Source organism: Oncorhynchus clarkii, chromosome 20 (assembly GCF_045791955.1).
Source record: "Oncorhynchus clarkii lewisi isolate Uvic-CL-2024 chromosome 20, UVic_Ocla_1.0, whole genome shotgun sequence".
Classification (NCBI taxonomy): Eukaryota; Metazoa; Chordata; class Actinopteri; order Salmoniformes; family Salmonidae; genus Oncorhynchus; species Oncorhynchus clarkii.
In genome coordinates this window covers 57,447,937-57,511,019 of record NC_092166.1, presented here as the reverse complement: position 1 = coordinate 57,511,019, position 63,083 = coordinate 57,447,937, and the positions used below count along the sequence as shown (strand labels likewise).

The following is a 63,083-nucleotide window of genomic DNA, read 5'->3' as shown; positions in this document are numbered from 1 at the left end:
TTTAGTCTCATGATTTCTTAATTTGCAGTACGTTTGCCAATCAGTTGGGCTGCCAGACTTACTTGCCATACCTTTTGTCTCATTCCTCTCAACCATACCGTTTTTCAATTCCTCATCAATCCACAGGGATTTCACAGTTTTTACAGGTAATTTCATTAATGGGTGCATGCATATTAATAACTGGAATAAGCCATTTCATAAATGTGCCAAGTGCATTGTATGGTTGCTCCTCATTACACACCAGCAAATATTCTTTACATCAACATATGAATCACTACAAAAAGTATTGTATGACCTCTTATACACTATATTAGGTCAAAATAACCTCACACTCAACGTCAACAAAACTAAGGAGATGATTGTGGACTTCAGGAAACAGTAGAGGGAGCACCCCCCTATCCACAACGATGGGACAGTAGTGGAGAGGGTAGTAAGTTTTAAGTTCCTCGGCGTACACATCACAGACAAACTGAATTGGTCCACCCACACAGACAGCATCGTGAAGAAGGCGCAGCAGCGCCTCTTCAACCTCAGGAGGCTGAAGAAATGTGGCTTGTCACCAAAAGCACTCACAAACTTCTACAGATGCACAATCGAGAGCATCCTGTCGGGCTGTATCAACGCCTGGTACGGCAACTGCTCCGCCCACAACCGTAAGGCTCTCCAGAGGGTAGTGAGATTTGCACAACGCATCACCGGGGGCCCCCGGTGCCCCCCAGGAAACCTACACCATCTGATTTCACAGGAAGGCCAAAAAGATCATCAAGGATAACAACCACCCGAGCCACTGCCTGTTCACCCCGCTATCATCCAGAAGGCGAGGTCAGTACAGGTGCATCAAAGCAGGGATCGAGAGACTGAAAAACAGCTTCTATCTCAAGGCCATCAGACTGTTAAACAGCCACCACTAACATTGAGCGGCTGCTGCCAACACACTGACTCAACTCCAGCCACTTTAATAATGGGAATTGATGGAAATTGATGTAAAATATATCACTAGACACTTTAAACAAGGCTACTTAATATAATGTTTACATACCCTACATTATTAATCTCATATGTATATACTGTACTCGATACCATCTACTGCATCTTGCCTATGGCGTTCTGTACCATCACTCATTCATATCTTTATGTACATATTCTTTATCCCTTTACACTTGTGTGTATAAGGTAGTAGTTTTGGAATTGTTAGGTTAGATTACTCGTTGGTTATTACTGCACTGTCGGAAGTAGAAGCACAAGCGTTTCGCTACACTGGCATTAATATCTGCTAACCATGTGTATGTGACAAATAAATTTGATTCGATTTTTTTTATTTGAGTCTTTGGAACTTTGGTTTTCCTAGATATGGCTATTATATTGTGATCACTACATCCTATAGATTTGGATACTGCTTTAAAGAACATTTCTGCAGCGTTAGTAAAGATGTAATCAATACATGTTGATGATTTAATTCCTGTGCTGTTTGTAACTACCCTGGTAGGTTGACTGACAACCTGAACCAGGTTGCAGGCACTGGTTACAGTTTGAAGCTTTTTATTGAGTGAGCAGCTTGATGAGGGCCAGTTAATATTTAAATCACCCAGAAAATATACCTCTATTGATATCACATACATTATCAAGCACTTCACACATATTATCCAGATACTGACACATGGTGGTCTATAGCAGCTTCCCACAAGAATGGTCTTTAGGTGAGGCAGATAAACCTGGAGCCATATTACTTCAGTATTTAACATTGATCGTCTCTAAGCTTTTCAGGAATGTGGTTCTGAATATAGACCGCAACACCGCCCCTGTTGGAATTTCTGCATTTTCGGAACATGTTATAACCATCTATTGCTACCAAAGGTATTATCTAAGTGAGTTTCAGAGATAGTCAGAATATGAATGTCATCTGTTACAAGCAAGTTATTGACTTCATGGACCTTGTTTCTCAGGCTGCATATGTTAATATGAGCTATTTTTAGCACTTTTATGGGTTGCTTGATTGTTTTTAATGCTTTACTGGGAGGCTTATCAGAAGTAGACTTGCTCATGTGAGTGAGCTGCACAAAGTGGTCTTCCTACTAGGTCACACCGCCTCAGTGCTAACAGTGTAACTCTGGTTCATAGGCTCATGATTACTGCATGCACTAGCTGTAGGATAAATAGAGGTATCCAGTGCAATTAGGGGTACATACATTAAGTTACTTACATTGTGTTTGCCAATGCCCCTAGGATCATGTACATTTGATGCAGTATTATGACAACTCATTGTCACAATGGTAGGGATTAACTGAGCTGTTCTTGAATCATTGAAAAGTAATTGTTTCAACGTAGCCTTGAAATGCGTGGACAGAGTCCAGGAGCCAAGATGATTTGGCTGGACTCCATCATTCCTGTAGAGTATTTTCGGTTTCCAGAAGGTGTCAAAGTTATCAACAAAAGTGACTCCAGCAGAGCTAAAGTAATCTTTTAGCCAGATGTGTAATTCCAGCAGTCTTCTGAATCTTTCACATCCACGGCCCAACGATGGTACTGGACCTGAAACGATTGGCCATTTTTTTTGTTGTCTTTTAATGGTAAAATTAGTTCTTTAAAATCAATTTCCAAATGTTCTGAGCTAGCCGTCGTGATGTCATTTGACCCCACATTACTACAATAGAGTCAGCTCCCGGCATCTGTCGTAGAACAGTCGGAAGCAGCCTTGTGATGTCATGTACTCGTGCTCCTGGGTAGCACAGGGTTTTTGCCTTGAGAATCGAGATGTTTCTCACCATAGAGCTGCCTATGATGACAGCTGGTGATGTTGAATGGGCCGGTCTCTCAGGCAGCCTTACGGTCTGATGAGGGTGGGAGCTCCAAGAATTTGAACCCGAGGTAGAAGCCACCAGATTGGACGAAGACGCAGGTACCTCCGGATCCGATCTTGAATGGGAAGCCCTCAAGGAAGAGTGCGCCAGAACCTCTGGATCTAGGGCGGCAAAGCTGTTTCTGGTCTGTGTCAAATCCGGGCTCAACATCTCCTCAACATCTCCATGGAGACCCCTGTTGCCAGAGGACGCTTTCTTCGACTTTAATTCGGCAAGTGACGTACCGCCATGGCTGGTTAGTTGGGTCGAGAACAACTCTGTTCTCCAGGGAAGGGCGAGACCCCTTCAGGGATGGAACCCTGCTGAGCACAGTAGCTTGTGTAGGTTTGCTACTTGCTTGCTAAGAGTAGCCACTTCGCTCCTGTAGCAAGCCATTACTACATTGAAAGTCAGCGCGGTCCACATTGTCCTGGAACAAAGCAAAGTCAACACAGCTCCTGCAACACTGGAAACTTTCAATAGCGACCTCCATTTGAGACCGCCGAGCCAGCTAGGCTAGCTGGGCTTTAGTGTCTCTCCCTCTATGCGGAATCTGGCAGGATCCCAGGACAGGCAGCAGTGCTCACAGCAACTAAGCCAAACAGATCAGCCGGATCTGTTATAAGTATATAAAACCCTGTCAACTTTTAAACAGAGGTTTCTAGTTCAGGTTTCAGCGCTCAACAGCATCCAACAACAAACATACGTCAAACATTGATTCTCAATTGCGATCCAGTTCTAGAAAGAAAGCCATTTACTTTAATTTCAGATCAAAATAATTTCACAAATGAAAAATGTACATTTACTGTATACACTGTTATAACTGGCTTTATTGCCAGTTTGTTGCAGATGAAAGCATTTGACAGTTACGACGTGTTTCTGGCGGCCTTCTTCCATTACATATTGGTGTTTGGAGCATGCTAGATAGCTAATTAGCACAGGTGGTTGCCTCGGTTTTCCATCTAACTTTCGTAAACACGCGCTGTAACATGGAAATATGGCCGTGTGGGAACACTAACCACAACACTATAAAAGGCATTGTAATGTACCCCCCCCCCCCCCCCCCGCTGATATGAAAGATACCTTACTTATGTTTCCAAAGCCGTACCACAAGCTATGAGTGTTCACGTTCAGACCAACCATCGGAGCTCTTAAAGTTCCCCGGGAAGAAGAGTAGCCAAGAGCATGAATCAACAAAATGAGTCTAATTTAGAACGTCATTATAAAGCAGAATATAAATTGTGGGCCTATTGTGACCATGACGTGGCCTATTCAAAATTGTACGTGCCACAACGTAGAAGTGCTCTCAAATCAGTGTGAATGACAGAGCCACAGAGAGGAACCGTGGGAAAGAAACCTGAATGCCAAGAATCCGACTTAGCGATGTCCACCACCATTGAAATTAGTAATAACATATAGGCCTACAACAGGGAAAGTAGTTATCTTTCTAAACATTAGGGGTGTCCCAAGTGTCCTGTCATCCATTGACAGATTTTAAGTCTTCAACCCTGTAGGTCTCATAGGCCAGTGCATTGGACCGTACAACAAATGAGGATATCAAAGAACGAAGTCACACCCCTTGTTGAATAGTTATGTGAGGCAAGAGTGATTGATTTGGGATATCTAGGAGGCTAATTCTTGCAATTTAGTGATTACAGTATCAGTCTGAGCCACAGTCTATGTTGAACATCTAAAAGATTTAACACAGTCAAGCAGTTTCACAACATCGTTCAAGATAACAGTCTAAAATCACATGATGAGCACTGATTGCGTCATATGATGAATCAGTTGTTACAGGAAGCCTAAGCCTAATGGTACAGACACACTGAGGAATCTGACTGCCGATAGGTACTTAGCACAGTAAGAGGCCGTTCCTTCTCTTGCTAGAACAAAATACGTCCCTGCTGTGAACCGACTTGGTACCGACAAACCTGTAGTTTCTATTGTAGAATCGCAATGCTCATCAGTGGCCGAGAACTTGACTTTGAGACAATCAGAGTTAGGTTCAGTTTGCTTGCTAGCTATCGTTAACAAAACGGTTAGCGTCGCCATTTAGGACAACATAGCTACCCACTGGGCACAGATGTCAATTCAACATCAATTGCACATTGGTTCAACGTCATTTCATTCAAAACAACATTGATTCAACCAGTGTGTGCCCAGTGGGTAGCTAGCTAATCCACAACTCTTGATAGGTAACATGCAGCTGCTTCATTCAAAAACAAATCCATTGTGATGTAGTTATGTTGCTAGCTATGCTAGTTATCTAGTTGTGGCCATCTGGTTATTATCTAGCTAGCTAGCAACAACATTAGCACAGCTTCCTAGTTAGCTTACATTAGCTACAGTAGGCACAAGCCAAAAAAAATCTACTGCCACCTTGTGGCATAGAGTATTTAAATGAATCAGATTCTTTGTGAACAACAAAACGTTAACTGCCGACACTGTGCAGAGGTGCAAAGTAGTCTACCTATCGGCAGTCAGATTTCTCAGTGCATCTGACCCATAAAACTAAAAACTAGCCTCAGAACAAAGTTAAAGTACTACCCCCTACAAATGTCAGTTTATTTCCTACTCAGGTCTCTTCAAACCATAATAGAAACACTGAACGTGTATTACATACAGAGTATTCTCAGTAACCTCACATGGCCAGACAACTATTGATGACAGAGTGTAAAATCAGTGAGGAATCCATCCTTCGTATTAAAACAGGTGTGTGTGTGTAATAAAAACACTACTTGTGATATCCAGGGTTTGCTCTGCCTGCCATGGTCTCTCCCCCCCCCCCCCCACACACCATCTCTACCAGAGGCGCTGAAAAAAAAGCTCTGAGAAAAAGCTCTGTCCTTACCAGCCAGAAAATGTTAATCACTCACTCCCCTGAATTTCCCCTGGCTGTGATGGCCTACAAGACTAAGCAGAGCACTTCAGCGAGTCCTGCCCATCCACTGCGGACTAGGGTGTTTTTGCTGAACAGTCACCATCCTAAGTGTTGTAGTTTTTTTTCTCAAGTTACCTATGTCCAAACAAAAAAAAAAGTTCAAGGTAAACTTTAAACAACTAAAACCAGATATAAAAGTATGTAGATAAGATAATGGACACAACCAAAAAAAGTGTTAAACAACTCAAACTAATTTTATATTTGAGATTTTTCAAAGTAGCCACCCTTTGCCTTGTTAATAGCTTTGTACACTCTTGGCATTCTTTCAACCAGCTTCACCTAGAATACTTTTCCAACAGTGTTGAAGGAGTTCCTACATATGCTGAGCACTTGTTGGCTGCTTTTCCTTCACTCTGCGGTCCAAATCATTCCAAACCATCTCAATTGGTTTGAGGTCGGGTGATTGTGGAGGCCAGGTCATCTCCTTCTTGGTCAAATAGCCCTTACACAGCCTGGAAGGTGGCCTAAAAGTGAATTGCTTTGCCACATTTTTTGCAGTATTACTTTAGTGCCTCGTTGCAAACAGGATGCATGTTTTGGAATATTTTTATTTTGTACAGGCTTCCTTCTTTTCACTTTGTCAATTAGGTTAGTATTGTGAAGTAACTACAATGTTGTTGATCCATCATCAGTTGTCCTATTACAGCCATTAAACTCTGTTCCTGTTTTAAAGTCACCATGGCCTGGTGTAATCCCTGAGCGGTGTCCTTCCTCTCTGGTAACCGAGTTAGGAAAGAAGCCTGTATCTTTGTAGTGAATGGGTGTATTTATACACCATCCAAAGTGTAATTAATAACTTCCCATGCTCAAAAGGATATTCAATGTCTTTTTTCTCTCTTCTTTTTTACCCATCTACCAATAGGTTCTCTTCTTTGCGAGGCATTGGAAAACCTACCTGGTCTTTTCTGAAAACATAATTCCAATTTGACATTAAAAATGGGTATTGTGTAGAGAGAGGCCAGTGACAAACCATTTTTAATTCAGGCTATAACACAACAAAATGTGGAAAAAGTCAGTGGATGTGAATACTTTCTGAATGTGTAATAAGCAACTGCTTTGTAAGAATGAAGTAGGAATACAATCAGAAGACCAAGAAACAACATGGCCAATTAATTAGGGCCAATTTCAAGTTTTCATAACAATCGGAAATCAGTATTTTTGGGCACCGATTTTTTTTTGATATATTTTTTTACACCTTTATTTAATCTTAATTTAACTAGGCAAGTAAGTAAGAACACATTCTTATTTTCAATGACGGCCTAGGAGCGAGGCAGAACGACAGAGTTTTACCTTGTCAGCTCGGGGACCCAATCCTGCAACCTTACAGTTCACTAGTCCAACGCTCTAACCACCTGCCTCACGAGGAGCTGTTACGCAAATGCAGTAAACCAAGGTAAATTGCTAGCTAGCATTAAACTTATCTTATAAAAAACAATTAATCAACGACTGTCGTTGCTCCAATGTGTACTTAACCATAAACATCAATGCATTTCTTAAAATCAATACACAAGTATATATTTTTAAACCTGCATATTTAGCTAAAGGAAATCCAGGTTAGCAGGCAATATTAACCAGGTGAAATTGTGTCACTTCTCTTGCGTTAATTGCACGCAGAGTCAGGGTATATGCCTGGCTCTTTGCAAACTAATTTGCCAGAATTTTACGTAATTATGACATAACATTGAAGGTTGTGCAATGTAACAGGAATATTTAGACTCATGGATGCCACCCGTTAGATAAAATACGGAACGCAATAAACGTTTGTTTTCGAAGTGATAGTTTCCGGATTTGATCTAAGGCTCGTATTTCTGTGTGTTTATTATAGTTAAGTCTATGATTTGATATTTGATAGAGCAGTCTGACTGAGGGGTGGTAGGCAGCAGAAGGCTCGTAATAGTCAAAGGTATATGGTTTAGAGAGAAATTGTAGACGCGTTTAATTCCTGTAATAACTTGCGGCTGAACTTGAAATGGGTTCCTTCGTTATTTTACCGTTCATGTCTTCCAAAGAGAATGTATTGATCTACTTCAAATAAGGTCTGTGTTTCGTGCAGGTTAGGGTGCAGGCTTAAACCGCCTCGGCGTTTTGATACCCGTGTAAATCTCACTAGGATAAGGTAACGTTTGTCAAAATATTTTCATAAATCCACTCTACAAAAAAAATGCTCTTCGCTTATATTTAGCCAATATTGATCAGAGTTACCTTGTCCTATGGATATCTACACAGTTATAAAATTGGCAAGGTGGTGTAAGCCTACACGAAACACAGACCTTATTTTAAGTGAATCTAAAAATATCCTATGGAATAAATTAATGAAGGAACCGCTTTTCAGATTTTGCTAGGTGTCATGGGAATTATTACTCACACTTTGGTAGTCAATTCTTACCATGTCCATTATTAAAATAGGATTTCCTGCATATAGAAATTACGGTTTTTGTTTTCAACATTCATCACAGGTAACTTAAACTCTATTTTTATTCAAACAGTTGAGAGTATTTGTCTCCTAAGTGTAACAGTATAACTTTAGACCGTTCCCTCGCCCACACCCAGGCGCGAACCAGGGACCCTCTGCACACATCAACAACAATCACCCACGAAGCATCGCTACAAAATCCACGGCCCTTGCAGAGCAAGGGGAACTACTACTTCAAGGTCTCAGCGCAAGTGACGTCACCGATTGAAACACTATTTAGTGCGCACCACCGCTAACTAAGCTAGCGTTTCACATCCGTTACATAAGCAGACTCTTCAGTATCATTGTCACTTCAGAGCAGTGTGTGTGTGTGTTTTACAGATGGCAGAGAAAAGCAGAGCACCAGTGTGGGACTATTACATGGAATTGGCACCGGGGAAAGCAAGGTGTCTTATTTGTGATAAAGATGTAAGCATGGGGTCAGCAACGGCTAAATCAAAAAATACCACCAACCTGTGGAATCATCTTAAGAACACCCATCCAAAAGCCCATATGTATTATATTCAGTTAAAATAAAAGTGTTAATTCAGTATTGTTACAATTGTCATGATTACAAAAATTTGTATATATATATATATATATATATATACACACATTTTATACACATTTAGGATAATTTGTAACTAAATTCATTAAAAATCCTACAACGTGATTTTCTGGATTTTTTTTCTCATTGTCTGTCATAGTTGAAGTGTACCTATAATGACAATTACAGGCCTCTCTCATATTTTTAAGTGGGAGAACTTGCACAATTGGTGGCTGACTAAATACTTTTTTGCCCCACTGTATCATAGTTAACGTAATAAATGCAAATCATTGAATATTTGCATACATGCAATTTTGTAATTTTTCCCCAGAAGCATTTACATGTTTTATTTATTTAACCTTTATTTAACTAGGCAAGTCAGTTAAGAACAAATTCTTATTTTCAATGACAGCCTAGGAACAGTGGGTTAACTGTCTGTTCAGGGGCAGAATGACAGATTTGTACCTTGTCAGCGCGGGGATTTAAACTTTCAACCTTTCGGTTACTAGTCCAACGCTCTAACCACTAGGCTACTGTGCCGCCCCATTTAACTGAAGGTCACTCACACATCATATGGAGGAATGTGCCTACCTGATTTAGGGGACAAAGTGAACAGTTGTGAGTTAGGGCCAGTCTCATCGTAAAATGTTTCCTTGGTATAAAATATAGTCTGAACAAACTTCAAATGTATAAATTGATGGATTGGATTTCAGGATGCCAAGGTCCTATTTTTCCATACTCTGTTCCAGTTAAAGGGTTTGTTCAGATTCAATTAGATCTGTGGACCACACCTTTTTAATGGCTAGCTTTCCAAAAGTTGTTTATATATTATAGAGATTTGTTCAAACTTGTCTCGACTTCGGTCAACACTCGTCTCAGTTTTGACCCCTGGTTTCAGGCCACAAATGAGTCGTGACATTATTGCAATACAAATTGGTGAATTAAAACTTTTCTTACATTTCTTCAACAAACCGTGGTGGTTTAGGCACTACTGTTGCACAGATGGAAATTAAAACAATGACTCAACTGGACCAAGATTAACTTATTTTCATCCACTTTACAAATATATTTGTTTCGTGTGTCAAACAGGACAGATCCTGCTAGCGTGATTCATAGGGATAACTACCAACAGACACGAACTGCGTGTTTCAGGAATTCTCTCAGTCCATTCCCCCTATTTGCACTAACCAGTCCTTCATCAGCAACAAAAGCAGTTAAATATCAGCTAGATGAGCCAGGACAAAACTTAACAATTGGAGACATTGTAAGAGCCTGAAAAGTGCGAAATCTAAAGCCCAAAAGTGCGACCTCTATCTTAAAACAGCCAAGCTAATTTATCAGTGCTCATTTGGTCATGAAAAAACCATCTTGATGCCTACAACACAGCAGTGTGTGCTTTGGCCTTTGACTGACTGTGAAAAACCACACCCAAACCACATCCATCTGAAAGGCAAGTTGAGGAAATTAAACATTATATCAAGCTTGTTTGGTTAAGTTTACCATAGGCTAAATTGTGTAAAAGATCGGACCATTTTCAGCCAATGGAAGGAATTAAGACCATATTACTGATGCCAGGGAAAGCCACACACAGCTACAATCAAATCCAACCCTCATCACTGTGTATACATTTCAAAGCATATTAGCCTACCTACCAAACAAAGGCATTGCCTTTCAGCCAGTCTCTTAGTAGGCATTATCATTGAGAAAAACTAATTGCAGAACAGCCACAGGTAATGAGAAACTCCTTCGCCCATGAGTGCAGTCTACTCAACCCAACACAGGGATAAGTTACCACAATTTATAACCTCTCTCTCGCTCTCAAAAGTGGCACTGAGGTTTTCCTAACGAGGCCCATGAATAATTCAGGAACACAACGGGAACTTCTGCCAGACACAGACACCACCTCTATTTACAGATAGTCTGTACCCAACCAGGGACATCGAGTTCAACCTTCACTGTCATGCAGGTCTTGTGTTTATCCATCAGTCAAGCCTAAGAGACCCAATGGTACGTGTTATTGGCACAATAGAAATACAATAGGTTGTTTACATATGCAGGTATCATTTACCCATCCAAACTGGGATTAACCACCAAGAGAAAGAAAAATATATATATGGTTAGGCCTGAACCTACCAAGTACAGGACAACAGCCTACCTGGCCTACCGAAGCTGTGTCCTTTTGAACAACGTCCAAGGTCAAATTTTCCATCCAAGGTGTCAGACTCTGGTGGCTTGTCATTGTTGATAGACAACAAAAAATGTTTCACCTCTTCCACACTAACTTTAAGATGTAAAATTACATAAAAAAGGACTTAAATTATGGACATGAATTGTTCACCAATTCCCATACGCCATAGATTAGGCCATAAATATTTCCCCCCTAGGCAGTTAAAAGCGTTTTCTTAAAAACAAGTTTTGAATTGTAAAGAATTTGAAAGGCAATGCAAGTAATGTATATCTAGGGCTACACTATACACCTTTACTATTAAATCATATATATATCATGTGATATGCATATCATTGCATGATTCATTCTTTATAAAAACAAGAACAATAAAGAAGTGCAAGCTTCCATTAGAATTTCACTGCACCTGTGCAATTTATCTCTGGAGATGGACACAGCTCCACCGGGGATTTTTATTTGCCTAAAAAATGAAGGTAAGGAGTTGTTGATGAAAGGTGTCCTCTCTATTAAGTACACCTGGGAGATTTCTAATGAGCTATGGATAGCCACAGGCTCATGCATAATGATAGCGTATTCAAATAAACAGTAAATGTACTTGAACATTACACCATCTATTAACGAAGCCGTCTGCACGCAACACAGATTTGGAATTTAGCTTGCAACTGAGCGGTCAAACAGACCAAGAAATCGCGTGTGTTCGCGTCCGATAGTGAAGTCTTTGCCTCCGAAAGATGGAATGTGCACGGCACCTGAAATTCTTTCAGCAATTTCACTAATACAAAGCCCATTTCTCATTTTCTTACTGCTCTGCTGATGAATAGCTACGGAACTATACAATCCTGGCATTTCGCAAATCTCGGGAAATAAGAGAAAATATGTCTCGTGCTCAGGCACATAAAAAGCACTGTGATAAATATTTGATTGTATAGCAGTCGCCCTCTGGTGGGGAGAAGTGGTATTTTTCTGATAGAAACCAAATGATGTTGAATCCACTGGCTGCGTTTGGGATATTTGATTGATTTTGATATCCCACAGCCCTGAACACTGTTTGTGTTATTATCTTGATTTATGTCCAATTTCTACACAGATTATAACTAAGTCATGCAGTTTAGTGTAGGTCCCTTGCCACACGAAAACGCAGGGATTTAATACGGTTGGCCGGCTTGTGGAGCTCCATTTTTTTTGTTGTTGCCAAGTTCAAAGTTCGCAGCGAAACAACAACAAACAAAGCAGACAGCAATGTACTAGCTAACTTAGTTTAGTCGTTTGTAAGTATCAATTGCTTCTACCTCAACTAATTTGACGAAATGACACCAGCGTTATCTAAACAAACGTTGTTGTTCACGACATTTAGTCTAGCTTTGACCCGGGTTTCATACTGCTCAGTTGCAAATGCTAACGTTAATTCAAGCATACCTGCGATTGCAAATTATTTCGGAACGAAAGGCAGATATGAGGAAGTAAACCCCTATCTCATTAATGACATCCTCTCGGTAAACAAATCCCTTTTAAAACCGGGATGTACCGATTGCACTGCTGTTCATGTGACCGCCATAATTCGGCATGGAACACGATATCCAACGACCAAAAATATCAAAAGGATGCAACGGCTTTACGACCTTGTTCTAAACGACGCAAAGAACACCGATAAATGGCTGACTGACATAAAAACCAAGTGGGAAATGTGGTACACTGAAGACATGGATGGCAAGCTTGTGGAAAAGGGGCGAGATGACCATAGGCATCTGGCTGTCAGGTTGGCAACATTCTTTCCATCTTTGATGTCAGAGGAAAACCTCAGGAGCCATCGTATCCGTTTCATCACTAGCTCCAAACACAGATGCGTGGACAGCATTGTCGCTTTCCAAGAAGGCCTACTCAACCTTTGGAACGTAACAGGTGAGTTTGTAGAGTAAACCTAGTTTAGTCTTTTTCCTATTATCTGAATTATAAATAGGCCTTTGGGTATCACACTCAGTCACAAACACGGATCACCAGTGCTTTTTTGACGTTAATGTAAAAGCGCGGTGAGTCTTCAGCGTATACATCCTATCCTGCCACACTGATTCTAAATCTAATTTTATTGGTCACGTACACATATTTAGCAGACGTAATTTCGCATGCTTGTGATAAATAATCCACAGAAAAAAACAGATACTTATGAGCTAGAAGCAGAGCTGCCATGTCTGTCGGCGCCATAAACCTGAGCTGTGTTCGAAAACTACCATTTGTGATGTACATTTAGTATGTAGTATGCTTATTGGTCATTTAAGTAATAATGCCCGAGAAGCTGGTGTTTGGTGGATATATTGGCAAAGGTGTTGTTAGGCCCCTGTAAATGTTAGTCTAAAAGAAATGTGAGAATGTCTAGATGTTTTTTATAGTTACGTTTATAAATTGCCTGGCTGGGCTGATGAGGCAGACGGAACAGAGTAAATAGGCATTTTTGTCATAGCAGGTGGTAACTTGTGGAATAGACACGGTCTGGAATGCAGTTTTAACCAATCAGCATTCAGGATTATACCCAGCCATTGTATAAAGTTAGTATGCCAAAAGCTCCTGGATGTCTTACTACAGTCGCCAAAATTCGAAGTATACAACAGTGGACACTTTCTGTGCTTTTAGGGCCCATAATGCAATTATTATAATAATATATAATTAGCATGGCTTCACAACATTTTCAGATTTTAAGAAAATTGTGGAAAATATGCAGCCGAAGTCTGACGAGAGCAGATACAAATGTAAGTACAAAAAGTTCACAAGTTAAATTAGTTAACTATAGTTATGATAAATGTTGAGCAATGTAATACATTTTTTAAATTACTTTTCAAATAAGTTACGTTACACGTAACTGACAATTTGTGTTGCTACGCTAGCCTTTCGAACCTTTCGAACCGCATATAGCAGTTGCTTGTATGTACCGGTATGTTAGCTAGCTACCTAATGTTACTTGGCTACTAATAAATTGACAGCATATAATTAATAAACTGTCAATAAACTATCTAACTAACTACCCAACGTTTATTGAATTGATTATTCACGTCATGCTTAGCTAAGTGGTATTGTCGTTGTTCGTTCGTTCTCAATGGACATTGTTAATGAAGTCGTAAGATGTCTAGCTAGTAATTTGTTATGCTAACATGGTGGCAAGAAGTTGCATAGCAACAGCATCAACTTCCGGTAGACAGGCAGAGCGTAAGTACACTTAACTGAAAGGATGCCGTTAGTTTACAGTATACTAAAATTAACTTATACTAAATACTTAATGAGTATATACTACAAACTATGTTAGTATGGGTATTCGAACACAGCTCTGCTCTCTTATTTGTACATAGGTTATGGGGAGGGCCGGTAGGGTAAGTAACTGATCTTGACACAGATCTTGGTAGTGGTGGTCAGCTAGTGAAGAGTTCCCTACGTAATTACATCACATAGCCAAGGCTAGTCATCTCCCTACTGAATTTGAAACGTGGGAAAGGCAAAAATTATTTTTTAAATGGATAAGTAAAGGCAAATCGAGTTTGAGGACATTTTTCAAGTCCAGAAATCTAGAGAAAGATGGTGAATCGAACCCAGAACCAGCCAGAGGACTATCAGTGTCGGAGGAGAGGAGTGAGGGGCAAACTGTTCCTGATGGCGATGCCTTAGCACTGCTAATCCTGCAGTGCATCCACTGACAAAGTGCTCGGAGCAGGTGCAATTTGGAGTTCAAGAACACGCAAACGTATAACCTGCTGTAGCCTACATTGATTTATTTTATTTGAAGTTATATTTCCGATATTATGATATTTGATCTACTGCTACATTGATGTCTTGAAAATTATATGAAATTCGGGTCTTGCAAGCCCCACAGCTGAGTATGTGTGCTCATGCATATGGCGGGTGTTCTACAGTGACGTCAAAAATGTTGCTGTACATTGTCTACAAAATTAGGCTATAAGAAATTCGGACTTGTAGAAGCCCCGCAGCTTTACTCAAGTATGTGGCCATAAAATGCGTTGAATTAATCAGCACCTTGGAGAGTGCTGTCCATTTCACCACCATGTAACAGTAGCCTGCTATATGTTTTCTCTGTCTGCTGCGCTGCTACATTGTGTTTGAAACTTTTTCTCTCAATGTAATCCGGTACCTCAGAGCCCCCCACATAACTCCCCCTCTCTCACACTCACACTGTGTTCATTTACAAATGAAGCACTGCTGATCACCATTAGTACAGTCTGGTGGGGCCGAGATCAGCAACAATAATACACAATGTTTGGACTTATTGTATTCTCTTTTTGTCTTGTTACAGAAGTTGGACCCAGCCAAGAAATCAATGATGAGTTGATGAGATTCTTTGACCAGTGCAAAAAATTTGTTGACGATGTGGAGAACAACAAAACTGCCCTCGAAGAGGTCCACCTCTTCAAGGCCTCAGCAGAGATGAAAATAGTGCAGATGAAGATGGCTGCCCAACTGCAAGTTCCATACAATCACATCACACCAGGTTTTTATTTTTTATTTCACCTTTATTTCACCAGGTAGGCCAGTTGAGAACAAGTTCTCATTTACAACTGCGAACTGGCCAAGATAAAGCAAAGCAGTGTGACACAAACAACAACAGAGTTACACAAGGAATAAACAAACATACAGTCAATAACACAATAGAAAAAGTCTATACAGTGTGTGCAAATGGCATAAGGAGGTAAGGCAGTAAATAGGCCAATAGTAGTGAAGTAATTACAATTGAGCAAATGAACACTGGAGTGATAGATGTGCAACTGGACTTGTTGCTTGGTTCCAAATCGTAGCCACTTTGTGTAGTTTAGGGAGTTCATAATGTTACAGTTGAAACTTGCCAATTGAATTAATTCATTCAATAATTCTCCCCTCTTTCTCACCAGATCTGGTGGAAGCTGCATTCTTCCTGTGCTCATACGAGTTTGCCATCAAATCTTTGAACTCCCCCTGGTGCAACCTGTTTGATGAGACTGACGCCCAAGTATGTACACAGAGCTATTGCCTCTGCCTCATAAACAAGGAAGAACCCAGTTCAGTCATACCGTTCAAACCGGTCTTTCACATTTTCATTAACACAATCACCTGGGCCTTTTCAGGTGCTGGAGTACAAAAATGACCTGAAACAGTACTGGAAGAGGGGCTATGGTCATGACATCAACCGCAAGTCCAGTTGCGCTCTTTTTCATGACCTGTTCAATCGCCTTGATAAGGCTGCTCATGAGATCAGGTGAGTTGGTTTTAAAGTTAGTCCACAGTCATTTTGACTACTATGAGCGTATAATGTAAACACAAGTGCTTAAATAGGCCAATCCTTGTTATCAAGCCACTCTCCTTGTTATTGAAAACCTTGTTTTATTTTTTTATTTCACCTTTATTTAACCAGGTAGGCTAGTTGAGAACAAGTTCTCATTTACAACTGCGACCTGGCCAAGATAAAGCATAGCAGTGTGAACAGAGTTACACATGGAGTAAACGATTAACAAGTCAATAACACAGTAGGGGAAAAAAAGAAAAAAATGCAAAAGGCATGAGGAGGTAGGCGAATAATTACAATTTTGCAGATTAACACTGGAGTGATAAATGATCAGATGGTCATGTACAGGTAGAGATACTGGTGTGCAAAAGAGCAGAAAAGTAAATAAATATAAACAGTATGGGGATGAGGTAGGTAAATTGGGTGGGCTATTTACCGATAGACTATGTACAGCTGCAGCGATCGGTTAGCTGCTCAGATAGCAGATGTTTGAAGTTGGTGAGGGAGATAAAAGTCTCCAACTTCAGCGATTTTTGAAATTCGTTCCAGTCACAGGCACCAGAGAACTGGAACGAACGGCGGCCAAATGAGGTATTGGCTTTAGGGATGATCAGTGAGATGCACCTGCTGGAGCGCGTGCTACGAGTGGGTGTTGCCATCGTGACCAGTGAACTGAGACAAGGCAGAGCTTTACCTAGCATGGACTTGTAGATGACCTGGAGCCAGTGGGTCTGGCGACGAATATGTAGCGAGGGCCAGCCGACTAGAGCCTACAGGTCGCAGTGGTGGGTGGTATAAGGTGCTTTAGTAACAACGGATGGCACTGTGATAAACTGCATCCAGTTTGCAGAGTAGAGTATTGGAAGCTATTTTGTAGATGACATCGCCGAAGTCGAGCATCGGTAGGATAGTCAGTTTTACTAGGGTAAGTTTGGTGGCGTGAGTGAAGGAGGCTTTGTTGCGGAATAGAAAGCCGACTCTAGATTTGATTTTAGATTGGAGATGTTTGATATGAGTCTGGAAGGAGAGTTTACAGTCTAGCCAGACACCTAGGTACTTATAGATGTCCACATATTCTAGGTCGGAACCATCCAGGGTGGTGATGCTAGTCGGGCATGCAGATGCAGGCAGCGAACGGTTGAAAAGCATGCATTTGGTTTTACTAGCGTTTAAGAGCAGTTGGAGGCCACGGAAGGAGTGTTGTATGGCATTGAAGCTCGTTTGGAAGTTAGATAGCACAGTGTCCAAGGAAGGGCCGGAAGTGTACAGAATGGTGTCGTCTGCGTAGAGGTGGATCAGGGAATCGCCCGCAGCAAGAGCAACATCATTGATATATACAGAGAAAAGAGTCGGCCCGAGAATTGAACCCTGTGGCACCCCCATAGAGACTGCCAGAGGACTGGAAAACATCCCCCCCCCCCCCCCCCCCCCCCGATTTGACACACTGAACTCTGTCTGCAAAGTAGTTGGTGAACCAGGCAAGGTAGCCATTAGAAAAACCGAAGCTACTGAGTCTGCCGCTAAGAATATGGTGATTGACAGAGTCGAAAGCCTTGGCCAGGTCGATGAAGACGGCTGCACAGTACTGTCTTTTATCGATGGCGGTTATGATATCGTTTAGTACCTTGAGTGTGGCTGAGGTGCACCCATGACCGGCTCGGAAACCAGATTGCACAGCGGAGAAGGTACAGTGGGATTCGAGATGGTCAGTGACCTGCTTGTTGACTTGGCTTTCGAAGACCTTAGATAGGCAGGGCAGGATGGATATAGGTTTGGGTCCAGGGTGTCTCCCCCTTCGAAGAGGGGGATGACTGCAGCAGCTTTCCAATCCTTGGGGATCTCAGACGATATGAGAGGTTGAACAGGCTGGTAATAAGGGTTGTGACAATGGCGGCGGATAGTTTCAGAAATAGAGGGTCCAGATTGTCAAGCCCAGCTGATTTGTATGGGTCCAGGTTTTTCAGCTCTTTCAGAACATCTGCTATCTGGATTTGGGTAAACGAGAACCTGGAGAGTCTTGGGTGAGTAGCTGCGGGGGGGGGCTGTTGACCGAGGTTGGAGTAGCCAGGAGGAAGGCATGGCCAGCCGTTGAGAAATGCTTGTTGAAGTTTTCGATAATCATGGATTTATCGGTGGTGACAGTGTTACCTAGCCTCAGTGCAGTGGGCAGCTGGGAGGAGGTGCTCTTGTTCTCCATAGACTTTACAGTGTCCCAGAACTGTTTGGAGTTAGAGCTACAGGATGCAAATTTCTGCCTGAAGAAGCTGGCCTTGGCTTTCCTGACTGACTGCGTGTGTTGGTTCCTGACTTCCCTGAACAGTTGCATATCGCGGGGACTATTCGATGCTATTGCAGTCCGCCATAGGATGTTTTTGTGCTGGTCGAGGGCAGTCAGGTCTGGAGTGAACCAAGGGCTATATCTGTTCTTAGTTCTGCATTTTTTGAACGGAGCATGCTTATCTAAAACGGTGAGGAAGTTACTTTTAAAGAATGACCAGGCATCCTAAACTGACGGGATGAGGTCAATATCCTTCCAGGATACCCGGGCCAGGTCGATTAGAAAGGCCTGCTCGCAGAAGTGTTTTAGGGAGCGTTTGACAGTGATGAGGGGTGGTCGTTTGACTGCGGATCCATAGCGGATACAGGCAATGAGGCAGTGATCGCTGAGATCCTGGTTGAAGACAGCTGAGGTGTATTTGGAGGACCAGTTGGTCAGGATGACGTCTATGAGGGTGCCCTTGTTTACAGATTTAGGCTTGTACCTGGTAGGTTCCTTGATGATTTGTGTGAGATTGAGGGCATCTAGCTTAGATTGTAGGACTGCTGGGGTGTTAAGCATATCCCAGTTTAGGTCACCTAACAGAACAAACTCTGAAGCTAGATGGGGGGCGATCAATTCACAAATGGTGTCCGGGGCACAGCTGGGAGCTGAGGGGGGTCGGTATAGCAGGCGGCAACAGTGAGAGACTTATTTCTGGAGAGAGTAATTTTTAAAATTAGTAGTTCGAACTGTTTGGGTATGGACCTGGAAAGTATGACATTACTTTGCAGGCTATCTCTGCAGTAGACTGCAACTCCTCCCCCTTTGGCAGTTCTATCTTGACGGAAAATGTTATAGTTGGGTATGGAAATCTCAGAATTTTTGGTGGCCTTCCTAAGCCAGGATTCAGACACGGCAAGGACATCAGGGTTAGCAGAGTGTGCTAAAGCAGTGAGTAAAACAAACTTAGGGAGGAGGCTTCTGATGTTGACATGCATGAAACCAAGGCTTTTTCGATCACAGAAGTCAACGAATGAGGGTGCCTGGGGACATGCAGGGCCTGGGTTTACCTCCACATCACCAGGGGAACAGAGGAGGAGTAGTATGAGGGTGCGGCTAAAGGCTATCAAAACTGGTCGCCTAGAGCGTTGGGGACAAAGAATAAAAGGAGCAGATTTCTGTGCATGGTAGAATATATTCAGGGCATAATGCGCAGACAGGGGTATGGTGGGGTACGGGTACAGTGGAGGTAAGCCCAGGCACTGGGTGATGATAAGCTGGTTGCTGGTTGCTGGCATTGCTGGCATGCTGGTTGTAATGGGTGAGGTCACTGCATGTGTGGCAGGTGGGACAAAGAAGGTATCAGAGGTATGAAGAGTGGAACTAGGGGCTCCATTGTAAACTAAAACAATGATAATTAACCTGAACAACAGTATACAAGGCATATTGACATAAAGCGAGGCATACAGTAATCGCAGGTGTTGATTGGGAGAGCTAGCTAAAACAGCAGGTGAGACAACGGCTAATCAGCTAGCACAACTACAGCAGGTAAAATGGCGTTGACTAGGCAGAGAGGGTCGGATTAACTACACATAGAGCCTGAGTGCGGCTGGGGCCGACAGATAAAACATAAACAAACAGAATGGAGTACTGTGATTAATGGACAGTCCAGCAGGCATCAGCTATGTAGCCAAGTTTACAGCAAGGGTCCGGTGGAGTATTGGGCTCTAGCCGTGTATGAGTGTGGTTCGGGTGAACAGCTGAGTAGGCCGGGAAGTGGCCCTCAGGGATAGCTTCGGTACTGCGTGCAAGCTAGTGAAGATCAGAAGTAGTGGTCCAGGGATTACGGCAGGAATCCGGCGTTGTTGTGGAGAGACAGTTATCCAGGCTAAAAAAAACTGGCTGGCTGTGCAAAAGGTAAAAGCCGCTCGCAGTGGCTAACAATGACTAAATAGCTTGTAGCTAGTTAGCTGGTTAGCTTCTGGAGGTTCTTGAATGTGTTATAAAAATTATTGGGTCCCTGAGGGTATATCCATCACTTCCTCTCCCATTAATTGTTACACCTGTTTTAAAAATGGGCTCTCTACAATGGGGAAAGTCATTGAAGTAAACTGCTACATGGCAATTGATCATTTCTCCTTTGTTTTGCCCTCTGATGCATTTCACCTCACTTCATTGTAATAACATAGTAAGTGTGGCTGGTTATCATCATGATTTTTGAATTGTGGATTAAGTCCCCTTTTTTTCTGTTCAGGTTTGGGCATGTATCTGAGGCTGTGACCATTCAGGTGGGCCATGCCGAGACCCTCCTGCCCCTGTTGGCCCTTATGGGCTTTTTCAGAGACGAGACGCCCCTGACCGCCGACAACTTTGACCTGCAACATGGCCGCACCTTCCGCACCAGCCGCATCGTGCCTTACGCAGCCAACTTGGTCTTTGTGCTGTATGACTGCAGTGAAGGCCTCCGGCTGCAGTTCCTACTCAACGAGACACCTCTGAAATTCCCCAATATAAACCACCAGGCTCCTCTGTACAATACGGTCAGAGAGACCTACAGAGAGTTGCTGCACGGCTGCAATTTCGAGAAGGAGTGCGAGCCGTCCAGACCCAACAGAAACTGTGAGCTGTGAGCTTGGGGCATGTGAAGGTGGAGGGCTCTTTCTATACATGGGTTTGAAGACTCCAACTTCTGTGTCATACAAGAGAGGGTGTTTTAAAGGTTTTGTCTGAACCAGTTCCTTTTTTTCTGATATCTTTTTAGAAGTAACAGGTTTCACAGATAGCTTTTACTGGGCCCCTTTTTTTTCCAGGTGTCACTTTAGCACAAGTTATCATGATGCTTGCTTTCTTTTCTAGGGTCATCCAGGGTCTTAATTGAATTCACTCTTTTTAGAGGAGGGAGAGCTTTATATTTATGTTATTTCACGGTTTCATATTGATTTATATTATATTGCAGATTTCAGGTTCCTTTTTGTGTTTTCATACAGTATGCATTTTCCAAACGCAGAAAGAAACAATGAGTAGAATATAACGTCTGCCACTGGATAGATGCAGTGGGTTGGGTTTACTTGCTGAGAAACTCTTTGAAATTGTTTGTTTGTTAAATTTTTTTGCTCTGTAATGAGTCATTTTGTTTGGGCTGATTTTATATTTGCACTCATTTTCAGAAACATTTACTCCAAAGTTTGCCTTTTTTAAATATGGACTCAAACATCATTGGACTGCATTGTGAACAAAATATACATTTTGAACAATAAGCTTTTAATTTGGGGTTACCTTAGCTTTATTTAATTATTTTCTACATTGTCATTTGATTTGTTTGTGAAATATTTCAGATTAAAGTAAATGCCTTGAGATTTTGACATATTTGCTTTTGTATCAAATGCAAATTGAGCAACCCATTTCAAAATCAGTAAATGATGTCATATGGTTCAAATGTTCCATGACAGTGGTTATTTGTAAATTGCATCAAATGCCATTCATGGGTTCTCTTGATTACATGGGGTTTCTTTCGATTTTGCAACGGATCAGCAAATTACCTATGGGAACTCCTTCCCCTTCACGTGATGCGATTGAGATGAATATTAAATATGTTTACTGTTACGCCACACCCTTACTGAACCCACGTGATACGTCAATGCAAAAGGCAGTGTGACGTGACCTACAGCCTTTTCTTCACTTGCACGTTTGTGTTTTACATTACGAGACTGCTATTAATAGTCTTTAGATTACCTTTCTACAGAATTACGGATTTTTCAACGACTCGGAGGTGCTGAAGTAGTTTATTTGTTATCTAATCTACAATCTCCCCACGTCTCGTTATTGTGCCTGCCCATACTAGCTAACTATTTTTGCTTTTTGTCAAGCATTTTCCATCCTTGTGCGTTGGCTAGCTAGTTAGCTTTGAGTCTATCCTATTACCCCAGAAGTTAGCCATCCATAGCAACCATAGCTAGTTTGCTTGTTGTACCTGTTGTTGGCGCTTGTTGACCCGCGGTGTCGTGCCTTTCCCCGCTTGACTGCCACACCAGCCCATTGATCCAGCATTACCACTCCCTCGCTTGAAGTATTGCTGTGATCAAGGAGCTCAGCAGTGATGTAGGCTACCGGTCCTTGCTTGACAGAGACAGTCCAAGCTTGACTGTGCCAGTCAGGTGACTTTATATAAGTGGGAGTTTCGAACCCGGACCTTGATACATATTTAGGCGGGAGTCTCGATCCCAAAGCACGACTGGTCGGAGCCAACGGTAAACCTAACTTTCTCTCAAAGGATCTGAAGCCGGTACCGAGAGCAATCGAAGCATACACCAGAAAAAAAAAAAAATTTTTTATGTGAATCTATTTGTTGCACACTGATTCAGTGCTGTACACAGGCTGATGTTTCACAAATGTCAACAGCGTGAAAAACAACTCCCAGCATCAGATGAGCACACACTTTGCATTCTTGGCTTGGGAAATGAACATGCTCAAATGGCTGCACAGGGTAGCAGCTCTTGGACTCACTGTCAGAAATTCTAACCAAGAGCATTGAATTCTTGATTTGTGAGCTTTAGGGGTGGTGCCTCTGGATTCTCATCAGATGAGTCTGCCACACAGGTCAATGATCATTCCAAACGCTCCAAGTCTAACGCTCCAAGCCACTGCCCAATAAATGCCATCGCTCATCCTCAACTGAGATACAAGGAGATTGTCACTGTTGTATGGCAACCAATGAGTCTGGCCTCGCACATCTTGGCCAGGCTTCCCCCGCTGGTACCAAACCCAACCCCTACCTCTGAACGGAGTGTGGTTGTTGAATCAGATGACACTGACGTACTGTCCACGAGCCTCCCACTCATGGCACAGACTATGAGCACTCTGATGATGATGCTCTGTACCACAGCTCTAGCATCGTCCATTCCCTTCCTGGCAGTGACGGTCAACTAGAAAATATCATTCTCTGAAAGTGTATTTACTTATTTTTACCCCTTTTTTGTGATATCCAATTGGTAGTTACAGTCTTGTCCCATCTCTGCAACTCCCGTACGGACTATGGAGAGGTGAAGGTCGTCAAGCCATGCGTCCTCAAACAACCCTACCAAGCCGCACTGTTTCTTGACACACTGCTCGCTTAACCCGGAAGCCAGCTGCACCAATGTGTCTGAGAAAACACTGTACAACTGGCGACCGTGTGTGCGTGCATGCGCCCAGGACCACCACAGGAGTCGCTAGAGCGTGATGGGACAAGGATATCCCGGACGTCCAAACCCTCCCCTAACCCGGGCGACGCTGGGCCAATTGTGCGCCGCCTCATGGGTCTCCTGGTTGTGGCCGGCTGCGACACAGCCCTGGTCTGTAGTGACGCTGCAGTGCCTTAGACCGCTGCGCCACTCGGGAGGCCCTTCTCTGAAATCTTTGCGATGGCATGCAGGAACCTCAACGGGGAACATGCACCTACTGCCATGGTGTCCACATCCAAGTTTGATTAAGTTCTTCAAAGACTGAGACATCTATCCCGTTGTTCAAAGACTTTCGTGCGTTGTAGTATAGTATACCATAACAATGAGCACGTCCTCCTATAGCTCCTCCCACCAGCTTCCTCTGATTCCAAGGCAGGAAAAATGACAGCACTGATTCAGCCGCCAGGATTAGGTTAGAAATTCAGCAGCGATACTATCAGAAAGAGCTGCAGGAATGGCTCTCCGCAAACTACAATGCTGAGACCATAAAATAACTGTCTTTAGTTACAGATGTGCTCATCCAATGCCTTCAAGGCAATACTCAGATGGTTGGGAAATCTTTAGCAACACTGTGTTGCATGGCGCCACCTATGGTTAGCGCAGTCCAAGCTCCCTAACAAAGGGAAGGTTCCACTCCTAGGTGTACCCATATCACCTGGCCAGACATTTGGCCCAACAGTGGCCCACCTCCTCCAAGAGTCTAAGGAAGACCGAGAAGCACAGATGGAGCTTCAGCTTCTCATTCCAAAGCCTAGAATGCATCAGCCAACAAACTATTACTCCCATCCCAGAGCCCCAACTGGGAAGCCAAGAAACCAGGCTCAGACTCACGCTGTACTAGGGCCTTCCGAGTGGAGCAGTTAAGGCACTGAGCTGTGCCACTAGAGATTCTGGGTCGAGTCCAGGCTCTGTCGCAGCCGGCCGCGACCAGGAGACCCATGGGGCGACGCACAATTGGCCCAAGCGTCGTCCGGGTTAGGGGAGGGTTTGGCCGGCAGGGATGTCCTTGTCCCATCGCGCACTAGTGACTCCTGTGGCGGGCTGGGCTCAGTGCACGCTGACACGGTCGCCAGGTGTACGGAGTTTCTTCTGACACGTTGGTGCAGCTGGCTTCCGGGTTAAGTGGGCATTGTGTCAAGAAGCAGTGCGGCTTGGTTGTGTTGTGTTTCGGAGGACGCATGGCTCTCGACCTTCTCCTCTCCTGAGTCCATACGGGAGTTGCAGAAATGAGACAAAACTGTAACTTACAAATTTGGATACCACGAAATTGGGGAGAAAAAGGGGTAAAGACTCACACTGTACCTGCTCAGGAATGGTGGAACAGACACTAATGGCCTTACCAAAGAGGTGGAGAACAGACTCCCCAAAGAGGCAGAGGTGCACCATATGCAGACCGTGTCCCCTATGCACCACCTCGCGCAGAGGGCCTCTGTCCTGATGGGACTAACTCGCTAGCACAAGACTGTTTCCTCGAGCACCACCTTTCCAGCTAGGAAAAGGTCAACGGCCAACAAATGGGTGTTATGCACTCTAACACAGGGCTACGCACTACAATTTTGTCAGCGACCCCCAACGCTTCAGGGATGTCTTGAAAGCAACGGCTCGCAACCCTACTCAAAAGCAAAAGCTCTGCTCAGAAGTCTCCTTGCTCCTGGAAAGGCATGCAATCAAAGAGATGGAACCAGTGCAACAAAACTGCGCATTCAACTCAATCTATTTTCTGGTGCCGCAAAACGGCGGAGGCCTCCATCCGATCCTAGACCTAAGGTGCCTGAATCATCTTTTAGAATCAAAACCATCCTACCAGGGGATTGGTTCAGTAGAGTGGACCTGAAAGACGCATACTTCCACATCCCCATTCTGCCAGCACTCTGAAAATACCTGAGATTTGCCTCCGAACAACGTGTTATTCAGTTTGAGCCAGTGCCTTCGTGAAGTATTCAGACCCCTAGACCTTCTCCACATTTTGTTAAGTTACAGCCTTATTCTAAGTATTAAATCGTTTTTTCCTCCTCAAATCTACACACAATACCCCATAATGACAAAGCAAAAACAGGTTTGTACACATTTTTGTGAATGTATAAAAAAAATAATAAAAAAATATATTTGCATAAGTATTCAGAACCATTACTCAGTACTTTGTTGAAGCACCTTTGGCAGCGACGACAACCTCAAGTCTTCTTGGGTATGACCCTACAACACATGTATTTCCATTTACTTCCTTATTGGACCCACCGCTATGCCAGTTCTATTGGTGTGTCATTCTGTCTTACTTTTTAAGATGCAGACTAATTATTTCATTTGGATCTCTGTGGCGGTTGGGGCAGACAGACAGAAAACATTCTCCTGCTACTCTGTATCTCAAAATGTAGGCTTTGTTTGTCAATCACAGAAAGAGATACTTTGGACTCGATTCTGGCGTTGCTTCTTGTCACAGCTGTTTGACATTTTTTATAATAGAAGAATTCTTACCTGCGTTTCCTACACAAGAAAGTGACCCAGTTTCTGCCACAAATCAGCGTTGGACGGTTCAGTAGACCTGTGGATTGACTCCACTTGCCTGTCTGGAAATCACTGCCATGCAAACTGATTCTTGGCAAAGAAATTCATTTTGAATAACGACAAGAATATTAAACATCCACATTAAATAATATGCCACCTGTGTTATACACTGGGTGTACAAAACATTAAGAAGACCTGTGCTTTCCATGACATGAAAACTATGATCCCATATTGTTGTCACTTCTTAAATCCACTTCAAACAGTGGATTGAAGGGGAGGAGACAGGTTTAAGAAGGATTTTTAAGCCTTGAGACAATTGAGACATGGATTGTGTATGTGTGCCATTCAGAGGGTGAAAAGGCAAGACAAAAGAGTTAAGTGCCTTTGAACGGGGTATGGTAGTACGTGCCAGGAGCACCAGTTTGTGTCAAGAACTGCAACGCTGCTGTGTTTTTCACATCCAACAGTTTCCCCGTGTGTATCAAGAACGGTCCACCACCCAAAAGACATTCAGTCAACTTGACACAACTGTGGGAAGCATTGGAGTCAACATGGGCCAGCATCACTGTGGAACGCTTTCGGCACCTTGCAGAGTCCACGCACTGGCGAATTGAGACTGCTCTGTATATTATCAACATAATGAAGGTTATTGTATTGAATGTATTATGGTTTACTATATGATATGATAGTGTATGATGTGTTTAACTGTTTCAAATAGCTGAGATGTGTGCTATTACAGGTTGTGGCATATTTAGTGACAGGTATCCAGGCTACACACCTGGATCTGGGTTATGGCTGCTAAACACTGCGCAAAGTTGTGCCAGTTTGACCAATTCTGATTAAGCTTATCCATGTCCCTAACAAGGGCTCATTGAGAAGTTGTGTCTAACGGTATCAGTAAGCCGCTATGTACTACGGGAGTCACTGAGCCCATGGGCCAAATGAATGAAGCTCATTCTGGGCAGACCTGGGAGAGGCACAGCCAGGCCTGTGTGTGAGGGGTTGCAGCCAGCGAGCAGTGGGCCTGACTGCCACACTGCAGGAATGTATGAATGAATAGGCCTTTTTGTTTTCCCCTTGTCCCTCTGCAGCCCCCACCAACATGGTCCGCCTGCACACAGCGTGCCAAGCCACAGAGATGCACCTAGTGAGGCTGGACAGTACAACTAGAAAAGGCTGGAGCGACATTAGTGTACCTTGTTATTTCCAGATCTGAAAGACTTCCATTCTATCCAATTAAAGCTTCCCTGGGTTTGGGTCATCTATGTCATTCTAGTCTCTGCCTGGTGGTCAGTAGTCAGATCCCTTTTTTTTTTAAACTTCTAACAAGGACCCAATGAGCTGTAAACTCTTTACTTTCCTTCCCCATTGCATTCAGAGTAATAGTAGCCAGCTGTACAGGGGAGTCCAGAGTAGTGCAGCTCACTGTGCATGGCTCCTTTCAGCTACTTCACGTACGTAAAGCTTATAGATGGATCATAAGACATTTATCAGGTGTCACTCGCCACTTGCATTCTCCCACCACTTTCTCATTTATGCACAGGGCCCTTTCCAAAGGAACAATCAATTGCTGTTCTCTAGTTTCTCTTATCAAAGCTAGACAAAGACGGACATATTGCTCTGCTTGGAAATTAAACATATGTGAAGGTATACTTGTCTTGGGAATGACTTGATGCACAGGTAAGCAAAGAAAACCCTCTCTCCAATACTACACTACAGAGTTTCACATAAGCCTTGTTGGATAATGGATGTGTTGTCAATATTGACTATGTCACTGTGTACTAAGGGTTTGTCAGGTGCTGGAAAGAAAACGGTTGGCGTTGCCCTGGATGAGTACTTGGCATTCCCTGCTACTCCTTGGAGGGGGATAACATCCGACAGGGACTGGATAGCAACGTAGGCTTCACCTCTGTAGACAGGGAGAACATCGGGCGCATTGCTGAGGTGGCCAAGCTGTTTGCAGACGCAGGATTGATCCTGCGTCACCAGCTTCATTGCTCCATTCACTAAGGTGAGTGAGTGAAACATAAACAGACAGACTGTTAAATTCGCACTTGATATGAGATACTTAGTTGGGAACTTATCAAAGGGCCATCTCTAAATCATCCACTGAGATGGATCTGAGCTCTGGCTTGTATAGCTGCTATACTGTGTCTCTGCATTCACTTCTGTTACTATCTGGGTTTGAAAACCTGTTTTTGTTATAGAAGTCAAATCAAGATACCAATCCTGTTGATTTTTGCTACCCAGTCTCTTCCTCCTGTGCGTAGGACCGAGATGAAGCCAGGAAGATCCATTGTTGCTCTGGGCTGTCGTTCTTCGAGGTGTTCATTGCTAGAAAGATGTCGGCATCGAGTAATTGTCTCTGGCCCCCTCCCGGTTAGGGGAAGTGATGAGCTCTACAGCAGTCTCACAACAATCACTGGTAGAAAAATGTTTTCTGCCCCTCCCAAAATATAGAATTTGTAGATAATTGGCCCTCTTTCTGGGACTCGTCCACAAACAGGACCAAGCATGGCCTGCTGAGGAGTGACGGACTCCATCCTAGCTAGAGGGGTGCTCTCATCTTAACTATGAACATAGACAGGGCTCTAACTCCTCTAGCTCCACAATGAGATAGGGTGGAGGCCAGGCTACAGGCTGTTAGCCAGCCTGCCAGCTTGTTGGAGTCTGCCACTAGCACAGTCAGTGTAGTCAGCTCAGCTATCCCCGTTGAGACCGTGTCTGTGCCTCGATCTAGGTTGTGCAAAACTAAACATGGCAGTGTTCGCTTTAGCAATCTCACTGGAATAAAGACCTCCTCCATCCCTGTCATTATTGAAATAGATTGTGATATCGCCCATCTCCAAATAAGGCTACTTAATGTTAGATCCCTCACTTCCAAGGCAGTATAGACAATGAACTAATCACTGATCATCATCTTGATGTGATTGGCCTGACTGAAACATCGCCGTAAATGAGGAATGGCGTCATTTACTGTGTTATGAGGCCTCACCTTACACTAGTGACCATATCCCCCCGCGCATCCCGCAAAGGCGGAGGTGTTGCTAACATTTACAATAGCAAATTTCAATCAAATGTAAAAAATTACTGCGTTTTTGTTTTTTGAGCTTCTAGGCATGAAATATATGCAGCCTACTCAATCACTTTTTATAGCTCCTGTTTACAGGCCTCTTGGGTCATATAAAGCATTCCTCATTGAGTTCCCTGAACTCCTATAGGACCTTGTAGTCATGGCAGATAATATTCACACTTTTGGTGACTTTAACATTCACGTGGAAAAGTCCAGAGACCCACTCCAAAAGGCTTTCGGAGCCATTATTGACTCAATGGGTTTTTACAACATGTCCCTGGACCTACTCACTGCCACAGTCATACTCTGGACCTAATTTTGACCCGTGGAATAAATATTGTGGATCTTAATGTTTTTCCTCATAATCCTGGACTATCGGACCAGAAATGTTTGCAATTGCAACAAATAATCTCCTTAGACCCCAACCAAGGATCCTCAAAAGCCGTACTATAAATTCCCGGACAACCCAAAGATTCCTAGACTCCCTCCACCTACCCAAGGATGCCGGAGTACAAAAATCAGTTAACCACTTAACCGAGGAACTAAATTTAACCTTGCGTAACACCCTAGATGCAGTCGCACCCCAAAAAACTAAAAACATTTGTCAAAACATTTTGAAACTAGCTCCCTGGTATACAGAAAATACACAAGCCCTGAAGCAATCTTCCAAAAAATTGGAATGGAAATGGCGCTACACCAACAACTAGAAGTCTTCTGACTAGCTTGGAAAGACAGTATCATGCAATATCAAAGAGCCCTCACTACTGCTCGATCATCCTATTTTTCCAACATAATTGAGAAGAATTAGAATAATCTAAATTTTATTTTTGATACTGTCACAACGCTAACTAAAATGCCTTCCCCAAGAGAGGATGGCTTTCACTTCAGCAGTGATAAATTCATTAACTTCTTTGATATAAAGATCATGATCATTAGAAAGCAAATTGCGGACTCCTCTTTAAATCTGCGTTTTCCTTCAAAGCTCGGTTGTCCTGAGTCTGCACAACACTGCCAGGACCTAGGATCAAGGGAGACACTCAAGGTTTTTAATACTATCTCTCTTGACACATTCATGAAAACAGTATTGGCCTCTAAACCTTCAAGCTGCATACTGGACCCTATTCCAACTAAACTACTGGAAGAGCTGCTTCCTGTGCTTGGCCCTCCTATGTTGAACATAATAAATAAACTACAGTTAGTTCTAAACATGGTTGCTAGACTCTTGACTAGAACCAACAAAAATGTGATCATATTACTCCAGTGCTAGCCTCCCTACACTAGCTTCCTGTTAAGGCTATGGCTGATTTCAAGGTTTTCCTGCTAACCTACAAAACATTACATGGACTGGCTCCTACCTATCTCTCCGATTTGGTCCTGCCGTAAATACCTACACGCAGGCCTCCTTATTGTCCCTAGAATTTCTAAGCAAACAGCTGGAGGCAGGGCTTTCTCCTATAGAGCTCAATTTTTATGGAATGGTCTGCCTATCCATGTGAGAGACGCAGACTCGGTCTCGACCTTTAAGTCTTTATTGAAGACACCTTTATTGAAGACACATCTCTTCAGTAGGTCCTATGATTGGGTGTAGTCTGGCCCAGGGGTGTGAAGGTGAACGGAAAGACGCTGGCGCAACGAACCGCCCTTGCTGTCTCTGCCTTGCCGGTTCCCCTCTCTCAACCGGGATTTACTGGTGCTCTTCCATCCCATCTCTAGGAGGGGTACGTCACTTGAGTGGGTTGAGTCACTGGCGTGATCTTCCTGTCTGGATATGGCGCCCCCCTCGGGTTCGTGCCGTGGGGGAGATATTCGTGGGCTATACTCAGCCTTGTCTCAGGGTAGTAAGTTGGTGGTTGAAGATATCCCTCTAGTGGTGTGGGGGCCATGCTTTGGCAAAGTGGGTGGGGTTATCCTGCCTGGTTGGCACTGTCCAGGGGTATTGTCGGACAGGGCCACAGTGTCTCCCGACCCCTCTTGTCTCAGCCTCCAGTATTTATGCTGCAATAGTTTGTGTCGGGGGCTAGGGTCAGTCTGTTATGTCTAGAGGACTTCTCCTGTCTTATCCGGTGTCCTGTGTGAATTTAAGAATGCTCCCTCTAATTCTCTCTCTCTCTCCCTTTCCCTCCCCTCCCAGAGGACCTGAGCCCTTGGGCCATACCTCAGGACTACCTGGCCTCATGACTCCTTGCTGTCCCCAGTCCACCTGGTCAAGCTGCTGCTCCAGTTTCAACTGTTCTGCCTGCTGCTATGGAACTTGACTTGTTCACTGGATTGCTACCTGCTGTTTTCCACTCTCTCTCTCTACCGCACCTGCTGTCTCTAACTTTGAATGCTCGGCTATGAAAAGCCAACTGACATTTACTCCTGAGTTGCTGACCTGTTGCACCCTCTACAACCACTGTGATTATTATTATTATTATTTGACCCTGCTGGTCATCTATGAACGTTTGAACATCTTGGCCATGTACTGTTATAATCTCAAACCGGCACAGCCAGAAAAGGACTGGCCACCCCTCAGAGCCTGGTTCCTCTCCAGGTTTCTTCCTAGATTCCTGACTTTCTAGGGAGTTTTTCCTAGCCACAGTGTTTCTACATCTGCATTGCTTGCTGTTTGGGGTCTTAGGCTGGGTTTCTGTGTAGCACTTTGTGACATCGGCTGATGTATATAAATAAATGTGATTGATTGATTGATTGACTGACTCTGCCCTCTAGTGTTCCAGTTCTCTTTTACATTACATTACAGGGCTACATTTAACTGTAAAGATCATATGGCTTTAAAGTCATATGTCTACCATCCAACAGGTGGTTGTGCTGCTAAAGTAACAGGACTGTCTATCTTTGGTCCCTGAGACCTTGTTGGGCCTCATCTGTCTGTGGTGTAGCTAATTCAGTATTTTCCAATTACTGGTACTGCCCTATCTCCTACCATGACGAAAATGCCCTAGTCATTGGACGAAATGATTCAAATGAGTATTTTCAGGCTCCTTTGAACAGTGTGAGTTTGTTAATGTACTAACACATTGATCCCTTTGTTTTGTATTGTGCCAACTAGTGTGACAGAGGAAGTTAATGAGCTCTTTGTGCCAGAGAACAAGCTTGACTTGGCACTGAGCGATGCCAAGATGCCGCCCACCGTCATCATTACCAAGGTAACGAATCCTTCTCGTATGCATGTTTTTGGGGTTTGATACGTACAATCTTGAGGAGACTTAACTGCTGACCCTTCATGTTGAGTAGTTAACACCTGATTTGACCTCACCCTCATGGCAGTTTTTTCTTCTTCTGTATGTTCTGTAGCTGCACCTCCAGTGGGTGAAGGTGCTGCTGGCCCTCAAGGGCTTCTGGAGGGAGCTGGAGTTCCTGCAGGTTCTGCACATCAACACTCTTCTGGATGGTAACACTCTTCCCCCATGATGACGCCAGACCCACTGAGGTAGAGTAATGGTTTCCACCTGCACTACATCTTAAATATATTTGGACTTAACTTGTACTTACTGGACACTAATCTCTGAAGTATTTCTAAGTATTGTTCTATTCAGTAGAATCAGGTCACATCAGTTGAGCCACACTGCAGGGCACGGATGATTGCTGGTGCCAACTTCTACATCGTGGGTCGGGCCCCTGCGCTCATGCCTCACCCAGAAACCAAACAGGACCTGTATGAGCTCCCATGGCCCCTGGCCTCACCTCTGCCTACAACAAGACTCAAAGAACTGTGGACTTCTATGATAAGGAGAGGTTCATAGACATAGCAATTTTCTTGGGCCATATGTTTTTCCGGACTACTGTATGTGGCCTGACCAGGAAAATCTCTGGGATCTAGTTGTAAGCAATAACTAGGGCTCAAGAAAAACATTTCTATCCCTGCGAGAGTCAAGCTGCTTCACTTTTTTTTCTCTTACCTTCCTTTCCCGACACCAGGAATTTGAGTTAATCTCAGTGACCAAGATGAGGATTGGGGAAGCACAGTGGGGAAAACCCTCTGGGTGACCAATAAGGCCTGGAAGGTCCTCACAGAGTACTACAGCTCCCTGCAGAAGGCCAAATGAACACCTACACATCCTGGTTTGAACAGATGGATCACTCCTTCCTATTTTATTTTCTCATTTTCAAACAAGTACTGTAGAAATCTAGGCATAAATGGAATACATGCCTGATAGCTTTAAAATCATTTATTTTTATAACTGTATATCGTTTAGTTTTATGAGTGGGTTAAAGGGAATCTGTAAGCACCTAAGTCAATATGAATATTTTATTAACAGATCACTTTTGTTACCCATCTATGCATCTTAACTGCATCTGAACAGCCAAGGTAGTAACTTAAAACATTTCTGATAGATGTTTTTTAAGCTGTGAGAAGACAAATGATGTAACTCCATTGATGAGTGACCAAGAAGTTTGTGGTATGTGAGTGGAAGGGGTTTTAACTACCCTTGTATAATGGAATGAAACTATATCAAGTGATGCCATATTAACTCATGTTCTTCGACTGTATTTACCTTCTTATATTTCAGAATACTTTTCACAGTATAGGAAATGTCAAGCAAATAAATTACATGACATCAAAAGATGTATTTGTGTAGTATATTTTAGCAGACACCATAATGCAGGGTAATACAAAACGAAGCACATTGGCCGATTTGTTAACTGAAAAAACATTATTCAATTAACATATTAGTCACAATCTGGAGCTTATCAACAATACCATTATTTAAAAGAAAAAAGCAAGCATATTTTACCAAACAAAAGTTTAAAAAATAAACAAAACTATTTCCACCAATCCCCAAAACTATATGTCCACAGAACTTGTCAATCAAGTAAACTATGAATTGGCAATCACACATTCAATAGATTTACAAGTTCCAATGGCTGTTGCTTGTGGGAGATACTAGAAGTTTGTCATGAATAAATAATCAATCACCCAACAATTAAGCATCCTGGTCATCATAAGAGATAAACAGAAACTATAATGCTGTGTTCACGTGCTAGTCAGAACTAGGAATCTCTTGACATTTCCGACTTGCTAACTGGTTGAAGGCGGCACGTATATAACTACAACCAGTTAGCAAGTCTGACATTTCCGAGTTTCCTAGTTCGCTCTAGCACATGAATGCAGCATAAGAGACAAACGGCACAGGAAGTATTCACAAGCAGTTTCTATATTCTACTGTTAATGAAACCTGGACTGACAAGGGGACATAAAAAGGACCTGAAAGCACAACAGACACACAACCTGTCACACAGGTTTCCTGATCTATTGAAGTTTTAAAAACAAAAGTCAACTTGAATAATAAATGAATAAATACCTTAACATTAGCAGCTCACGATATTACAGCTCTAACCTACCCTTATGTATTTACTAGAAGGAAATGGAAGGCCATGACACTGTAATCTTTAACCCAAGCATCGTTGCATCGTGTTCTCTTCACAACATCCACAGTGATAATTCACTTTCGGTGAAAAGTTGAATTGCTCTTTCTGATATAGAAACTTTTATCATGCATGATAAAATGTATGATCTAACGCATATAATTCAGACATCCGAGAACCACTCATTGTATAACATTTAGCTAATAGTCAAAGGATGACAGTGCCTACTAAAAGTAGCATATTTTAATACAGATGTTACACGAGCTAGTTTAACAGCTTTCCTGAAAAAAAGAATAATAATTCTAAATATACAGTACCAAAAGAAACATTTCATGTTCAGATAAAAATGGAAGGTGAAAGGCCCAAGGCTAAATCAATATTGCTGTGTGTGTAATAAGGACGAGCAAGTGTATTGTCAAACCTGAACGGATCCAAAGCTGTGCTCATATTTTGCAGTCTGAGAGCATGCTTCGGTGAGACCTCGGTTGAGCAGATATGGATAAGAAACTAACACCAACACAAGTATCATGTAACTCCTAACTTCCAAGATAATAAATTGCATTTTGACCAAAATATTTAATATAAATGCAACGAACCAAATGTTCTAAATTAATTGTTGAAGTAAAAATGTTACAAAGTGATACTATGATAGACATTACATTGTGTGCATCTCTTCATGGTTTCAATCAGTACTCTTTATACATAAGGAAAACATATCCAGAGGCTTAATAGTTCTCTTTTGCACATCGAGTCTCAATCCATAGCAGCATGCATCAGTACGCTCTGTCCCCCTGCAGACTTGGACTTCCTCATCTTCTGGATGGCCCTCTGCATGTCTTGTTGCTGGATGGACCGGATGCAGTCCTCTTCTAGACTGGAGGGGGGAGGAGGGAGCCAGGAGACAAAGAAAAAGGTCAGTATATTGCTGGTAACTGCAGAAGGCACTGGAATTGTGTGACATCTCTAATCACTACGAATGCTCATATATAAAACGCCAATGTAAGACAGTGGTAATGGTCCTCGAGGAAGGGCTCAATAAGGGGTGTGGTACCTGTCATTGGCATGGGTGTTATGGACAAAGTCCCGCACGCAGAGCAGAGCAGCGTCCCTACACAACTCTCGGAGGTCACTCCCTGAGAATCCATCAGTCTCCTTCGCTATCTCAACAAAGTCAACAGTGGGCTCAACCTGGGAAATGCATGGGGAAGTTTAGTGAAAACACACACTGCCAAAAAGCATAACTTAATTAGCATGACTTAGACGTAGAACTTACGTTTTCATTGTCCAATATGAGTTTCAAGATTTCTTCCCTCTGCCTGACATTCTGCAAGAAAACAATACTTTTTTAGCAGGAATTAAATACATTTTAGGTAATCTCATATAGTACTGCATCATCATATCATAGAACATATTCATAGTACTGATAAACATGTGTACAGTTTGTGAATATACTCACAGGCTGATTAATGTGAAATCTTGTGGGCATTCTCCTCAGAATGGCAGAGTCGAGATCCTGTGGACGGTTAGTGGCCCCCATAATGATGACCTGCATGTGGAAAAGGTGAGAGGCAAGTGAGAAACAGATTCAACCAGACAGGTGTCAATGTGATCCTTGTACAGTGGGGCAAAAAAGTATTTAGTCAGCCACCAATTGTGCAAGTTCTCCCACTTAAAAAAGATGAGAGAGGCCTGTAATTTTCATCATAGGTACACTTCAACTATAGCAGACAAAATTAGAAATAAAATCCAGAAAATCACATTGTAGGATTTTTAATGAATTTATTTGCAAATTATGGTGGAAAATAAGTATTTGGTCACCTACAATCAAGCAAGATTTCTGTCTCTCACAGACCTGTAACAACTTCTTTAAGAGGCTCCTCTGTCCTCCACTCGTTACCTGTATTAATGGCACCTGTTTGAACTTATCAGTATAAAAGACACATGTTCACAACCTCAAACAGTCACACTCCAAACTTCACTATGGCCAAGACCAAAGAGCTGTCAAAGGACACCAGAAACAAAATTGTAGACCTGCACCAGGCTGGGAAGACTGAATCTGCAATAGGTAAGCAGCTTGGTTTGAAGAAATCCACTGTGGGAGCAATTATTAGGAAATGGAAGACATACAAGACCACTGATAATCTCCCTCGATCTGGGGCTCCACGCAAGATCTCACCCCGTGGGGTCAAAATGATCACAAGAACGGTGAGCAAAAATCCCAGAACCACACGGGGGGACCTAGTGAATGACCTGCAGAGAGCTGGGACTAAAGTAACCAAGCCTACCATCAGTAACACACTACGCCGCCAGGGACTCAAATTCTGCAGTGCCAGACATGTCCCCCTGCTTAAGCCAGTACATGTCCAGGCCCGTCTGAAGTTTGCTAGAGAGCATTTGGATGATCCAGAAGAAGATTGGGAGAATGTCATATGGTCAGATGAAACCAAAATATAACTTTTTGGTAAAAACTCAACTCGTCGTGTTTGGATGACAAAGAATGCTGAGTTGCATCCAAAGAACACCATACCTACTGTGAAGCATGGGGGTGGAAACATCATGCTTTGGGGCTGTTTTTCTGCAAAGGGACCAGGACGACTGATCCGTGTAAAGGAAAGAATGAATGGGGCCATGTATCGTGAGAATTTGAGTGAAAACCTCCTTCCATTAGCAAGGGCATTGAAGATTAAACGTGGCTGGGTCTTTCAGCATGACAATGATCCCAAACACACCGCCCGGGCAACGAAGGAGTGGCTTCGTAAGAAGCATTTCATGGTCCTGGAGTGGCCTAGCCAGTCTCCAGATCTCAACCCCATAGAAAATCTTTGGAGGGAGTTGAAAGTCAGTGTTGCCCAGCAACAGCCCCAAAACATCACTGCTCTAGAGGAGATCTGCATGGAGGAATGGGCCAAAATACCAGCAACAGTGTGTGAAAACCTTGTGAAGACTTACAGAAAATGTTTGACCTCTGTCATTGCCAACAAAGGGTATATAACAAAGTATTGAGATAAACTTTTGTTATTGACCAAATACTTATTTTCCACCATAATTTGCAAATAAATTTATTAAAAATCCTACAATGTGATTTTCTGGATTTTTTTCCCCTCATTTTGTCTGTCATAGTTGAAGTGTACCTATGATGAAAATTACAGGCCTCATCTTTTTAAGTGGGAGAACTTGCACAATTGGTGGCTGACTAAATACTTTTTTGCCCCACTGTATTTCATTCATGATGGACCCACCTGGCAGTTGTAGTCAGTTTCCAGCCCATCCCACAAGCTCATGAACTGAGCCTTCATCATGGCTGTGGCCTCGTGGTCAGAGCTGGAACGGCTTCTCAGGAAAGAGTCTGGAACAGAAAATGACAGGACCAACAGGTGGTGGTTATGATCACTACATAAACTGGCTTAACTGAAGTACCCAGACAATATTTCAAAGTACTGAATACCAACGGTAAAATAAGCATTTACCAATTTCATCGATGAAGATGATTGAGGGCTGGAGCTTAATGGCTAAAGAGAAGACGGCAGCAGCCAGTTTCTGGGACTCTCCATACCACTTGTCTGTGAGGGTGGAAGGCTGCAGGTTGATGAAGCGGAAGCCAGCTTCCTTGGCAGTTGCTTTGGCAATCAGCGTCTTTCCACAGCCAGGTGGTCCATACAGCAGCACACCTGTTATCATAATGAATAGGTACGAGGAGTGTTAAAGACTGACGGTGGTCTGTTGAACCTTCACATGCATTGTGTCTATCACTACCGGTCTCAATAAGCTAATATTTTATGAAACAAGAGACTCACCTTTTGGTGGCTGAAGCAGTCTGGATCCCTCAAACAAGTGTCTCTTCTGGATGGGAAGTATGACAGTGTCTTTCAGCTCAGTGATGACCTCATCTAGGCCAGCAATATCACTCCATGTGATCTGTAGAGAGAGCATCACATTGATTAGTTGTGAGGCATAAGCATACAGTGTTCAAAACATTAAGAACACCTGTTCATTCTATGACAGACTGACCAGGTGAATGCTATGATCCCTTATTGATGTCACCTGTTAAATTCACTTCAATCCGTGTAGATGAAGGGGACGAAACAGCTTAAAGAAATATTTGTATGCCTTGTGACATGGATTGTGTCATGGATTGTGTATGTGTGCCATTCAGAGGGTGAACGGGCAAGGCAAAATATTTAAGTGCCTTTGAACGGGGTATGGAAGCAGGTGCCAGGTGCACCGGTTTTTGTCAAGAACTGCAACGCTGCTGGGTTTTTCACACTCAACAGTTTCCCATGTGTATCAAGGATAGTCCACCACCCAAAGGACATCCAGCCAACTTGACACAACTGTGGGAAACATTGGAGTCAACATGGGCCAGCATCCCTGTGGAACGCTTTTTTTCATGCATCAACGAATTGTGGGGGTACTCAAAATTAGGAAGGTGTTCTTAATGTTTTGTATACTCTGTAGAATATTTTCATGAGGTTTTGGGTTCAAGAAATTGTGTATTGATGCAGCTCTCTTACCTGCATGGTCAGTGGGTCCACCAGATGTGCTGCGATGCTCATCTCATACTCTGAGAGCTTGACATTCTGCACACCAATCTGCTTCATGAGTTTCTCTGCCTAAAAACCCCAACTGTAAATAGCCATCTACCTTTGCACATTACAATACAGTCCCAACAAACATGATACATAATCCACAGAAGATGCTCAGAATCAAACAGGTCAAACTTGTCTATATTTGAAAACTTCACCTGTTTCTGTGCTTCCATTTTCTGTTTCCTTGTGGGATCAATGGCATCAACCATCCACTTTATGGTGAAGTAGGTGACTGCACCAAATATAGTCAGTCGGAAGAGTAAACCAATAACTTCATTCCGGCCCAAGGGCCGGGCAACACTTTCAGTTGGAATCTCCTTCAATACCATCTTCTTAGATGTCTGCAGGATGGGGAAAAAAATGAATTCTCCCAACTTGATCACAGTTGAAATTGAACAATAAAGCTTGACTTGTAGATACTATGGCCAAAACTCCATCCAACCAAAACACTAAAAGGGCATTAGAATCATTTTCACAATTTCGCAGAATTATTCCAACCTCAGTGTGGAAATACACTGGGTGTACAGAATATTGAGAACACGTGTGCTTTCCATGACAGACTGACCAGGTGAAAGCTATCATTCCTTATCGATGTCACTTGTAAAGTCCACTTCAAAACAGTGTAGATAAAGGGGAGGAGACCGGTTTAAGGAGATTTTTAAGCCTAAAGACAAGTGAGACATGGATTGTGTATGTGTGCCATTCAGAGGGTGAATGGGCAAGACAAAAGATTTAAGTGTCTTTGAACAGGTTATGGTAGTAGGCGCCTGGCGCACCGGTATGAGTGTGTCATGAACTGCAACGCTACTGGGTTTTTCACGTTTAACAGTTTCCTGTGTGCATCAAGAATGGTCCACCACCCAAAGGACATCCAGCCAATTTGGCACAACTGTGGGAAGCATTGGAGTCAACATAGGCCAGCATCCTTGTGGAAAGCTTTCAACACCTTGTAGAGTAAACTTTGTAGGGAGGGGACGGGTGCAACTCAACATTAGGAAGATGTCCCTAATGTTTGGTATACTCAGTGTATATATACTGAACAAAAATATAAATGCAACAATGTCAAAGATTTTGCTGAGTTACAGTTCATATGGGGAAATCAAGTCAATTGAAATAAATTCATTAGGCCCTAATATTTGGATTTCACGACTGGAATACAGATATGCATCTGTTGGTCACAGATAGCTTAAAAAAATATATTAAAAAAATAAAATGGGCCTCAGGATATCGTCATGGTATTTCTATGCATTTAAATTGCCAACGATAAAATGCAAATGCCTTCGTTGTCCGTAACTTATGCTTACCCAAACCATAACCCCACCATGGGGCACTCTGTTCACAACATTGACATCAGAAAACCCCTCACCCACACGACGCCAGACATGTGGTCTGCAGTTGTGAGGCTGTTTGGACGTACTGCAAAATTCTCTAAAAAGAAGTTGGCAGCGGCTTATGGTAGAGAAATTAACATTAAATTCTCTGAAAACAGCTTTAGCGGACATTCCAGCAGTCAGCATGCCAATTGCACGCTCCCTCAAAACTTGATACATCTGTGGTATTGTGTTGTGTAACAAAACTGCACATTTGAGTGGCCATTTTTTGACCCCAGCACAAGGTGCACCTGTGAAATGATGCTGTTTAATCAGCTTCTTGATATGCCAGTGTAACGGATGTGAAACGGCTAGCTTAGTTAGCGGTGCGCGCTAAATAGCGTTTCAATCGGTGACGTCACTTGCTCTGAGACCTTGAAGTAGTAGTTCCCCTTGCTCTGCAAGGGCCGCGGCTTTTGTGGAGCGATGGGTAACGATGCTTCAAGGGTGACTGTTGTTGATGTGTGCAGAGGGTCCCTGGTTCGCGCCTGGGTATGGGCGAGGGGACGGTCTAAAGTTATACTGTTACACCACACCTGTCAGGTGGATGGATTATCTTGGCAAAGGAGAAATGCTCACTAACAGGGATGTAAACAAATGTTTACACATAATTTGAGAAAAATAAGCTTTCTGTGCGTATGGAACATTTCTGGGATCTTTTATTTCAGATCATGAAACATGGGACCAACACTTTACATGTTGCGTTTAGATTGTTGTTCAGAGGAAAATCAAGATTGACTGCTCTGGGCCTTTTAAAAGTCTACCAAAGAAATATTTTACAATACAGACTATTGACAATAACTGAAACTGTGAAAAGACGACTTGCTAGCTAGTTGTTTCACTTTGCGTGTTACAAAATCGAAAGCTTGGCTTGACCTAACTCATTCATAGCCGCCAACTACCTTTTCGCCTACTGATGATAGTATCTTCTGACCGTGGGTGTTTTGTTAACATCTCAATGCCTGTTCTGAACATTAAAACGCATCGCTTGCGGTACGGCTTTGGAAACAAAGTTTTGTATTTATGTAACCTAGGTCTCTTTTTCAAATGCGCCCTGTATTGTACAACACAAATGTACACGTTATATATACAGTTGAAGTCGGAAGTTTACAAACACTTAGGTTGGAGTCAGTTAAACTCGTTTTTCAACCACTCCACAAATTTCTTGTTGAACTAGGTTTGGCAAGTCGGTTAGGACAACTACTTTGTGCATGACACAAGTAATTTTTCCAACAGTTGTTTACAGACAGATTATTTCACTGTATCACAATTCCAGTGGGTCAGAAGTTTACATACACTAAGTTGGCTGTGCCTTTAAACAGCTTGGAAATTTCAAGAAAATTATGTCATGGCTTTAGAAGCTTTAGAAGCTAATTGACATCATTTGAGTCAATTGAAGGTGTACCTGTCGATGTATTTCAAGGCCTACCTTCAAACACAGTGCCTCTTTGCTTGACATCATGGGAAAATCAAAAGAAATCAGCCAAGACCTCAGAAAAATAATTGTAGACTTCCACAAGTCTGGTTCATCCTTGGGAGCAATTTCCAAATGCCTAAAGGTACCACGTTCATCTGTACAAGCAATAGCACGCAAGTATAAATACCATGGGACCACGCAGACGTCATACAACTCAGGAAGGAAATGCGCTCTGTCTCCTAGAGATGAACGTACTTTAGTGCGAAAAGTGAAAACCAATCCCAGAACAACAGCAAAGGACCTTGTGAAGATGCTGGAGGAAACAGGTACAAAAGTATCTATATCCACAATAGAACGAGTCCTATATCGACATAACCTAAAGGGCCACTCAGCAAGGAAGAAGCCACTGCTCCAAAACCACCATAAAAAAGCCAGACTACGGTTTGCAACTGCACATGGGGACAAAGATTGTACTTTTTGGAGAAATGTCCTCTGGCCTGATGAAACAAAAATAGAACTGTTTGGCCATAAAGACCATCGTTATGTTTGGAGGTAAAAGGGGGAGGCTTGCAAGCCGAAGAACATCATCCCAACCGTGGAGCACGGGGGTGGCAGCATCATGTTGTGGGGGTGCTTTGCTGCAGGAGGGACTGGTGCACTTCACAAAATAGATGGCATCATGAGGAAGAAAAATTGTGGATATATTGAAGCAACATCTCGACATCAGTCGGCCCTTGAGTTTGTTCTTAACCGACTTGCCTAATTAAATAAAAGGTTAAAAATATCAACAAAAACTAAAAATAAGTAAATATTACAAAATTTATCAAATCTCTATATTAAAAAAATAAAAACTTTAAATTATCTAGGCAAGTCAGTTAAGAACAAATTCTTATTTACAATGATGGCCAAACCCGGACGACGCTGGGTCAATTGTAAGCCGCCCTATGGGACTCCCAATCACAGCCGGTTGTGATAGTCTAGATTCGAACCAGGGTGTCTATAGAGATGCAGTGCCTTAGACCGCTGTGCAACTCAGGAGCCTTAAAATAAATAAATCTATATACACACACACTTTAAAATACAAAAACAGTCATGGCATAAAACATAATAAATCACCCAGAAAAAAATATACACTCCACACAAATAAGTCCCCAATTAATTCTTAAAAAACGACAAGTTAAATTAATACACATTTATCAGGTTAGTGTTCGCACAAGGCCATATCTCCATGTTACAGCGCTTGTTTACACAAGACAAGAGGCGACCAGCGGTGCTAATTAGCTACCTAGCATGCTCTGAACACCTGTGTATCAAGCGTAACTCTGGAACTGTAGCGGAAGTGTAGTTTTGTCGGATCCATTGCTGTATGGATTTATGCAAAACTGCTACAGTAAGTTTATTTTTTTTTATTTGAAGGATTCTTTCTCGCTGATGAAAGATAAGGGCCATGTGTTTTGAAAGCAATGATTATTGAAGTATCGGATTGTAGTTCACAAGAGGTAGAAGTGGGCGAAGCTAATGGCTGAAAACTAAGGCAGAATGCCTCAGTTTGAAAGCTAGGTTATGGTTATGCTGCGTTTAGACGAGGGACGTAAAAACCGGCATAACGGATCAAGCATGTAAGAAAGAGGGTGACAGCAAAGCCAAGCCAACACATGTGTTGCTATAGTGATTTCAGTAAACAATCAGTACAAATCAACATCGGTAGAAAACAATGCTACAACTGACCGCAGAAGTTAAATTATTTGAACATTGGCGGCAAGTCCAGTCTACCGTGGCGGCTGACGGGATTCACCGCCGGCATTTACAGTCGTGCTCTCATTGAAAACAATGACATCCGGTTTGCCATCTACCTCCTACTACCATGTAAACACGGCATTAGTATTCCCACATGGCCATATCTTCACGTTACATCGCTTGTTTAAGGAAGACATAGGCGGCCATCTGTGCTAATTAGCCATCTACCGTGATCTGAACACCTTTGTTTATATCCAAGTTAGTTCGTCAACTGGAGGCATGTGGCTCTGTGCAAAACTGCTACAGTAAGTATATTTTTTATGAGTGATTCTGTCTTGCTGATATGAAAGAAGTCAATCTACTGATATGCCCCCTTTTCTAAACTACAGCGTCGGAATTGTAGTTCACATGGAGCCAAATGTGGGCGAATGTAACCGCTGAAAACCCTACAAATGGAGAACGGTTTGAGAGCTAGCTGTGACCTTCCAGTTAGCATGCAGCCTCTTGCCAAAATTAGTCGTTACTTTGTAGGGAAAAAAAATCCTGCTAGCCCGGACACCTTGTGAAATGTGTTGGATTAATCCATCTATTTCTAATAAGAACATTTAACATATGTAGAAAAACAAATAACCCATCACCGTTTGCTCATGTGGACGGACTGGTGTGACACTCACCTCGCGCTTCCGACTCTTACTCTTGTCCGGGAGTTGTCAGCATGAGGCTCGGCGTGATAGGTGCCCCCTACTGTTTTGGAATAGACACTAAAATAATTTCCTCAATATTTCTGTGGCATGGGACTGATGGAAAAAAAGTACTCAATAAGTGTATGAATTGGACCATTTCCCTGTCAAACTGTAACGAGTCATTTTGGGTACCAGGGAAAATGTATAGAGTAAAAAGTACATTGTTTTCTTTAGGAATGTGGTAAAGTAAAAGTTGGCAAAAATATAAATAGTAAAGTACAGACCGATGCAATTTAAGGTAAATAACAACACAAGTTGAACTAGATTTAATGAGGTGGCTACAACCCATATTGTGCAAATGAAGGTACTCCCCTCTCATAAAACGTATTTTTTTTATTGTTACTTAATGTGTATACTTTACATCATGTTCCATGCAAATCTGACAGGAGGCGCCCTAACACAGCAAGTCCAGTGACCACAACTAGTACTTGTCATCTACACTGGCTTACAAACTCCAGTCTGGGTAGAGAACTAGGAAAAGTCAAGATACTCGCACTGCAACAACTGTGTTTATTTTGGTTTCCTAGTCTGTAATGCATTGTGAAAAAGGTGCATAATGTGCAACAACTCTGAAGTTGTCAAGTATCAAAACATTGAAATGGTGAGAGCAATGCATAAACAAGTACTGTTTATTTTTGTTTCCTAGTCTATGCATAGTGAGAAGGCAACAGACAATGTATTTATTCCTCATCAAATACACCTGCAATTTGCTCCATAGACATCTATTTTATACAATGCCATGAGACAATGAAATGTACTTATTTAAAAAGGCTACATCAAATGCATCCAGCACATCGAGTATATAGTTGCACAACGCAAAGTCTCTGATTTGATTATATACATATCAATGTCATGAATCCTAAATTAAATATTGGTAACTTCCCCAATTACAGTACCCATGTCCTTCCAACACCGATTAAAATAATTAATTCTAAATTAAATTATTCGATTAAAGAGACATTTAATGATAGCTTTGTCAATGTATTCTACACTATTTTACAATTTGTCGGAGAGACGTCTTTGATGAACTATTTTACACTGCGGCATAACGTTCTGTCCAATCGTAGCCCTTTTCAATTGGAACGGAACTTACGGAAGCCATGATGGAAGTTCGCGAGTGCAGCCTGGGGCTGGGAGAAACGAGTCAGTACTGGGAAAGGGACGTTTCAGGGAAGAACGGCAGGCGTGTTATAAAAATTTTACAAATCGAACACATTTGTAGTCTTTGAACTGGAGGCTGTCAATTTTCCCTCAAAAAAAATTGTCGGATGACTGCTTTTTTTTCTTTTTTTTTAAAGAATTGACATGCTATGCGCTAGCCATATCTAGCTACGTGTGTGCTGAGATCGAGTGTGTCAGTCACTTTTCTGGGCAAGGAACATCGGGGAGATTTCTCTCCACTTTTCTGGCATAATCACGGCGCTTTTGGCGAAATCAGATACTTGGTATTCTCTTGAAATACAACGCTCCGGGGGCTGGATAATTAATCACCTATTCATCTGGGGGATTATATGTGAAATTGCGGGACCTGTGAAGCCGGGCCTGTGGTGGAACGGAGTGAGGCCCTCCTTTATGACCTATCGGCAGCAGAAACTATTCTAGCTAGCACGGCTAGCTTAGCTAGCTGTCAACGTTTGACACCAACGGGATTGAGAGGGAGAAAAATATTGGCAACATTTCATACAAAGGCAACGATACTTTCTCTTAATTTAAAAACGTTAAAGACTCCTGCCACAGATATGGCTGCAATCATAAAGGAAATTGTCAGCCGAAACAAAAGGAGATACCAGGAAGATGGGTTTGACTTGGACTTGACTTGTATCCTTTTTGTTCAATGTCTGTAATATTAGCTAGCTACAGTAATGTGTCTATGTTCATCATTGTCTATATTAAATTGTTAGCTACTGTATCCAGTTAGCTAGCTACTGTAGCTAACACATGGATGCCTATATTGATAACTTAACCTTTATCCATAAGATGATTAGTTAGCTAACGTAGTCGGTGAACATTACTTCGAATATATATATATATCGTTAGCTAGTTAATGTTTTAAATATATAGTGAAATAATAACTATCTAACGTTAGGGAGCTAATGACACTAACCTACTCTTTGCTAAATTGCTATTTGATAAAGGTGTCTGTCCTGTTCAATTAAATGCAGTCTTGATGGCTAAATATATCCCATAACTTGCATAACGTTAGCTAGCTAGCTAGTAGTTTGCACATCATCATGATTGAATGAGAGATTCAACATCATAACATAAGGAAAATGTATCTAGGCTAGCTAATGTTCTGTAGTTAATTGATGTTGATAATGTGAAGTCTTGATTCATTATTTGGTTGTCAACTGTAAATTGGTCAACTGGTTAGTTAGCTAATATAGCCAGCTAACTCCTGGATGGGGAACAAAGAGATCAACCTTTTGCGTCGCATTGTTGCAGTTCTCTGGCCTACAAAATAATCTAGCAAGCTATAGCTAATGGATTAAGGTAATATTCGCAATCAGTGTTGCTGCTGCTAGCCACACAAAGACCAAAAGCATTGAATCATTATCAGCGTGAGGGGAAATGGTAATAGTACTTGCTCATTAGTGGGATGTACCAATTTCATGGTGCTAGAATGAACGTAATCAGTAGACCTTTGGTTTGCTTGTCTTAATGAGGTCAGCTTGTTTGTATTGTTTTGAGCAGTGTCAGGGATAAAATGTTTAGTTATGAATGACCGAAGAAGAGCATTCTTTAAAAGACAAGTGTTCAGATGCTAGATTTGTCTGAAATGGGTCACCTAACCAAGGTATGCAATCAAATTGTGAAAGTATAGGTGCATGTAGAATGCACAAATTAAAGCCAGGTAAAGGTTATGAGCGATTGGAGGAAGTGCCGGGTACTATTGGCATGTTCAGTTGTCATGTCTTCTTGTCTTGCACTTGAAATGGTCAAAGCCATTTTTTTGTGCCTGTGGTCCCTTGGTTCAGTGGTCTCAGAAAGCTCTGTGCAAAAACCAGAACTGGAATAGGGTTAGGGCAGGGGTTCCCATATATTTTCTGCACGCGAATGCAAATTGATGTAAGAAAATGCAGGGGACCCCATTTGGAAACCTTATATTCCCTAGTAAACTGTGTTCATATTCACACAATTGTTGTTCCTGTAGGCTGTCCCAACATATTGTATAACGCCATTGGTTGACACTAAAAGGTTGTATTCTATACTCATTTTGAAGAGAAAGTTATTAATTTGTTTGATAAGAGTACAGATTTCTTAAGTGTACCCCATTTACATTTTCCCAACCCCACATTTTGGAACCAAGGGGTTAGGATTTTCCTAACTAAGCAACTATGATAATGTGTGAGTTAGATATTGTATGAGTGAAATGTGGTATTATAGCTAAATCACTTTGTTTTGATATATATATAGTGCCAGGCATTGTTGGTCAGTGTTTGGGAAGGCAATGTAGCCATGGTTGTTATGTAATGAATTCAGTTCTAGGAATTGGCCTTAAAATTGTGATGAGATTTCACATCAGCAGCAAGCCTTTCCCTCCACACTAGTAGCAGAGGTTTAGGCCTTAACTGACATTTGCCATTTGAAACTCCTCGTCTTCATGGGACTAGAAGAGGTTTTTGTAATGATATGTTAGGTTTTTAAAAATATTTTATTATAGGCCTACGTCTGTGCTATTTAAGACTATGAAAATTCTACATTAATTTCCTAAATGGTGTTGCTGGAAAATGGCAGTAGGCCTTTAGACTACCTATGTTCTGGAACAATTTAATTGATCCCATTCAGTCCATTGACTATTTATTTGATAGGAACAGTTAAATGTGAGGCTCATGCTGACGTTGCGTCTGTCATTGCAGTAGTCTCGGGTACTTTTTGAGCATGATGTCATTGTGATGTTATGCCAGTTCAAATGTAAAGTACGCTATCGGAGGAGTTGAGCGTGTGACGAGACGGCCCGGGTCTCAGTAAATTAACGGTAATAGAATAATCATTTAGAGATCACGTTTTGTATTTCATATAGTAGTAGCCTATTTCTGATGAATTGTTTGACAAAATAGGTCATTTTCTTTGTATGAAGAATTCAATTATTTTGTGCTTGGATATATTTCCCAAGTGACATGAGGAAATTAGATCGACGTGTGCGTTTATATTATACATATATCTAAGTGATGATGTGAGTGATGTAATGCTCTTTCGGAGAGATGATGGGAAGGGCGGGGGCAGTTGGCTGTGGCACAATGTGATTTATTTGGTGCCCTTGTGGGGCCTGGTAGGTTAGATGTCCGTCACTGGGTCTCGTAGAGAGAGCACCATCTGTTCCATATTACACATGCTCTGTCCTGTTCTCCATACAGCTCTGTCATGATTGGTCTGGCATAATAAGCAATGCATGTACAGTATGGTGTAAGATGTGATATACGATATCTATGTTTGGGCAAATCAAGGAGTTGTTTGTGTGTGCGACGGTTGTCGAGATGTGAATTGAATGACGATTTGCTAGACAATCATAATTGTATGTGTATGTTGGTGATTAATATTGGCCTAGGTGTGATTCTTCCCGTTAGTCTCTGACCTCAGCAGCCAAACTGCTGGTTTCTTTGACTCCTGCGTTCAGATATTTATCCAAACATAATTGCTATGGGCTTTCCTGCTGAAAGACTTGAGGGTGTCTACAGAAACAACATCGATGACGTAGTACGGTAAGTACTTAAAAAAAACAAATGTGGATGTCCCAGTCAAAATAATGAAGGGGTTTCTTAGAATGTAAATGAATGAAAAGGGTTACATGTAAATGAAAACAGCAGGTAGTTAAACATGTCCTAACTACCTTAACCAAACCCATTCCATAACAGAATTTGCACAAACTTTGGTAAACTAGGCCTATCTTTGGTCTCATCTTGTTTCTCATGGATTATCATTATATGGGCAACAGTGGTAAGAATAGGATGTTTGAAATGCATTCTGTCGTCCCAGTTGCAGAGACTTACCTAATTAGTCAACTGAAACCAAAGGAGTGACCTGCAAGTCACCTGTGAACTTAACCTGACCCTGGTTGTTGTATTGTCCAAACAATTTCCTTCGATTTACGCAGGCTGTAGTAGACACAGAAAGTTGCTGGCTTTTTGAAATGTAAACAGAAAAAGCAGCCTTCGTCATTTCCCCAACACTGTAGTTTTTAGATGTGTTAACCAATCTGTTAAATAAATAAACCGACATAACGAACATGCCCTACTGATAGCGGGGTTCAATACTGCGACCAAAACAGTCGCATTTGTAACCGTTTGACTTGGCCGAGCGACACACATTTTTAATTGGTCACAAGGGTGCCAGTATTTTTTATTTTATTTTTTTACCTGGTCATGTTTAGTTTTTGGTTCACAATTAGCTTTTATTTATCATGATTTATTCAAACAGTAATGTTCAGTTGACCAACAATAAACCAACAACGGCATGGGAATGCCCCTGGGCTCAACATACAGGGGCGATTTTGGAAACCCTACGGGCCAGTCGATCATCCCCGTCAGAGGCCCGCTTGGGCCAGTGAGAAAAATATTGTAATAATGCGATTTTTATTCTAGGCTATAATTGCTAAGAAAACAGATGGATTCCCGAAGCGTTCGTTAGGTCTGTTTATTTATCACACGCTTGCTGCGCACACACAGCCTATAGATAATCTGTCAGGCAAAAAGAGCGTGCAGCTCTCCCAACAGCTGGTTGTTGCGTGGAGTAAAGACCAACAGCGGTAGTGGTAGGAAAGATGCTCCAAGTTTTGATATCTACCAGTAAATGATAAGGCAAGAATGGGTATTTAAAAAGTTTGAAGTCTTGGTAGAATATTTGCCAAGTCCAATTTAGTCATCATAGAATAGCCCACCTTCAAAATAAGACATTTCCTCTGGGCTCTTTTGTCCTTGAAAAGTAATTTATGGTAGCTGATTTTAGAAGTTCTACTGCCACAATATACTTATTTCGTGGTTTCATTTCTAATCAGTTTTTCTGAGGGTAGTAGGCACTTTCATTTGTTTAACGCCATTTCAATTGAAGGGTGTTGCACTAGTCTGTTGTGGTAAATCCATGTGCCGTTATTATGAGTATCACAATATCAAATGTTGGCTTCAACTTGATTTTCCATACAAAGTGTTCCATTACAAAGGATACCCAGATTTTTTGTGTGTGTTGCCTTCTCATTTTAAAACATGATACAGTAACATCTCAAATGGCGAGACTGACTAGCCACCACATGGACAGATATAATTAGTGTGTTGGGAGCATGCTGTCTATTTCGTCAGGCAATGCCCACATTATTCTGACATATTTTAGAATGTAAAAATGGCAATGCATAATGCCATTGGATAGGCCTATTTAAAAATGCATTATTCTTAGTGGTAATGCATACTTTTGTTTTTTTTTGCATACATTGGAGGGAGCTTTTTTCTTTAGGCTATTACAGCAATGAAATATAAAATGTAGGTCGTTGACGATTTCAATTAAGTGCTTGGAAAAGTCCTTGAAAATCCTTGAATTTGACTTGCCAATCTCTGTTTGAACCCTGTATAGGCTACTTTCTCAGCCCGCAAATGAAATATGAAAATCACATGCTTTTGAAATTATGCACACATCATTCGCTTTCCTGTCAGGTCTTGACCCGGACTAAAGCTACCCTGTAGCTTTAAGTTGACACTGGCAAATGTACCTGAATGTCAAGCCCTGCTGTGTGTGGTGCAAGTTGGGCCTATACATTACCACTTTGTGTAGCCGTTAGCGATACTAATGATGGCCTAACTGTTTTCAGATAGATGAAAAGGCAATTAAAATGTAACTATAAAATAGCCTTTATGCCTACCTGGCAGAATCATGATTATGTGCTACATACAGTGCCTTGCGAAAGTATTCGGCCCCCTTGAACTTTGCGACCTTTTGCCACATTTCAGGCTTCAAACATAAAGATATAAAACTGTATTTTTTTGTGAAGAATCAACAACAAGTGGGACACAATCATGAAGTGGAACGACATTTATTGGATATTTCAAACTTTTAACAAATCAAAAACTGAAAAATTGGGCGTGCAAAATTATTCAGCCCCCTTAAGTTAATACTTTGTAGCGCCACCTTTTGCTGCGATTACAGCTGTAAGTCGCTTGGGGTATGTCTCAATCAGTTTTGCACATCAAGAGACTGACATTTTTTCCCATTCCTCCTTGCAAAACAGCTCAAGCTCAGTGAGGTTGGATGGAGAGCATTTGTGAACAGCAGTTTTCAGTTCTTTCCACAGATTCTCGATTGGATTCAGGTCTGGACTTTGACTTGGCCATTCTAACACCTGGATATGTTTATTATTGAACCATTCCATTGTAGATTTTGCTTTATGTTTTGGATCATTGTCTTGTTGGAAGACAAATCTCCGTCCCAGTCTCAGGTCTTTTGCAGACTCCATCAGGTTTTCTTCCAGAATGGTCCTGTATTTGGCTCCATCCATCTTCCCATCAATTTTAACCATCTTCCCTGTCCCTGCTGAAGAAAAGCAGGCCCAAACCATGATGCTGCCACCACCATGTTTGACAGTGGGGATGGTGTGTTCAGCTGTGTTGCTTTTACGCCAAACATAATGTTTTGCATTGTTTCCAAAAAGTTCAATTTTGGTTTCATCTGACCAGAGCACCTTCTTCCACATGTTTGGTGTGTCTCCCAGGTGGCTTGTGGCAAACTTTAAACAACACTTTTTATGGATATCTTTAAGAAATGGCTTTCTTCTTGCCACTCTTCCATAAAGGCCAGATTTGTGCAATATACGACTGATTGTTGTCCTATGGACAGAGTCTCCCACCTCAGCTGTAGATCTCTGCAGTTCATCCAGAGTGATCATGGGCCTCTTGGCTGCATCTCTGATCAGTCTTCTCCTTGTATGAGCTGAAAGTTTAGAGGGACAGCCAGGTCTTGGTAGATTTGCAGTGGTCTGATACTCCTTCCATTTCAATATTATCGCTTGCACAGTGCTCCTTGGGATGTTTAAAGCTTGGGAATTTTTTTTGTATCCAAATCCGGCTTTAAACTTCTTCACAACAGTATCTCGGACCTGCCTGGTGTGTTCCTTGTTCTTCATGATGCTCTCTGCGCTTTTAACGGACCTCTGAGACTATCACAGTGCAGGTGCATTTATACGGAGACTTGATTACACACAGGTGGATTGTATTTATCATCATTAGTCATTTAGGTCAACATTGGATCATTCAGAGATCCTCACTGAACTTCTGGAGAGAGTTTGCTGCACTGAAAGTAAAGGGGCTGAATAATTTTGCACGCCCAATTTTTCAATTTTTGATTTGTTAAAAAAGTTTTAAATATCCAATAAATGTCGTTCCACTTCATGATTGTGTCCCACTTGTTGTTGATTCTTCACAAAAAAATACATTTTTTAATCTTTATGTTTGAAGCCTGAAATGTGGCAAAAGGTCGCAAAGTTCAAGGGGGCCGAATACTTTCGCAAGGCACTGTAAATGAATACTGGATTGATGCGCAAGTGCGCTATAAGAAATACTGCTAGCCCAACACTGGTGCTCACGCTATAAGAAATACTGCTAGCCAAACACTGGTGCTCACGCTATAAGAAATACTGCTAGCCCAACACTGGTGCTCACGCTATAAGAAATACTGCTAGCCCAACACTGGTGCTCACTCTATAAGAAATACTGCTAGCCCAACACTGGTGCTCACGCTATAAGAAATACTGCTAGCCAAACACTGGTGCTCACGCTATAAGAAATACTGCTAGCCAAACACTGGTGTTCACGCTATAACAAATACTGCTAGCCCAACACTGGTGCTCACGCTATAAGAAATACTGCTAGCCAAACACTGGTGCTCACGCTATAAGAAATACTGCTAGCCAAACACTGGTGCTCACGCTATAACAAATACTGCTAGTCAAACACTGGTGTTCACGCTATAACAAATACTGCTAGCCCAACACTGGTGTTCACGCTGTAACAAATACTGCTAGCCAAACACTGGTGTTCACGCTATAACAAATACTGCTAGCCAAACACTGGTGTTCACGCCGTAACAAATACTGCTAGCCAAACACTGGTGTTCACGCCATAACAAATACTGCTAGCCAAACACTGGTGTTCACGCCATAACAAATACTGCTAGCCAAACACTGGTGTTCACGCTGTAACAAATACTGCTAGCCAAACACTGGTGTTCACGCTATAACAAATACTGCTAGCCAAACACTGGTGTTCACGCCATAACAAATACTGCTAGCCAAACACTGGTGTTCACGCTATAACAAATACTGCTAGCCAAACACTGGTGTTCACGCTATAACAAATACTGCTAGCCAAACACTGGTGCTCCCCCCCACTTAATGCAGTCATTAAGTATCATTTTGTCAAATTCTGCTCTCTAAAGGATTTTGCAGAAAAGAACACATGGCACTTTGAAATCTTCAATAAATAAATGTTGCACTTTATTTAAAGTGTCTTTTTTGCTGTTACAGTAAATCTATCCAAATCAATGTAAGAACACAAGGGCTAAGTTAAGAGATGGCTAGTCATTGTTAGCCAGGTTCTGGAAGGAATGCAGGCACATTATGGGGGACAGGCCAGGCCTTTATCAAATATAAAATAAAACTGGTGCGACCAAATCATGCGCTAGTGCCACCAGCTGAAAAAGTTGGTAGCACCAGTGTCGCCATTGGAAAAAGTAGAACCCTGGATAGTCAATGATGTAACACTATTATTGTGCTTGTCGGAGAGCCTGTCAGTCTGCCCCTATGACATGCTGTCATTACAGACTGCAAGTTAGTGTTGAAAGGTTTAGATCGGACCAGAATCTGTAAAAAAAAAAATTGTGCCGGATGGAAAAGTAATTCTCCTCCCTTTCTCTCCTCAGGTTTCTGGACTCTAAACACAAAAATCATTACAAGATATATAATCTGTGAGTACCCTGGTGTCTGACTATTTTGCTTGTGCATATGCAGTATGGTCAGTGGCGGTTGCTGTGCTGCAAAGTTATGTCTGATGCATGCAGAAAATGTCTGTGGAGTATAGGCCCGGAGGAAGAAAAGTCCTCATGTTTTTGAGAATGCAAACCGCAGTAGCCACTTATTTGCCTTTAGTCATCAGTGGTTCTTGATGGATAGGCCTAGGCATTGTGATGAAGGGGTAGAACAATCATATCATGGTAACCTTTGGCATAATTTTACCCTGGAAAGGGAATTTACGACAATGTCTTCCTCACTCAGTATGAAGTCGTTTAGTTAGTAGACTGGCATTAACCGAATGACTCACTGCGCGCTACAAAGATACTAAAGACCACAGGTTTCTCATTAACCAGGTTTCCATCCAATTTTTTTTTTATGTGAGTAGTAAAGTATATGCCAGATAAAATGTCACGAAACAGCAAATCTATCGGTGAACTTTCCAAATGTCGACAAAACAAAATACGCTAGACCAGGTGGGATTTTTTTAAATGCACAAATATTGATAAAATAACCATATTGAAGTAAACTTGGAGTCCCACAATGATATATTGTGTGGTCCTCCCACTACAAGCTTGCAGCTTATTATGCTACAGATAAGTTAAGATGAACTTCATAGGGTGGTGAAAGTGAACGTTGATGAGCTTGATGCTCCTTTCCAATAAATATAGAAGGTCTTATTCTGGTGACATGATTATGAATTCAGGGCTGCTGTTTGACAAATAAACATCTTGCTATTTTTGTCTATAATAATATCATCTTGTATGCTATACTCGCACTGTATCTTTGAGCTGTTGGCTAAAATGTGTGTGCCAAGACCATGTGTGTGTGCCAAGACCATGTGTGTGTGACAAAAGCATCAGTATTGTTGAAAATACGATTTGAAACTCATTTAACTTGTATTTTTTGTTTGGTACATGGGAATTTAACCGCAAGTTATTTTTACCTGCATTACATCATCATGCACAGCCTTTTATCCGCAACCATTTCAATTCTGGTGGGAAAATTCTCATTGTTTTTATGCAGATTTAAAAATGTAAATAATAATAATAATATTCTCCTGAAAATCTGTTGGCAATTGGATGGAAACATATCTACTGGTTAACAACATTTTTCTTATTAGTGGTCATGAGAATCAGAGGGGAAGTAGACACAAAATATACAATTAACAGTTTTTCATGAATCTGTGTGGAAGTTGAGGTTGCAGTTGCTGTAACACTCTAGCACACATCAGAGGGATCTTACATCAACATGTAATATGCTGACAGATTGTACAAAAGAAAGAAGGCGGCTGTTTGAATCCCAGTATTATAACAACGTATTTTGTTTGTCCCTTTTTTATAGGTGCGCTGAGCGACATTATGACGCAACCAAATTCAATTGCAGAGGTTAGATATTACATCAGAGTGAAACCATTATCACTGTCTTTCAGGCAGTCAGTGAATGAATCAATCTTTCACTAAAAACCCACGTTTGACGCTAACTAACTGAGCCCGGTCTCTGTCTGTCTCTCTCCAGTTGCACAATATCCGTTTGAGGATCACAATCCGCCCCAGCTGGAGCTGATCAAACCGTTCTGCGAAGATCTTGACCTTTGGTTAAGTGAAGACGACAATCATGTGGCGGCGATTCACTGTAAAGCTGGAAAGGGACGTACGGGTGTCATGATCTGTGCTTACCTGTTACACCGGCGCAAGTTCCTCAAAGCACAAGAAGCTCTCGACTTCTACGGCGAAGTCAGGACCAGAGATAAGAAGGTACATTTGTTTATTGTTCCAATCTGGCCGTCCTACTGTCATGGAAACTGATCATCCCCATTTTCTAGTTGGCTCATTCAACCCCTCTGATCTCCACTCAAACTCGTCCCCAGGCCATTTTCAACTTACCTTGAGGGTAAGATAAGGGTTAAACAGATAAAATGATGATAATGTCAACACCATAGACCTGTTCATCATGGGTGTTGCTAGTATCGCTAATCTTTGTTTTAATTGTAGGCTACATGATGAATAGTTGCAGGCTTTAACATTTTTTTTAGGATCATATAAAGGCTTGTCGTCATCCCCTTTACTGCCAGTGAAAATCTTCAGTTTCACTAAGTGTTTCTCTTTCCCATTCCACAGGGAGTAACGATCCCCAGTCAGAGGCGGTATGTCTACTACTACAGCCACCTTCTGAAGAACCAGCTGGAGTACAAACCAGTGGCTCTGCTGTTCCACAAGATGGTGTTCGAGACGGTGCCCATGTTCAGTGCCGGAACGTGTAGTAAGTGCTTTCCCCTTGTCATTGGTCTCAATCCTATTTCTTTCCTGTATCCTGTCTTACCTTGGGCTTGTGTGCTACGGGCTTTCACACACTTTCACAATGTGATCTTCAGTTGATTGTCCTGCCCCTATCCTCTGCTTTGCTCTGCACAGCTTTGGTTCTCGATGTTACATGTTTTTTTTTGTGTTTTTTCCCCCCCGATTTTTCTCCATGCAACACTGACATTAACCACAGTGGAGTGTATCGTTTTGCAATTATGGTTATGCTAGTCAAAACAGCATGGTGTATTTTCACTGCTATTATTTGCTTGGCTCACTGGTCATTTGACTTGGCTGCATGCATCATCAGATAAGGGAGTTTATACCTTGCTGGATAGCCAGAAGATGACTACAGGCCTATAAGGACCTATGATATAACAACCCCCTTTGCTTGAGTCTGTCGTCAGTGGCTGCTCTTGTCAGCTGTGTCTGGCATTTCACCTCTTCACTTCCTTTGTCCACATTTTTCTGACACTTCCCCTGTCCCTTTAGCGGGCCCTACAGGGATGACCTATTGCCTGAGGAAAGTGAACTGAGCAGTTGCTCTGAGGTTGCACCTTTGGGCAGGTGATATTTTTTCAAAAAAGGGAAAATGACTAAGCAACAAAGAATTCCAGTAGCCTAAAACTGATCTTTCTGGTTCCTCCCCATTGTTTAAGCGAAAGACGGACAACTTACAAGTTGCAAGTTGAGCCTGCTCTGAGATTTATTTGACTGATAACAACCAAAATACAAAGAATTTCAGTTATCATATTTCTGATTCCTCCCCACTGTGTGTAGGGGATAGGCAAGCAATATATGACACTTCTTCCTGTAAATAATTAATTGACATTTTCGGGCAAATCAAAACATACTCCTGACTTTGCTCGATTTGGCAAGTGCCTTTCAGACTTTGTCAATCCCTGGCCCAATTCTGAACACACACACACAGCATGATGTGACCCCCCACCCTATGTGGTCAGTTCCCATGACACAACACACAACATTTGAAGTGGTTTAATTTAATCAACACCCAAGCACCCGCCCCTCTCCTTTTTATAAAATCTTAGTGAGTAGCAGCAATGTAAAGATTGTGTTTTCTGTCAGTTTCTTAGAAAAATGTTAGCTGATGCTTATTTAGGCCTATATGTTAGGAGATGCATTAATATGAATATTAGGATTGATTTTAAGGGCCATTATGTAATTTTTATTATACTGGTTAAGCTCCTAATAACTTGACAACAGGAAGTTGCTGTTCGCATGTGGAAATGGTGAGTCAGGATCGGTTTATGGGTGGTTGTAAGCCTGTATACAGTCTGTTTGTACATAGCCCTGGTGATAACCCACCCACCCACCCACTCCCTCCCCAAGCCCAGGCAGGGCAGCAGAACTCTGTGTTAATCTCTTATTTTTTTTCTCTCTCTCTAAGGGGACACTTCCGTTAAAAACAAGAGTGAGCAGATTCCACATGGTTTCAGAAAAGGGAATTGGCACTGGGGTAATAATAAGCAGCTTTCATCCAATGTTTACATGTTGACTAGGAGGTTGTTGTAGATTTAGAAGTCGGTGTTTGTTGGAGTCGGTGGAACTTAATATGGAAACAATCAACTCTGCATCCCACACAACCCAGTGGGCTGATTCTAGACTAGAAGTGCTCCCTTAAATGAGCTTGGCTTTGGTCAACTCTTCTCTTCTTAGGGCCCTTATCGCATGTTACTGTAACAGTCTTTTCTATATTTAATATTCCTGGCAGTGGTACTATGTAATTCTGTCCCTTTCTCTGCTGTCCTCTTTTCATAATTTGCCTAGATGTAAATAATAGATACCCGGTTGCTGTGCTGTGGTCTATCCACCCTCCAGGAGAGTGACTGGCGTTAACTTGTTGTGCCCCCCCCCCACAGATCCTCAGTTTGTGGTGTACCAGCTGAAGGTCAAGATCCACACGTCCAACCCGGTGAACACACGGCGAGAGGAGAAGTACGTGTTCTTCGAGTTCCCCCAGCCGCTGCCTGTGTGTGGAGACATCAAGGTGGAGTTCTTCCACAAACAGAACAAAATGATGAAGAAGGTGTGGTTCCTGATTATATGATTTAGATTTTTATGTGCTTATTAAATTAGGTGTTTTAGCAGCCTATTCCGATTCACTATGAGGAATGTCAGGATTTAACTGAAAAACACGTTCTGATTTTGGATTGGAGTATAGCCTACATTTGTTTTGCGGTTGAGATGATGTAACTGCTTTTTGGAGTCATGTCTTGCCTTTATTCACCCCTCCCTCCCCCATGTATTTTTCCATCAGGACAAGATGTTTCACTTCTGGGTGAACACCTTCTTCATCCCTGGACCAGACGAGAAGGTGGAGAACGGAACGTTACCGAAGGAGCAGGAAGGAATCCAAACCACAGGAGGAACAGGAGACAACGACAAGGAATGCCTGATCCTCTCACTGACGAAGAACGACCTGGACAAGGCCAACAAGGATAAAGCAAACAGATACTTCTCCCCCAACTTCAAGGTCAGTCAGGTGATTGAGACTTAATTTCATTGGGTGGGGTGGGGGGGGGGGTACCCTTTTTATTAGTAATTGGGAAATAATTTGACTGTGCCAACGTAATTGCTCTCATGAACTTTTGCCACAGTTCATAAGAGCAAATAATTGTAATTAGATTCAAATGTTTCCGCTTGGTATGGCTCTTGTTACCATGTTTCAGAATGTGGATAATGATGTTGTTTTCTCTGGTATTACAGGTGAAGCTGTACTTTACCAAGACTGTGGAGGACCCCTTCAACTCCGAGGCCAGCACTTCCACCTCGGTAACGCCAGACGTTAGTGACAACGAGCCTGACCATTACCGATACTCTGACACCACAGACTCTGACCCAGAGAATGAACCGTTCGACGAGGAGCAACTCACACAAATAACAAAAGTGTGAGAGATTTCTATGGGATGTGAAAAAGAGGAAAAAAAATACTGCTTTCAGAGGGAAAAAAGGAGAACTTGAATATAAACTGAAAAGCAAGTACTTTTTTCCTCACCAACCTATGGCAGCAAGACATTTGCGTCATGGAAAATGCCACCAATTTAAGAACAATAATGCTGACCAATTTTATTTTATTTTTTTACTTTTTTGCCCCGCCCCCACTCTTTCATCCGAAAAGTATTGACACCGTTGTTGAGTGGAAAAAGGTTCAGTAGCTGTAATGTAATATACCTTTTTTTTTTTGTCAAAGACTAGAGAAGATTTCCACGATCAGGAGATGGGAGATCTGGTATTGGAGAGGCTTATTGGAAATCTACATTTGGTTGCTCCATCTCCTTGTGGAAACCAAGGCCAGTGCTTCTGTCACTTTCTCCCCCTTCATCCATTGTCCTCCACCACGCCCTTACCCCCCCCCCCCACCCCCCTTCATCCTACCTACTGTGAATGCTCCTTGTGCTTTTTGCAGGCTGTCTCACATGAGTTTGTGCAGTATAAACTGCATGTTAGAATTTCTCCAGTTGAATTTTGATTATTGTCATTATTATTAAGCTACATGACATCTAACCAATGTCCATTCCTTCTACCATTTCTGTTCTAGGTATGCAGAAAAGCAGTATCCCGTGTATTGTTGATGTTTTTATGTTAAGATAAATAATATAACAGAGAACTGCAGGGAAGCCAGTGTTGCAATAACGTTAACACTATAGTTAAACGACAAACAGTGTGCATGTTATTGGAATCGATGTCCATCTTGTTTAATAAATTGTATACAATGTTTTTCAACAACAAAAAAACGAAGATTTCTAAAGTCATTTAAGATCTGATTGTATTTAGCCAGGAGGTCAAAAATGACATACTTTATTCTCATGGTATCTGCAGGCATGATTTCAGTCTTTTGGCAAGCCATTTAGAATGGCCTTGTGTTTTTATGTTACAGTACATGGCGTTTCCCCTCATTTTAATGGTAACCAGATAGTTTTGGGGATCATCACAGAAGACAATAGTATAGAGTGCTGACTGACTTGATGGTTCATGTTTTGAATCGGTGACTACTTCAGTGTGTCATGTGCTTATAGAGGGGTAAGCTGTTCCAAATGTGTACCTTTTAACATGCCGTACTAGAACATGTATCAAAACCTGCATTAGTGATTGTGTCGGTTTCTCCTCAGTCTCTAGAAAGTGTCGTTTTTTTGTTGTTGTTGTTGACAAACTGCACTTTTGTCATCTTAATATGTGTCTGGACACACCAGAAGTGGTGGTGATGGTGACCTACTCTGAGTTCAGTAAGGCCCATAGGCTTAGAGCTGATGCTTGGTCAGAGACCGTGGGAGCAGAGGTATTGAATGTAAAGCGTTGTCTCTGAACCGATCCGAGGGTGTTAATGCAGGTTTTGATCAACCCAGGAGTGGATAATATGTGAACTTAGGCGCTCTAGGTATCTTTCTCTTGTGAAATCAGATCTTTGGCTCCTTGACTGACTTGTTTGCAGCCTTATCGTACTTGGTCCAATGAGATCCGGGATCACTTGTTCATTGTTCACTTTTTATGTCAAACAAAACCCAAATGATTGGAAAGTTAGACAAACCATACAACTCTATGCACAAGGACTACTTAACGATTTCCACAGAAAATGTTACAAAAACACATTTACTTGAAGGACAAGTGCAGATGTAACGTTTGGTAACAGAATGATTGCACCAACATCACAAATCATTCTGTTACCAAGCTTTTCCTTCAAGTAAATGTGTTTTTGTAAAATTCAGTGGAAATGAAGTAGTCCTTGTCCATAGACTTGTATTGTTTGTTTAACTTTGCAATCATTGGTTTTTGTTTGACATTCTAAGTGAAAACTCTTAAGACTCTGCATCACTCTGTTACCGTGGAGTTGCGCTTGTATATCCAACAAAAGGTGCTTACAAACTGCCAAACTGCATACTTAAGATCAATAATAACAACAGAGCCAAGAATCTGTTCCAATCATATGGTGCAAGTAATTTCAGTGGCACACACTACTTCTGTGTGTGAGAACTGTTAACGTGCACGCCCACGTGCACACTTCTGCAGTCGCTGTCCCTACTTGTGAGAACTGTTAACGTGCACGCCCACGTGCACACTTCTGCAGTCGCTGTCCCTACCTGGCTGGGGTTCTTTTTCAGTTTTTTTGTTCTGTTCTTTTCCTTTTTACAAACAGGTTTCATTTCGTGGAGGAATGAGAATAGTGCAGCTACAGATTTTACAGAAAGTCTTGTGCTTTGCTTCAGAAATATATACAAATCCCTAAACTATATGAGCATATTTAATTATGCATAATTTCTTTTAAGCATGCCAAAAAAAAAAAATGTAACACCTGTCCTGTGGCATGCTACGGGCCAGACCAAAAATCTTCAGTCTCTTGGGCAGGAATCTTCAGTGGGTAGTGATGTAAGCTGCCTTTTCTTGTACTTTTTACATTAAGGCTTCCCTCTTTTCACAACCCCATCACACATTCTGTTTTATCTCGACTTGTTTTTTTTAGAAAGAATACTTTCCCTAGGTGTCGAAAGGAGACACTTCTTCATTGCAAAATGTACACTAGCTAACCCAGGAACACTTAATCTAGATGTTATATTTTTGTTTACATTTTATTACTTCACTGAAAACCTGCCAAAAGTAAGCTTATTTTATTCAACATTTTCTTTGTTCTTGGAGGCGGGGCCTATGGAGGTATTCTTTGCCTTACTTGAAGTTGACAATGCTTACTCTGCTACTGCTTTGAAATCTACCATTCTGCCCAAGCACTGACTTGATAGTTCAAGTACTTATTTAAAGCTACTATTAATAGAGCAACATATTGTACTAGACTTTTGCACTGTTACAGGTTTTTGCAGGGTTTCAGTCAGTGGTCCACAGTATTTCCCCCCCCCCCCCCCCTCTCCGTTGTTCCCCTCAGTAAAACAAATGCCTTGCAATCAGTGAAAGAAGGTGGAATAATATGGCTAGTTGTACCTTAGTCTTGTATCCATGCATCCCCCCATAGAAACCAAAAGGTGTTTGAATGAAAAATGTCCTGACCCTTTTATTATATAAAAATGAAAAAAATCTGGAGGAAAAAAATGAATAAACTATTTATGACAGTATTCTGTTAAAGACACTCTGCAGGTAGTATTTATTTTTAGCCCGATTAGTAGATCTGGATCATATGCTTACTATTTTGGATGTTCAGCAGCTTAAATGTATGAATCTATTCAAGGGCATCCCTGTTAACGAGCTTATTTTAAAGTAACTGTCCAGTGAAATTCAAACTTTTTCAAAAGTTAACTCCTATCCATATAATGTTGACTCGTCTTATTCTCATTTGTGGCAAAAGCATA

The 63,083-nt window shown here is 42.0% G+C and overlaps 3 protein-coding genes across 8 annotated transcripts; 2 read left to right on the top strand and 1 right to left on the bottom strand.

The window, feature by feature from the left end:
* Positions 1–12,086: 12,086 nt before the first annotated feature.
* LOC139376577 (multiple inositol polyphosphate phosphatase 1-like) lies at positions 12,087–21,838 on the top strand. The gene is made up of 5 exons (XM_071119325.1): positions 12,087–12,861; positions 15,254–15,448; positions 15,846–15,943; positions 16,059–16,189; positions 20,731–21,838. Exons 1-5 carry the CDS (start codon positions 12,270–12,272, stop codon positions 21,104–21,106), a joined length of 1,392 nt encoding a protein of 463 aa, XP_070975426.1. The 5' UTR covers positions 12,087–12,269; the 3' UTR covers positions 21,107–21,838.
* An 11,999-nt stretch (positions 21,839–33,837) lies between these two features.
* LOC139376576 (outer mitochondrial transmembrane helix translocase) lies at positions 33,838–44,453 on the bottom strand. 3 transcript variants are annotated; one of them, XM_071119323.1, is made up of 10 exons: positions 44,422–44,453; positions 39,379–39,564; positions 39,149–39,247; positions 38,432–38,552; positions 38,105–38,305; positions 37,877–37,983; positions 36,094–36,183; positions 35,911–35,961; positions 35,689–35,825; positions 33,838–35,511 (listed from the first exon to the last, which is right to left on the bottom strand). In XM_071119323.1, exons 2-10 carry the CDS (start codon positions 39,550–39,552, stop codon positions 35,391–35,393), a joined length of 1,101 nt encoding a protein of 366 aa, XP_070975424.1. In that variant the 5' UTR covers positions 39,553–39,564; positions 44,422–44,453; the 3' UTR covers positions 33,838–35,390. The 3 variants fall into 3 exon arrangements, with proteins under 3 accessions (XP_070975424.1, XP_070975425.1, XP_070975423.1); XM_071119324.1 differs by having other exon boundaries at positions 44,386–44,439; XM_071119322.1 differs by lacking the exon at positions 44,422–44,453 and adding an exon at positions 42,198–42,310.
* A 1,126-nt stretch (positions 44,454–45,579) lies between these two features.
* Positions 45,580–62,072, top strand: LOC139376575 (phosphatidylinositol 3,4,5-trisphosphate 3-phosphatase and dual-specificity protein phosphatase PTEN-like). 4 transcript variants are annotated; one of them, XM_071119321.1, is made up of 10 exons: positions 45,580–46,308; positions 49,106–49,190; positions 54,385–54,429; positions 55,817–55,860; positions 55,991–56,229; positions 56,593–56,734; positions 58,181–58,249; positions 58,653–58,819; positions 59,051–59,266; positions 59,500–62,072. In XM_071119321.1, the coding sequence occupies exons 1-10, from the start codon at positions 46,230–46,232 to the stop codon at positions 59,683–59,685; spliced, it is 1,272 nt and encodes a 423-aa protein (XP_070975422.1). In that variant the 5' UTR covers positions 45,580–46,229; the 3' UTR covers positions 59,686–62,072. The 4 variants fall into 4 exon arrangements, with proteins under 4 accessions (XP_070975422.1, XP_070975419.1, XP_070975421.1 ...); XM_071119318.1 differs by having other exon boundaries at positions 45,582–46,308; positions 59,051–59,275; positions 59,500–59,922; XM_071119320.1 differs by lacking the exon at positions 58,181–58,249 and having other exon boundaries at positions 45,582–46,308; positions 59,500–59,922.
* The last annotated feature ends 1,011 nt before the right edge of the window (positions 62,073–63,083 follow it).

What these genes read in the sequence shown, in the direction of transcription:
- LOC139376577 (XM_071119325.1), top strand. Translation starts at nt 12,270, where the DNA reads ATGACACCAGCGTTATCTAAACAAACGTTGTTGTTCACGACATTTAGT. An exon ending in ATACAATCACATCACACCAG is followed by an intron (nt 15,449 to 15,845) that starts GTTTTTATTTTT and finishes CTTTCTCACCAG; the next exon opens with ATCTGGTGGAAGCTGCATTC. An exon ending in AAGGCTGCTCATGAGATCAG is followed by an intron (nt 16,190 to 20,730) that starts GTGAGTTGGTTT and finishes TTTTCTGTTCAG; the next exon opens with GTTTGGGCATGTATCTGAGG.
- LOC139376576 (XM_071119322.1), bottom strand. An exon ending in TGGACCCACTGACCATGCAG is followed by an intron (nt 38,553 to 39,148) that starts GTAAGAGAGCTG and finishes CTCTCTCTACAG; the next exon opens with ATCACATGGAGTGATATTGC. An exon ending in GATTTCACATTAATCAGCCT is followed by an intron (nt 35,962 to 36,093) that starts GTGAGTATATTC and finishes GTTTTCTTGCAG; the next exon opens with AATGTCAGGCAGAGGGAAGA.
- LOC139376575 (XM_071119318.1), top strand. Translation starts at nt 46,230, where the DNA reads ATGGCTGCAATCATAAAGGAAATTGTCAGCCGAAACAAAAGGAGATAC. An exon ending in GTTTGACTTGGACTTGACTT is followed by an intron (nt 46,309 to 49,105) that starts GTATCCTTTTTG and finishes TCCTGCGTTCAG; the next exon opens with ATATTTATCCAAACATAATT. An exon ending in CCAACTTCAAGGTCAGTCAG is followed by an intron (nt 59,276 to 59,499) that starts GTGATTGAGACT and finishes CTGGTATTACAG; the next exon opens with GTGAAGCTGTACTTTACCAA.